At 47.0% G+C, this 71,289-nt stretch overlaps 4 protein-coding genes across 4 annotated transcripts in view; all 4 read right to left on the bottom strand.

Annotated features, from left to right (window-relative positions):
• LOC120917405 (vomeronasal type-2 receptor 26-like) overlaps positions 1-19,158 on the bottom strand; it is a 24,075-nt gene extending 4,917 nt beyond the window's left edge. Inside the window, exons 1-5 of the mRNA XM_040328679.1 lie at positions 18,818-19,158; positions 12,520-12,811; positions 5,288-5,486; positions 4,677-5,122; positions 2,602-2,829 (exon numbers count right to left, since the gene is read on the bottom strand). Coding sequence (XP_040184613.1) covers positions 2,602-2,829; positions 4,677-5,122; positions 5,288-5,486; positions 12,520-12,811; positions 18,818-19,158 — 1,506 coding nt within the window. The remainder of the gene's footprint in view (positions 1-2,601; positions 2,830-4,676; positions 5,123-5,287; positions 5,487-12,519; positions 12,812-18,817) is intronic.
• A 1,388-nt stretch (positions 19,159-20,546) lies between these two features.
• LOC120917404 (vomeronasal type-2 receptor 26-like) lies at positions 20,547-36,199 on the bottom strand. The gene is made up of 5 exons (XM_040328678.1): positions 35,964-36,199; positions 34,012-34,297; positions 30,017-30,832; positions 24,483-24,647; positions 20,547-21,595 (listed from the first exon to the last, which is right to left on the bottom strand). The coding sequence occupies exons 1-5, from the start codon at positions 36,197-36,199 to the stop codon at positions 20,603-20,605; spliced, it is 2,496 nt and encodes an 831-aa protein (XP_040184612.1). The 3' UTR covers positions 20,547-20,602.
• A 3,700-nt stretch (positions 36,200-39,899) lies between these two features.
• Positions 39,900-53,857, bottom strand: LOC120917403 (vomeronasal type-2 receptor 26-like). The gene is made up of 6 exons (XM_040328677.1): positions 53,622-53,857; positions 51,307-51,592; positions 48,243-49,058; positions 46,234-46,461; positions 42,434-42,539; positions 39,900-40,940 (listed from the first exon to the last, which is right to left on the bottom strand). The coding sequence occupies exons 1-6, from the start codon at positions 53,855-53,857 to the stop codon at positions 40,015-40,017; spliced, it is 2,598 nt and encodes an 865-aa protein (XP_040184611.1). The 3' UTR covers positions 39,900-40,014.
• Positions 53,858-57,335: 3,478 nt separating this feature from the next.
• LOC120917402 (vomeronasal type-2 receptor 26-like) lies at positions 57,336-61,769 on the bottom strand. Its single transcript, XM_040328676.1, has 2 exons — positions 61,568-61,769; positions 57,336-58,268 (listed from the first exon to the last, which is right to left on the bottom strand). Exons 1-2 carry the CDS (start codon positions 61,767-61,769, stop codon positions 57,355-57,357), a joined length of 1,116 nt encoding a protein of 371 aa, XP_040184610.1. The 3' UTR covers positions 57,336-57,354.
• Positions 61,770-71,289: the final 9,520 nt, after the last annotated feature.

The raw sequence follows: 71,289 nt of genomic DNA, 5'->3' as shown, positions 1-71,289 counted from the left end.
CTCCGCCGGAGCGTTTTCATCGGACATGTCCGCTGGGATCATTTGGTCTGATGGCTGTACACACCATCAGACCAAATTCCCCGCGGACAGGATACACGGTGACGTGGCGGCGACGTTGCGGCGATGTGGCGGCGACGATAACACGGCGACGTACGCGACCCCGGAAGTTCAATGCTTCCACGCATGCGTCGAATCACTTCGACGCATGCAAGGGATTTCGGCCGAGCGGACATGTCCGATGAGTCGTACTGACCATCGGACATGGTTCCAGCAGACATGTTTCCTAGCATGCTAAGAAACATTTGTCCGCTGGAAACCTGTCCGCTAGGCCGGGAATCCGGTCCGGTCGGCCCTACACACGACCGAACATGTCCGCGGAAACTGGTCCGTGGACCAGTTTCAGCAGACATGTTCGGTCGTGTGTACGAGGACTTAGAGAACATCTAGATTGGTTAAAATTATACTTTAGGTTCATGTTTTAAAAAGAAAAAATATATAACAAACATATCATACTTACCTCCACTTCCTCCTCTTCTGGGGTCCCACAGTGGCTCTCGCGGCTCCTCCCCGCAATAGCTAACCCCCTCTGGGAACCTCTTTCCCGAGGGGGTTACCTTGCGGACACGCTCCCGTGTCATACCCTCGGCCTACATAGCCGCCGAGTGTCATTGAATTTGATTGACAGCAGCAGGAGCCAATGGCTGCGCTGCTATCAATCTATCCAATGAAGAGCCGAGAAGCCGTGGGGGAGAACGACGCGGGATCGCGCCCACGGAAGTTCAGGGCTCAGGTAAGTAAATCGGGGGCTGGGGGGCCAATGGCTGCACTGCTATCAATCTATCCAATGAAGAGCCGAGAAGCCGTGGGGGAGAACGACGCGGGATCGCGCCCACGGAAGTTCAGGGCTCAGGTAAGTAAAGCGGGGGCTGGGGGGCCAATGGCTGCGCTGCTATCAATCTATCCAATGAAGAGCCGAGAAGCCGTGGGGGAGAACGACGCGGGATCGCGCCCACGGAAGTTCAGGGCTCAGGTAAGTAAAGCGGGGGCTGGGGGGCCAATGGCTGCGCTGCTATCAATCTATCCAATGAAGAGCCGAGAAGCCGTGGGGGGAACGACGCGGGATGGCGCCCACGGAAGTTCATGGCTCAACAGGAGGCCGGCCACCTGAATAGTGGGCGGCAGCGGCGACAATACATAGATTCATGCAATGCATGAATCTATGTATTGTTGATTGACGGGTGCAGAAGAGAGAGGGGGCGGCGCTCCTGCGCCCACTATGGACGCACTGCCACTGCTTCCTCAACATATCCTACGGCTTCTTAAATATTTCCCAACTAGACAACATTTATCAAGAGGGTATTTATGAAATTAGGAAGCCAAACCCCGCTCCTCTACCAAGATGGTCACCTTTACAGTGCCACGAAAAAGCATGATAGGCCAGTGGTAGGGAAAAGATCAACTTCAAGGAGACCACAGGCCTCTTACACCAGGCCTCGACAAAATCCGAGCGCCAGGTCGCAATTGCGACAAGAAATTGTGACCTGGCGCCTGGGGAAGCTTAAGCCTGCAAAAGGCCGCAAAGCCGCGGCCTCAATTACTGGCCATCGCGGGGTGCGATCGTGGCAGGCCCGCGCCCGCCGGTAATTGAGGCCGCCGTTTTTTAGGCCTTCACAGAAGGAAGCAAAGGCCTGCAGAAGGCCGCAAAGCCGTGGCCTCAATTAACGGCTGGCGCGATCGCGGCGTGCCCGTACCAGCCGGTAAATGAGGCTGTGGCTTTGCAGCCTTCACAGAAGGAAGCTGAGGTCTGCAGAAGGCCGCAAAGGCGCGGCCTCAATTACCGGCCGACGCAGGCCGGTCGGTAATTGAGGCCGCGGCTTTGCATTCTTCTGCAGGCCTCAGCTTCCTTCTGTGATCTGGCGCTATCTTGTGGTGACCGTTGGCACTACAGGTTACATTACATTTACATTACAAGTGGCAAAACAGCAATTCTAATGTGTTTTTCATCTCCTTCCCTCTAATTAGAACCCACAAACATTATATATTTTTTTTATTCTAAAACCCTAGAGAATAAAATGGCGGTCGTTGCAATACTTTCTGTCGCACCGTATTTGCGCAGCGGTCTTACAAGCGCACTTTTTGGGGGGGAAAATACAATTTTTTTTAATTAAAAAATAAGACAACAGTAAAGTTAGCCCAATTTTTTTTTTATATTGTGAAATATAATGTTACGCCGAGTAAATTGATACCCAACATGTCACGCTTCAAAATTGCGTCCGCTCGTGGAATGGCGTCAAACTTTTACCCTTTAAAATCTCCATAGGCGACGTTTAAAAAATTCTACAGGTTGCATGTTTTGAGTTACAGAGGAGGACTAGGGCAAGAATTATTGCTCTCGCTCTACCGATCGCGGCGATACCTCACATGTGTGGTTTGAACATCGTTTACATATGCGGGTGCTGCTCACGTATGCGTTCGCTTCTGCGCGCGAGCTCGTCGGGACGGGGTGTGTTTTTTGGCTCCTAACTTTTTTAGCGGGCTCCTAGATTCCAAGCAAATTTGTCAACCCCTGACCTACACAATACAGGTCCTCGTTAATCTTACTTCTTTTTGCTCATTCTTCCATTTTATTAAACTTGCATTGATAAAAATGTTCTGATCACTGGAATTAGATTGCTCAAATAATCCAACGTCATTAGTGAGAATAGTTTTGTTGACTAATAAATGGTTTTGGATAACATATTGCGTCACAAATTCTCTGTCTTCGTTAAAGTATTTATGTGAAGTGTTTTCTGAGAAGTAGTAAGAAGCTTCTATATATCGGTGCAACTTCTGCAGAAAGACAAAAATTTGATTGAAGCTAAAACGCATTTTTAATGGACCCTTGTTGAACCATATGCCGCGTTGTCACGGAACTAGTAGACCAGACCATGTGACTGCACAGAGGAGACCAAAAAAACGCATGTAAGTGAAAGAAAAAAGGTGTTTATTAACCACTTAAGACCCGGACTCTTAGGCAGCTAAAGGACCTGGCCAGTTTTTGCGATTCGGCACTGCGTTGCTTTAACTGACAATTGCGCGGTCGTGCGACGTGGCTCCCAAACAAAATTGGCGTCCTTTTTTTCCCACAAATAGAGTTTTCTTTTGGTGGTATTTGATCGCCTCTGCGGTTTTTATTTTTTGCGCTATAAACAACAATAGAGCGCCAATTTTGAAAAAAATTCAATATTTTCTACTTTTTTCTATAATAAATATCCCCCAAAAATATATCTAAAAAAAACTTTTTCCTCAGTTTAGCCCGATACGTATTCTTCTACCTATTTTTGGTAAAAAAAAATCGCAATAAGCGTTTATCGATTGGTTTGCGCAAAATTTATAGCGTTTACAAAATAGGGGATAGTTTTATTGCATTTTTATATAAAAACTTTTTTTTTACTACTAATGGCGGCGATCAGCGATTTTTTTGTCATTTTCACAGCAAAAAATGCATTAAAAATGCACTGATTACTGTGAAAATTACAATTGCAGTTTGGGAGTTAACCACAAGAGGGCGCTGAAGGGGTTAAGTGTGACCTCATTTGTGCTTCTAACTGTAGGGGGGTGTGGCTGTAGGTGTGACATCATTGATTGTGTTTCCTTATAAAAAGGGAACACACGATCAATGACGGCGCCACAGTGAAGAACGGGGAAGCTGTGTTTACACACACCTCTCCCCGTTCTTCAGCTCCGGGTCCGCGGGTCCTGCGGTCACGGTCACGGAGCTTCGGACCGGGTCGCGGGAGCGCGCCGCCGGAGCGCGCCCGCGACCCACGGCTGGGCACTTAAAGAGGACGTACCTGTACGTGCGTGTGCCCAGCCGTGTCATTCTGCCAACGTATGTGTGCAGGAGGCGGTCCTTAAGTGGTTAAAAAGGTGACAAACAAGTGAAAACTACCAGTGCACAACAAGTAATATATACAAATAAAGGGGAGATACCGGAATCGTAAACAAAGCCAGGCCGAGGTCATACACAAGGGGATATCAGCAGATGGGTAAGGACGGGGAAACAACAGGACCAGGAGAGGATGGATGGACAAGGCTGCAGGGCAGGTGTAACGGTGCCTGCCAGTGCCATCCAGTGCCACCTACCAGTGCTACCTAAAGCCATCAGTGCCACCTGCCAATGCCAACCAGTGCCATCTGCCAGTGCTAACTATTGCCATCCAGTGCCGATTAGTGCCACCTGCCAGTCAGTGCCAACCAGTGCCACTTGCCAGTGTCACCTGTTAGTGCCACGTGCCATCTGCCAGTGCCAACCAGTGCCATCTGCCAATCAGTGCCACCTGCCAGTGTCAATTAGTGCCACCTACCACTGCCAATAAGTGCCACTTGCCAATCAGTGCCATTTGCTACTACCATCTTTCAGTGCCATCCAGTGCAACCTGCCAGTGCCAATAAGTGCCACCTGCCAATCAGTGCCTTCTGCTAGTGCCATCTTCCAGTGCCAATTAGTGCCATGAGCCAGTGGCACCAAAAAAAAAAGAAAAATTGGCCTAAAATATCGGCCGCAAAAATCGGCATCATATATCGGCCATCAGCCGCCCCGATTTCTAAATATCGTATCGGCCAGAAAAAAACCCAGATCGGTCGACCTCTAGTATGAATACTTTTTCAAGGCACTGTATGTAGGCTGCGCTCACCTGGTGTTTAAAGCTAAATAACTGACTTCCAGATGTTTGCGTCTTCATGAATCCAAGCATATCATGTAAGGCGGTGGCCATAGAGTAAACCGCGTGATACACTTGGTGGGCATTACCGCCATGGAATAAGTGTTGGATATCAGTAATGTGTTCTGTGCCATTGCACTCATGAAGTGACCTTTTAAATAGATTTTCAAAGTGACGATTTTTGCGTTTATCTACAGAAGAACAACCAAATTCACTCATCCACAGATCTTCAAGTAATTTGTCTTTTGGTTTCTTATGAGGTTGGAATTCATTAGCAAAGTTCTGAAATTCCTCAATATTTGTGGACTTGGCCCCAAAGGACAAACTACAATTAAATATTTCCGGGTGTTTACCAAGGAGGGGAATGTTTGTTGCCCAAGTAGGGTCAAGGATGATTGTTTTGTCATCTATAAAACCTCCTAAAAAATGTAAAAAATCAACCTCAAAATCAAACAACGTCCCACAAAGTACAACGACGTTGACAGGCGTTTGTTTAGTAAAATCTGGCAGTTCGTCCAGTTTTGTCATTTGGGAGGCGTGGCAATTAACTCCTAAAGAAAAATAAATACAAATTTTATAGATACTCATGACTCTCCTTAAAACCATGAACTCTTCTCTCCCGCTGTCATCAGTAGAGCTAATAATTCCTATCCAGTTCCATCCAAAGTGCTTCAGCATTTGAGCCAAGTTAGAATAAATGACAAAATCGTTTCGTACCATCCGGAACAAGGTTGGGAAAACGCTCTTGTCTTTCAGTGTTGGACAGGTTGCGCCATAACTGATCTATAAAACATGAATTGACAATGCTACAAAGTATCTAAAAACATGGGCAGATACGACCATTGCGCTTTTAAATATAAAACCAGTTCATATCTCATACACTCAATTTAGGCTCTTTCTCCAGATCACCACTAGGGATGAGCCGAACACTTAACCCCCCCCCCCCCCCCACGTTCGGTTCGCACCAAAACCTTCGAATGGACCGAACGTTCGCGCGAACATTTAGAACCCCATTGACGTCAATGGGACTCGAACGTTCGAATTCAAAAGTGCTAATTTTAAAGCCTAATATGCAAGTTATTGTCAGAAAACTGGTTTGGAGACCCGGGTCTTGCCCCAGGGAACATGTATCAATGCAAAAAAAAGTTTTAAAAACAGCCGTTTTTTCTGGAGCAGCGATTATAAAGTGGAGGTTCACCCAAATTTTTTTTAACATTAGATTGAGGCTAATTTTACTAAGCAGAATCGGTTGTTTTTTTTTTTAAAATAAATGCAGTACTTACCGTTTTAGAGATCGGTGTTCTCCCGCCGCTTCCGGGTATGGGCTGCGGGACTGGGCGTTCCTATTTGATTGACAGCCTTCCGACGGTCGCATACAGCGCGTCACGAGTTCCCGAAAGTAGCCGAACGTCGGTGCGCAGGCGCCGTATAGAGCCGCACCGACGTTCGGCTTCTTTCGGCTACTCGTGACGCGATGTATGTGATCGTCGGAAGCCTGTCAATCAAATAGGAACGCCCAGTCCCAAAGACCATACCCGGAAGCGGCGGAGAAGATCGCTCTTGCGATTCCCCTTGACAAAATGAGCCTCAATCTAATGTTATGCGACCGTCGGAAGGCTGTCAATGAAATAGGAACGCCCAGTCCCGAAGATCATACCCGGAAGCCACGGAGAACATCGATCTCTAAAACGGTAAGTACTGCATTCATTTTAAAAAAAAACACCCGATTCTGCTTAGTAAAATTAGCCTCAATCTAATGTTAAAAACTCCCGCTTTAATAATGCTTAAAGTAAAAAAAAAAATGAAAAATTCCTTTAAATATCGTACCTGCTGGGTGTCTATAGTATGCCTGTGAGGTGGCACGTGTTTAGAACTGTCCCTGCACAAAATGAGATTACTATAAGAAAAAAGTAATTTAAGACTGCTTGCGGCTTTAATGTAATGTTTGGTCCCTGCAATATGGATAAAAATCACTGAAAAAAATAGCATGGGTTTCCCCCGCCCCCCTCCCCCAGGTCATGAAAAGCCCTGCAGTATACAGGCGGTGCAAACAAGACAGGGACTGTAGGTTTGTTGTTAAGTAGAATCTGTTTGTAATTTTCAACTGGTACTTCTTTAAAGTGTAGCTTCAGCCATAAAATCTTTTTTTAAGCTTTTCTGAAAACATAGAGAAGGGTTATCACCCCTGTAACATTTGTTTTGCTGTCTGTGTGCATCTGTTCAGAAGATTGCACCTCTTGTCACCTTTCTGTCCCAATGACAAATGATTTTTTTAATTTTTTTTTTTTTTTTTTTGTGAAACAAGCATTGGTGATAAAGCATCAGTGGACAGGAGACACCTTTTACAGAAGAGAATTTCCCTTCCTAGGGGTAGATTTCCTCTCACTTCCTGTTGTCTCCTTCCGTTTGCAAGTAGAAGTCGTTTGTAATTTGGATGTTTGAAAGTAGGGGCCTGCCGTATATACTCTGCAGAAATTTGGGCCCTAGGTGTTGGTGTTGCCACAACACTGTAAGCCCTCACAGTTAGTCTTGGTGGGCGCTGGAACGCCCTGCTGTGAAATATTAGATCAAGAATTGTAATTACACGCCCCTGTTCAACAGGGGCAGGAAAATTGGGCCTTAGGCACTGGTGCTGTTGCCACAACACTGCAACCCCTCACAGATACTCTAGTTGGAGCGCAGCAATGAGCCCGCTGCAAAGCATTGCATCAAAAATTGTAATTACATGCCCCTGTTAAACAGGGGCAGAAAAATTGGGCCTTAGGCACTGGTGCTGGTGCCACAACACTGCAACCCCTCACAGATACTCTAGTTGGAGCGCAGCAATGAGCCCGCTGCAAAGCATTGCATCAAAAATTGTAATTACACGCCCCTGTTGAACAGGGGCAGAAAAATTGGGCCTTAGCCACCGGTGGCGGTGCCCAGAACCAACAATGTTCTTGCTATCAGCAAGATCATTGAGGAGGAAAAGGATGTTCACTCAGTATAACAGGATAGTCACTCAGCATCAGCATAGGCAGTCTTGAAGGGATCATCTGACATTTCAAAAAAAAATATTCAGTTACATCAGCATCAGGTGCTTGGTAGCTGGTGGTGATCCAAGCCTGATTCATTTTTATGAAGGTCAGTCAATCGACCGAGTCGGTGGAGTGGCGCACCCTGTGATCGGTTACAAAGCCTCCAGCAGCACGTTCTGAAAGAACGCTGGATGCAGGACAAGCCAGTAGCTCAATTGCGTACTGTGCAAGCTCTGGCCAGTGATCCATCCTCAAGACCAAGTAAGCCAGAGGATTTTCGGTGGGAAAGGTGTCCAAGTCTGATCTTGCCCCTAGGTATTCCCGAACCATGTAAAACAGGCGCTGGCGATGGTTGCTGAAACCGGTCATACCTTGGGGCTGCGGACTAAAACATTGTCTGAACGCATCGGTCAGACGGCCACCTTCTCCACCGCTCCTTCTGTGACTCTCCGAAGCCTCAGCAACACGTTGTCCAGGACCTGGATTTTGTAACCCCCAGTCTCTGGGAACGCGTTGCACAGACCTTTCTGCAAGGCCTCCCGAAGATGTTTCATCCTCTGCTCCCTCTGCGCTGGCAAGATAAGGTCCGCAACCTTATTCTTGTAACGTGGATCAAGGAGGGTTGCCACCCAGTAATGATCCCTCTCCTTGATACCACAAATACGAGGATCCTTCCGCAGGCTTTGCAGGATCAGGGAGGCCATGCAGCGTAGATTTGCTGAGGCATTCGGTGTGGAGTCCTCTGGGTCACTGAGGACGACATGATTCGCAGCCACCTCGTCCCAGCCACGTACAAGTCCATGGGTTCCTTGGGACTGTAATTGATCCCTTGAAGACTACTGCTGATGCTGAGTGCTAGGCTCCACCTCCATGCTGACACAATCCTGCTCCTCCTCCTCGTCCTCTTCCTGTGTGATAGGCGGGCAAGCAGGAACACTGTCTGGATAAAGGGGGCCTTGAGAGGTAAGGAAGTCCTCCACTTCCTCCCTCTGTTCTGCCTCAAGTGCCCTGTCCATTATTCCACGCAGCGTGTGCTCCAACATGTGAATAAGAGGGACAGTCTCACTGATGCATGCACTGTCATTGCTCACCATCCTCGTGGCCTCCTCAAATGGTGACAGGATAGTGCATGCATCCCTGATCAAGGCCCACTGGCGTGGGGGAAAAAACCCAAGCTCTCCTGACCCAGTTCTGCTGCCATATTGGCACAGATATTATCAAGAAATATATCCAAGGACGTCCATGGACGTCCTCGGCTTTGTGCGGTGATATCTGAATGATGCCTGCAGCTACAGACATCATTCAGATATCACCGTCTTCAGCCGGCGATTCTGTGCAACATAAGAACGATCATAGCGAAACGGCCGGTGTTCGTTGGGAAAGCATAGAGATGACTGATGACCAGATGGTCACCAGTCATCTCTATGACCGTCGGAGGTCCGGGCGCGACGTTATGACGTCACGCCCGGTACCCGGAAGTAAAGAAAGTCGCAATCGCGGCTGTAGGCATTAGATCGGTGAATTTTTACACCTGTCGGATCTTAGAGATATCTATGCGTAACTGATTCTCTGAATCAGTCGCATAGATACGACCGGCCGGCCTTAGAGATACGCCGTTGTATCTCCTATCTGAATCTGGCCCCCTGTCTTGTTTGCACCGCCTGTATACTGCTGTTCAAAGTATATAGGGCCAAAGGGACTTGTCATGACCTGGGGGGAGTGGGGGCGGGGAAACCCATGCTATTTTTTTGAGTGATTTTAATCCATATTGGAGGGACTAAACATTACATTAAAGCCGCAAGCAGTATTAAATTACTTTTTTCTTATAGTAATCTAATTTTGTGCAGGGACAGTTCTAAACACGAGCCACACCCAGCAGGTACGATATTTAAAGGAATTTTGCAAAAAAAAAATTCACTTTAAGCATCATTAAAATCGCTGCTCCAGAAAAAACATCCGTTTTTAAAACTTTTTTTTCCATTGATACATGTTCCCTGGGGCAAGACCCGGGTCCCCAGATGCGTTTTCCGACAATATTTTGCATATTAGGCTTTAAAAATGAGCCCTCTTGAATTCGAACGTTCGAGTCCCATAGACGTCAATGGGGTTCTAATTGTTCGCGCGAACGTTTGGTCCGTTCAAAGGTTCTGGTGTGAACCGAACGGGGGGGTGTTCGGCTCATCCCTAGTGCCGTCGTACGTGTTGTACGTCACCGCACTTTGGACGGGCGGACTTTTGTCTGAGCGTGTGTATGCAAGGCAGCCTGAGAGGAATTCTGTCGGGAAAACCGTCGTTTTTTTTTTATCCGACGGGGGAAAAAAACGGTTGTGTGTACGAGGCATAAGGCTTGGTTCACATCAATGCAGGATGCGGTTAATGGCCCGGATTCAGATACATTATCGTATCTATCGGCGGGCGTATCTCAGATACACTACGCCGCCGTAACTTAGGGCGCAAGTTCCGTATTCAGAAAGAACTTGCGCCCTAAGTTACGGTGGCGTAGTGTAAATGTGTCGGCCTAATTCAAATGTGGATGATGTGGGCGTGTTTTATTTAAATTACTTGTGACCCCACGTAATTGACGTTTCTTACGAACGGCGCATGTGCCGTCCGTGAACGTTTCCAAGTGCGCATGCTCCAAATTACGCCGCAAACTGTCAATGCTTTCGACGTGAACGTAACTTACGTACAGCCCTATTCGCGAACGACTTACGCAAACGACGTAAAATACAACGCTGTTCGTACGTTTCCGACGTCCATACCTAACATGACTTACCCCTGCTTTATGAGGGGTAACTTTACGCCGGTAAAAGCCTTACATAAACGACGTAAAAAAATGCGCCACATTTCTGAATCGGCGTATCTACCTAATTTGCATATTCCTTGCGTAAATATACAAAAGCGCCACCTAGCGTCCAGCGTAAATATGCAACTAAGATACGACGGCGTAAGAGACTTATGTCGGTCGGATCTTAGAGAAATCTATGCGTAACTGATTCTAAGGCCCCATACACACGAGAGGATTTATCCGCGGATACGGTCCGCTCTCGAGGATTTGCGCGGATTTCCATGCGATGGAGTGTACTCACCATCGAATCGAAAATCCGCGCCGAAATCCTCTGGCGATGACGTGTCGCCGCGATTATGACGCGGCGACGTGCGCGACGCTGTCATATAAGGAATTCCACGCATGCGTCAAATCATTACGACGCATGCGGGGGATCCCTTCGGACGGATGGATCCGGTGAGTCTGTACAGAACAGCGGATCCATCCGTTGGGATGGATTCCAGCGGATAGATTTGATAGCATGTCATCAAATATTTATCCGCTGGAAATCCATCCCAGGGGATAAATATCCGCGGAAACAGATCCGCTGGAGTGTACACACCATAGGATCTATCCGCTGAAAACCATTCGCTGGGATTTTTCAGCGGATGGATTCTATCGTGTGTATGGGGCCTAAGAATCAGGCGCATAGATACGACCCCGCACACTCAGGCCCCGTACACACGAGGGGACATGTCCGATCAAGACGGTCCGTGGACCGTTTTCATCGGACATGTCCGCTCGGAGATTTCGGTCTGATGGCTGTACACAGCATCAAACCGAAATCCCCGCGGACAGGATACGTGATGACGTGGCCACGCCGTCGCCGCGTCATCGTCGTGTGACCCTGAAAGGTCAATGCTTCCACGCATGCGTCGAATCACTTCGACGCATGCGAGGGCTTTCGGCCTAGCGGACATGTCCGGTAAGTTGTACAGACGACTGAACATGTCCGACGGACAGGCTTCCAGCAGACATGTTTCTTAGCATGCTAAGAAACATTTGTCCGCCGGAAACCTGTACGATCCGCCGGAAATTTGTCCGGTCGACCGTACACACGACCGAACATGTCCGCGGGAACTGGTCGAGCGGGCAAGTTTCAGCAGACATGTTCGGTCGTGTGTACGAGGCCTCAGAGTTACGAAGGCGTATCCGGAGATACGCCGTCGTAACTCGTATCTGAATCCGGGCCAATGTGTTTTTTTTACATTTTGCATTTTGAACATGTGGGGCCAGATTCACAAAGAGATACTCCGGTGTATTATCTCCTGATATCTCCTGATACACCATCGTATCTCTGACTTACACTGGTCCTATCTATGCGCCTGGTTCATAGAATCAGATACGCATAGATAGGGCTAAGATCTGACAGTGTTACACTGTGTTACACTGTCGGATCTTTTTTTCAATTTAAAAATGGCGCCGGGGGCGTTCCCGCTGATTTACGATAAATAATATGTAAATCAGCGAGATACGCAAATTCATGAACGTACGCGGACCCGTCGCAGTGTTCTTACGTCGTTTCCGTAGCGGTTTTCCGTCGTATACTTACCCCTTCTTTTATCAGGCGCAGCCAATGTTAAGTATAGCCGACGTTCCCGCGTCGAATTTAAATTTTTTAACGTCGTTTGCGTAAGTCGTTCTCGAATACGGACGGACGTCGTTTACGTAAGCGTCGCAACCACTGACGTCCTAGCGACGTCAGTGGGAGCAATGCACGCCGGGAACGCGCCTGATTTAAATAGTACACTCCCCTAGCCGCGGAATTTGAATTCCGCCGGGGGATTTAGGATCCGCCGTCGCAAGTTTGGAGGTAAGTGGTTTGTGAATTAGCCACTTGCCTCCTAAACTTGCGGGAGCGGATCTTAATTCACGTAGATCGAGCGGATCTATAGATCCGCTGCGCTACGTGAATCTGGCCCGTGTTTTTTTTTTTTTATGCACTTTTGATGCATTTTTGTTATGCACTCACCTGTACGTAGCGATATAAACCCAATATCTGTGCTATAGATGTGGTGGTTGCAGAGCTCTGGTCTCCAATGAAGCCCAGTATTTTTTTACGTTCCCTGCAGGAGAAATTTGGGACCATCTTTCCCGGTCCGGATAAAATCTGCAATGTGTTTTTTATCGCCTTCCTGGTTTCCGCACAGGAGTCATACAGGTGATATCCAAGAGTAATATTTGGTAACATTGTAGGGTTCTTGTTAATTTCATCAATGGCAAAAAAGAAAGTCAACAGATCCTTATAAAAGTGTGGCTGAGGACTGCAAAACAAAGCAGAAACATGGGGAAGAAGGTTTATAATGGACACATCTATTTCCAGCACACTGTGACCCGGATTCACATTCATCGGCGCATATTCATGCCGGCGTATCGTATCTAATATACGCTACGCCGACGTAGCGCAGAGCGGCGAGCACAGTATTCACAAAGCACTTGGGGCCAGATTCACAGAGCAAGTACGCCGGCGTATCTACTGATACACCGGCGTACTTTCAAATTTCCCGCGTCGTATCTTTAGTTTGAATCCTCAAACCAAGATACGACGGCTTCTGGCTTCGATCCGACCGGCGTACGGCTTCGTACGCATTCGGATCGTAGGTGCAATACTTTGGCGCCCGCTGGGTGGAGTTCGCGTCGTTTTCCGCGTCGGGTATGCTAATTAGCTTTTTCTGTCGATCCACGAAGGTAAGCGCGTCCGTCGCATTCTCTTACGTCGTCGCTAGTCGGCTTTTCCCGGCGTATAGTTAAAGCTGGTATTTTGCGGCGTATAGATAGACTTGCCATGTTAAAGTATGGCCGTCGTTCCCGCGTCGAATTTTGAATTTTTTTTTTTTTTGCGTAAGTCGTCCGTGAATAGGAAAGGACGTAACTCACGTCTAAGTTCAAAAAATGACGTTGGCGCGTAGTCCAAGGGAGGGGGGTGAGCACGACACTCCACACCAGGGAGAAAGCCTTGCATTACTGTGTGGAGTTACAGACAGAAGAACAGGAAGTGAGGATTTCTCAGAAGAAATAAGGACATTAAAAAGCAAAATGGAAGGATGAGGTAAGTGAAGGAGGACGGCACTAAGGGAAAGGAAGCAATTTAGGGGAAAAAAATTACCTTTACAACCCTTTTAAGCACTGTACACACGGGCCAGAATCTCATCAGGAAAAAAAAACTTTGTTTTTCCTGACGAGATTCTTGTCAAGAATCTCTTGACGCCCAAGTGTACAGACACTCCTTTCAAAAGAACCGCGGTTCTTTTGGAAGGCAAGAACGCGGTGACGTCATTGCGTACGACGAGCATGCGCTCATCACATTCGATGCTACTGAGCATGCGTCCAAGTCATTTCGAGCATGGGCGGGTTTCCATGGCGACCAAGGTAAGTATACACACTCTCTGCTTTCTCGGCAGGAAAACGAGGCTGTCTCGGCTCCTCCCCGCAAGAGCTAACCCCTTTCTGGTAAGCGCTCTCCCAATGGGGTTGGCTTGCGGGCGCGCTCCCGTGTGATACATTCGGCGGCTATAGCCTCCAAGTCCATCACTCGGCCCCGTCCCCGGCGCGCCGCATAATTGATTTGATTGACAGCAGCGGGAGCCAATGGCTGTGCTGCTATCAATCTCCAATGAAGAGCCGCCTCAAGCTGGGGAAAACCATTGCGGGATCGCGCCCACGGGGTTTCATGCCTCAGGTAATCCGGTCAGCTTACCCGGTCAGTGGGTCAGGTCAGTGGGTCAGGTCAATGGGTCAGGTCAGTGGGTCAGGTCAGTGGGTCAGGTCAGTGGGTCAGGTCAGTGTATGTAGGTCAGGTCAGTGGGTCAGGTCAGTGTATGTAGCAGTGGCGGCTGGTGAAGGGATTTAGGATGGGGGGCGCAAGACCCCGCCCCTCCACATTTGGTCCCTCCCACTTCTCATAAGCCACACCTCTTATAGAATCCACCCACTCCGTCCCCTGTATTCCACTTGCTTCCACCCATAGTGTCAGGAGTATACATCTCAGCATCACAGGACAGAGTATATAGCCCCAGCATCACAAATCATGGTATATAGCGCAGCCTTACAGATCTGCGCAAACAAAGTAAAAAATTACACTGTTAGTAATAAAGGACTCTAAATGGGCATGAGATTACCAGAGACTGCGGACATACTGCACGAGAATACCAGAGACTGCGAACATACTGCACAAAATTACCAGAGACTGCGGACATACTGCACGAGATTACCAGAGACTGCGGACATACTGCACAAGATTACCAAAGACTGCGGACATAACTGCATGGGGGGGGGGGGGGATATCTCACATATGGATGTAATACACTCCAATTCATGTCCCTGTACTGACATCTCTCATACTGATATAATACACTACATGTCCCTGTACTGACATCTCTCATACTAATACACTGCAATTCATGTCCCTTACTGACATCTCTCATTATACTGATAAAATACACTAAATTCATGTTCCTGTACTGACATCTCTCATCAGGCATGGACTGGGACAAATAATAGGCCCAGGCATTTTAGATTGAGCAGCCCAAACCAGGCACGGACTGACAACTCACGGGGCCCCGGGGCAATAAGAGATCATAGGACCCCTGTGTCCCCGCCCACACTCAACGCTGTACCCAAATAAAATCTATGTCCTTTTTTTCCCCACAAATAGAGCTTTCTTTTGGAGGTATTTGATCATCTCTGCGTCACTTTTATTTTTGGGCTATAAACAAAGACAGACAATTTTGAAAATAAAAATATATATATTTATTTTTACTAGTAATGACAGCGATCAGCGACTGTGATATTGCGGCAGACATTTGGACACTAGCTGACACTTTGTGGGAACCAGTGACACTAATACAGTGATAAGTGCTAAAAATATGCACTGTCACTGTACTAATGACACTGGCTGGGAAGAGGTTAAACATCTAGGGGCGATCAAAGGGTTAAATGTGTGCCTAGCCTGTGTGTGTGTGTGTGTGTACTGTGATTGGTGCTTTTACTTAGGCCCCGTACACACGATAGAATCCATCCGCTGAAAAATCCCAGCAAATGGGTTTCAGCGGATAGATCCTATGGTGTGTACACTCCAGCGGATCTGTTTCCGCGGATATTTCTCCCCTGGGATGGATTCCAGCAGATCGGATATTTGCTGACATGCAGAACAAATCCATCTGCTGGAATCCATCCCAACGGATGGATCCGCTGGTCTGTATAGACTCGTCGGATCCATCCGTCCGAAGGGATCCCCCGCATGCGTCGTAATGATTCGACGCATGCGTGGAATTCCTTATATGACGCGGCGACGGCGCGACACGTCATCGCCAGAGGATTTCGGCGCGGATTTCAATGCGATGGTGTGTACACTCCATCGCATGAAAATCCTCCGAAATCCTCAAGAGGATTTATCCGCGGAAACGGTCCGCTGGACCGTATTCGCGGATAAATTCTATCGTGTGTAAGTCATGAATTTTATTCCCCGCTGACAGAACAGAGCTCTACCTTGTTTACACAGGCAGGGCTCTGTCCTGTGTAAATTCAAGATGATCGGCGGGTGCACCCGGTGATCGACATCTGCTGTGTTTAGTCACAGCACGGCCGGGTCGTCAGCAGTGTGTATTCCCTACCTGATCTGGAGCAGCGAAGCCGCCTTGCCGCGGTATGTCTATGTCTAGGAGGGAAAGAGAGATGGGACAGTAGGAGAGAGATGGAGGAAGGGGAGAGAGGGAGGGGAAAGAGGGGGGTAAACGAGAGAGGGGGATGGAGGAGAGGGTGGGTGAGAGGAGGGGATTTAGGTAGGGGGAGGGAGAGGAGGGGAGGAGAGAGAAGGGGGGAGAGAGGTTTAATAAGGGGGGGGCTGGCCGCTAGCTTCACTGAACATTAGGCAGCTAGCTTTGCTGTGAAAACTGCTCTGCTGCTGAGGGGAATGTATAAGGCTGCAGACTTGCCTTCATGCCCCGCTCACGGAGGTGCGTCCCTCTGGGCTGCAGAGTGCCGACGTCACTTCCTGACGTCGGCACAGGCACAGAAATATACTGGGTGCCGTGCACGCGCCCGGCCTCAAGTCCAAGTCAATCGCGCCGGAAGCTGTGGCGCGATGCGCTCCGCCACAAAGGCATTTTTTTGCTGCCAATGTAGCGCCACATCTGCAATCTCGTGATTGCACAGACGTGGCGCTACTCATCCTGCACTTGCCCGGCGCCCGGGCACAGTGCACATAAGTACCTTTTTTAGATTTTTTTTTTTTTTTTTAAAGGGACATGTTTAACCACTTAAGGACCGGACCAATATGCAGCTAAATGACCCAAGGGGTTTTTACAATTCGGCACTGCGTCGCTTTAACAGACAATTGCGCGGTCATGCGACGTGGCTCCCAAACAAAATTGGCGTCCTTTTTTCCCCACAAATAGAGCTTTCTTTTGGTGGTATTTGATCACCTCTGCGGTTTTTATTTTTTGCGCTATAAACAAAAATAGAGCGACAATTTTGAAAAAAATGCAATATTTTTTACTTTTTGCTATAATAAATATCCCCCAAAAACATATCTAAAAAATGTTTTTTTCCTCAGTTTAGTCCAATACGTATTCGTTTACCTATTTTTGGTAAGAAAAATCGCAATAAGCGTTTATCGATTGGTTTGCGCAAAATTTATAGCGTTTACAAAATAGGGGATAGTTTTATTGCATTTTTATTATTTTTATTTTTTTTACTACTAATGGCGGCAATCAGCGATTTTTTTCGTGACTGCGACATTATGGCGGACACTTCGGACAATTTTGACACATTTTTGGGACCATTGTCATTTTCACAGCAAAAAATGCATTTAAATTGCATTGTTTACTGTGAAAATGACAGTTGCAGTTTGGGAGTTAACCACAGGGGGCGCTGTAGGAGTTAGGGTTCACCTAGTGTGTGTTTACAACTGTAGGGGGGTGTGGCTGTAGGTCTGACATCATCGATCGAGTCTCCCTATAAAAGGGATCACTCGATCGATACGCCGCCACAGTGAAGCACGGGGAAGCCGTGTTTACATACGGCTCTCCCCGTTCTTCAGCTCCGGGGAGCGATCGCGAGGGGGCGGCTATAAACGAATAGCCGCGCCGTCGTCCCGGATCGCTCCCCGAGGGGATCCGACCGCCGCATGTAGCGGGGGGGGGGGTCCCGATCGGACCCCTGACCCACGTCTAGGCAGGCACATACAGGTACGTTGATGTGCCTGTCCATGCCATTCTGCCGACATGAGGCAGTCGGGAAGTGGTTAAATAATTTTTTTTTCTACTGACTTGGGGGAGGGGGCGGCGCCCCAGGCGCCCCCTATGGACGGGCCGCCACTGGTATGTAGGTCAGGTCAGTGAGTCAGGTCAGTGAGGTCAGGTCAGTGGGTCAGGTCAGTGTATGCAGGACAGGTCAGTGTATGCAGGACAGGACAGGTTAGTGTATGTAGGTTATGTCAGTGTGTGTATACACACACACACGTAGGTCAGGGTATGTGTGTCAGGTAGGTCACCCTGCGCCACTTCACCGACCGCGCCCGAACCCCCCCCCCCCCCTTGGTGCCGGCTTGGCTTCGGGCTGAAGCCCCTGGTCTGTTTGGCACCTCTAGCAACGCCCCTGGGTGTTGGGTTACAGAAGGTTGGAAACTGATTTGGATCGTAAGCTTTTCTATCAAACAGAAACCTGAGACCCGGGAATCCCACACACTGTGAGCTCGGAGACAAAGCAGACAAAGCCGGGATCAATGCCGAGGAAACAATGGAAGAGCTGAAACTAGAGCAATGCCGTGTTAGACTTCACACACAGGAAAGCAATCAGACGTAACCTGATATTAAAAATAGACGTGATCCCAATCACTAAAATCTCACAGAAGCTTCAACATGTTATTGTCAAAAGTCGTTTTCAGTCTTTTGTGGATGTGCCGCTTTCATTAAACTAAAACCTGGTGATCCCGCCACGGAAGTCCTTGCTCAGGGTGTTATAGGGTGGTAAAGCTCTTGTCCCCCGTCTCCTAATTCTTTCCTTGTGTTGTCACCCCTGCCAAAGCCTTTAAGTGACCCTTACACCACACATTACACACAATGCCGTGCGGCCATCTCCGGAGTGTATGTAGACCTGATAAGGATGCAAAGGGGCTGCTGGAGATCAGAATCGCTGAGGTGAAAACAAGGGAACTCACCGATAAAAGCTAAATGTCATTCAGTTTATTTTACATTTACTTGAGGCGTTCTAATGATTTTTTATTGTTTTTTGGTAGTGTTCCTCTTTTGAATATGAGGCAGGATACTCACTTTAAGCACCACATTACAGTAAACATTTTGGATATAGCTAGAGATTCGTAGTACGCTCCTCTTAAAAGACTATTGACGGTGAAGACCCCTCCGATGATGACGTCCCCATCCTGATAATACTCGTAGTCTTCATGCACGGCGGCCGCCTCCGGCACGTTGGTTGGTGCCGCTCCTGGGTTCTCGGTGGTACAAGGCGTCACACACAAGAGGAGCACACACAATTCTCCAATCGGTGTATGAGATGTCAGTACAAATCTACACAACACAACAGCAAGGAGATGAAGGGAGGTCACTACAACCCGGTATAACATTATCTGGGGGCACACAAGGCTACAGATCATGTCTGTCTATGGAATAAACCTGCGTCCTCTTATCTTATATAGAGTGCCGTGTAAGACAAGACAAAGGGCCCCGCATTTAGATACAGGCGATACGGTTCTATAAAACAATTTTATTTTCTGTTAATATCAGAGTATCATTATGAGAAGAAGTACATACATTTGTAGGTGAGTCTTTTTTTTAAATGTTACCATCAGCAGACATTAAAGTTATTTATTCCTAATCTGTGATATCTGAAAATACTTGTCACTATTGGGGATGAATTGAGCAGTGGCGGCGCGTCCATAGAGGGCGCAGGAGACCTTCAATCTCCAATAGATAGATTCATTCATTGGATGATTGATAGCAGCGCAGCCATTGGCTCCCGCTGCTGTCAATCAAATCAATGACGTAGCGTGCCAGGGGACAGGGCTGAGTAATGCAGTCAGTGGCCATGGCCGCCGACTGTATCACGGGAGCGCACCCGCAACTAACCCCCTTGGGAGAGCGCTTCCCAGAACAGGCGGTTAGCGCTTGCGCGGAGGAGCCGAGACAGCCGCCGAGGGACCCCAGAAGACCACTCTGTGCAAAACGAACTGCACAGTGGAGGTAAGTATGACACATGGGCGTCTGCAGGTAGGGGCAAGGCTGGTGCTACCTATAGGCAGTTGCACACAATCAGTCAGGGGCGCCGCGCTGAATGTCACAAACACAACATGAAGTGTCAGGGAGTGATGGTGTTTGCGGCCCCTGAGCTGAGGGGAGGCAGCGCGGTCTCCTGCAGCTTGCCTGTTACCTTCCACCTGCTGCCTGGACAGTGTCTGCTAATGCTCAGCCCTCTCCTCCTCCTCGGCTTGGACTGCCGGCTGTGTGTGCTCTGCCTGGACATGTGTGAGAGGCCTAGCGCTCCCTTCTAGATAGGGGCCCCAAGAACACCCGCCGTATGGGGCCCCAGCCTCATCTGAGCTGCTTGGCATGTTTAGATGTTGTTGGAGCCTTCCATCTGTCTTTTCTGGGGTTAGTAATCCATTTAATTCTCTCTGTCATCTGGGGGGTGTAATGTATCTGGGTGTATCTGTACTATGTCCGCAGTCTCTGACCGTGATCATGACAAAAGGGGCGGAGCATGGGTGACCTTAAAATTATGCCCCCCCCTGAAAAAAGTTCTACGGATGCCCATTATATGACATGTTTGTTATCTAAATAAAAAAAGTGGGAACCTTTACTAACCCTTTAATGTATAGAATGCAAACCTTGAGGGTTTACAACCCCTTTAATGCACAGAATGCACCTTCTGCCTTTACAACTCCTCTAATCTAACAGAATAAGAAATAGACTTTAAGAGAACAGAGTCTGCAGCACTACATTTTATTCTGAGGGTATGCTGTATCCAAGTGAAGTTATTGGAAGAGAGGGATGGTGGATGAGGAGAGGTGGCAGGAACAAAGTATGAACCACGATAGGAACCTATTTGATATACCCAACTACTATTTTTCTGTTGTCAAGCAAGCACATTTTTGTGTTCAGTTTTGGTTTGCATACAATAATATAACATTTAGGGAAGAATATGCAGCCTAGAAGTCCAGCATTTGACGCCAGTATGGCGAATATCTCCACAGCCACCGTGTATTTCCCTTTGGTGCCCAGATAGGCCGGGATCATGGCAATCCAGACACTGCAGAACACCAGCATGCTGAAGGTGATGTATTTGGCTTCATTAAAACTGTCCGGTAATGTCCTGGCAAAAAAAGCGATAATAAAACTGACAGCAGCCAGGATCCCCATATATCCCAGGACAGAGTAGAACCCGACAACTGACCCTTCATTACATTGGACGATAATCCTTCCATGATAGGAATGTGTGTCCAGCTCTTGGTACGGTGGGGAGAGTGATGACCAAAGAAGACAAATCACCATCTGGACAGAAGAACAAGTGACGACAACATAACCGGGCACTCTGCCCCCGATCCATTTTTGCCATCTACCTCCAGGTTTGGTGGCTTTAAAAGCGATGCAAACCACAAGAGTCTTGGCCAGTATAGAGGATTCGGCTACTGAGAAAAGGACTGCGAAGGTAATTTGGCGTAGTTGGCAGGTAATATCCAAAGGGCGACCCAGGAAGAGGAACACACAGAGGAAACCCAACATGATGGAGACCAGGAGGACGAAGCTGAGGCTCTTGTTATTGGCTTTCACAACTGGTGTGTCCCGAAACAGAATAAAAACTGCGATTATCAGAACCGTTTTTATGTAAAACAGAACAGAGACCAATATGGCAACAATGGTGATGACCTCCATCCTGAAGGAAAGAAAGTCTTCTAGTCTCGGGACGCACAGATCCTTCTTCTCATTGGGCCACTCGTAATCCGGACATCTAATACAGTTTTCACTATCTAAAAAACAGCCAATTAAAACATGAACATTTACACCCGTGCAATTAGGAACTTGATTAATTTTAATGAATTAACTTTATTTTATATGTATGTTAAAGTGGTTGTAAACCTCAGACATGAAATATGAGCAAAGCGTATCCCTCTATAGTGTGTACTTGTCCCAATCCAGAGCACTAAGTGTCATTTCTGTCTGCTGCCCCCTTCCTCTGCTATCAGCATGAGTCACTTCTGACAAGTTTTCATGACACCAAGAGAAATAGGTTGACAGGGGAGGGATCTCCATAGGATGCATTTAGGTGAAAAAACAAACCTTTACAACTCCTTTAAAGGACCCCCCTAATACTTACCTGAGCACCATTTCTCTCCAGCAATGTCCACGATTGCCTTGGCCGTCCAAGACTCTCCTCCTGAGTGGCTGAGATGCAGCCATTGGCTCCCGCTGTTGTCAATCAAAGTCAGTTAGCCAATCGAGAGAGAGGGGCGGGGCCTAATCGGGACTCTGTGTCTGAATGGATACAGGGAGCTGTGCCTCGGCTCGGGCCCCCCCCCATAGCAAGCTGCTTGCAGTGGGGACACTGAACAGGAGGGAGGGGATAAGAGAGCCGAAGAGGGACCTGAGAAGAGGAGGATCAGGGCTGCTCTGTGCAAAACCATTACACAGATGAGGTAAGTATAGCATGTTTGTTATTTTTAGAGAAAAAAAAATACTTTACAATCACCTAACTCCAGGCAAACAGCTAAATACACAGATAGAATAGTTTTTCTGTGTGTTATAGCCATTTGAAGTACATTCACTCTGCTGGTTCTCTGTGTGTGTATAAATATATACTTTACATGTATAAAATATATATATTGTAACGGAATGGCCCGTGATACCCAGAGACTTTTGAAGGATGTGGGGTACTCCTGTGCCAGCTTCACCAATGACTCTTGGGTCTAGGGTCATCCTATGTCCCTTAGGGGCATAGGATGACTGAGAACTGATATCTCGGATTACATGAGATGGGACAGTAATGATAATTCATGTATTGCAGGATATCTTGGAATATTACAGGTATTTAATTCTGACCACAACAGGTCAATAGCAGAGTGACTCAATCAATGTGTAACATAGACTGTTGAGATGCTAATTAAGTCCACCTGGCTGTAGTGATGGGGCTTGCTGTGATTGCATTCTGTTGTCCATTGTGCTAATTAAGTCTGGCTCCTAAGATATTTCATGGTGCTATGCTAACTAACCCTGTATTGTGTGAAAGTTCTATTGATGCTAATATGTGTTGTGAGTTAACACACTCTAAACATCATGATGTCTGCCAGGTCAGCTATAGTAATTGATTCATGTAGATTCAGTGCCAGAGAGTCTATCTGGGATGTGGATTGAGGGGGACTCGTTAAGCACCCATTGTGTGATGTTTTGGGTGGAGTGTTTCATTTCTGGGGAGAATTCTTATGGATCCTGTCTGCTGGATTTTTGGAGTGTCGGATAAGCTGTCTTGGGTTGGTGGAATTGAATATCGTAACTGTGTTAACCCCTGACCGTTATATATATATATCCTGCATCTGTTAGAATCATCAATAATAATCCACTTTAACACACCAGATTTTTTAGATATTTCACCCTCAGAACATGACACGCAGTTATAGCAGCATCGATGGATTCCAGCTTGTGCACTAATTCGGCTCCCTGGCAAACATGTTTCTGAGCACTGAGATTTTGGAATCTGTTCAGAAAAAAATGGAAAAAGCATAAGACTAAAAGTGTATAACTATATATGCTATATACAGTTGTGTGAAAAGGTGTTGCCCCCCCCTCCCTTCCTGATTTTTTATTGTTTTGCACGTTTGTCCCACTTTAATGTTTCCGAACATCAAACAAATTTAAATTTAAATATTAGTCAAAGACAAGTAAACACAACAGGCAGTTTTTATAGTAAGGTTTGTATTATTAAGGGAAAACAAAATCCAAACCCACGTGGTCCTCTGAGAAAAAGTGTTTGCCCCCTAAACCTAACAACTGGTTGGGCCACCCTTAGCAGCAAGAACCCGAAATCAAGCGTTTGAGATAACTCGCAATGAGTCTGTTACAGCGCTGTGCAGGAATTTTGGTCCAGTCATCTATGCTGGATTGTTGTAATTCTTAATTATTTTCAAGGTCATGCCACAGCATCTCAATAGGATTCAGGTCAGGACTTTGACTACGCCACTCCAAAGTCTTCATTTTGTTTTTCTTGAGGTCACGAACAGATGGCCGCACCTAATCCCTCAGGAATTGTTGGTAGACAGCAGAATTCATGGTTCCATTTATCACAAGTCCTCCAGGTCCTGAATCAGCAAAACAGCCCAAGACCATCACACTACCACCACCATATTTTACTGTTCTTTTTCTGAAATGCAGTGTTACTTTTTTATGCCTGATGTAATGGAACACACACCTTCCAAAAAGTTAAATTTCTTGTCAGTTCACAGAGTATTTTCCCAAAAGTCTTGGGGATAATCAAGATGTTTTCTAGCATGACGGAAACAAGCTTTTATGTTCTGTTTGCTCATCAGCGGTTTTCATCTTTGAACTCTGCCAGGCTATTTTTGGCCAGTCTCTTTCTTATGGTGGAGTCATGAGCACTGATTTAAACTAAGACAAGTGAGGCGAGCAGGAGGGTCAGGACGCTACTTTTCAGATAGAGTAAGGAGCTGTGTGTTAGTGGGCGTCCTGAGACTCCTGCTCGCCCCCTCCCTCCTCAATAGGCTCTCTCCACACCAGGGAGAAAGCCTTGCATTACGGTGTGTAGTTACAGACAGAAGAACATGAAGTGAGGGTTTCTCAGAAGAAATTAGGACATTTAAAAGCAAAATCAAAGGATGAGGTAAGTGAAGGAGGACTGCACCAAGGTAAAGGAAGCTATTTCGGGGGGGGGGGGGGAAATCCTTTACAACCCCTTTAACTTGGCTGGGTATACCATAACGTTTTGTATGTCCAGGACGCTCAACTTTTTCTTGACATTCAAGAAGGTCGCTGATTGTTTTTGGACTTCATCTGAGAAGTCAGGAAACAACAAGACTTTAGCATTATCCACTTTAATGTTGTCAGTGGTTCTAGCCTTAGACAGGATGACATTTCGATCCTTATGGTTATGTAGACAAAATAGAAAAGGTTGTGCAGGGGCCCCAGGCAGGGGGGCGGTTTCGTAGGGACCCTGTGGGCCCGTTCCACTGTGAACATAGGTGAAAATGTCTCTCGGTCAAAAATGTCTGTCAGCCAGGCTTCAATAAATGCTACTGGGTTCTTGCCCTCTGTCCTCTCAGAGATTCCAACTGCTCTGACATTGTTCCTACGGAGGCGATTTTCCATATCCTCCAGTCTGGCAGAATTATTTGAGGCTATGAGTTGCACATATCGGACATTTCTTTGTACGGGTTGCCAATCTTACAGGGTACTAAAGCAACCCTCTACCGCAGATGTGCATTCTCTTAATTTTTGTATATTCTGTCTCACTAAGGACATCTCCACTTTCATCCCCTTAACTTCCCCTGTAAGAGCAGCTATGGATGAGTTGCAGGCAGTCACAGCCAACAGAATATCTCTTAAGGCACTGCACCATGCACACACTGTTCCATATTAACATTGGGGGGGGGTGTACTGACACGTAAAGCAGAAACAGAGGCAGATGGCTGCTGGCCGGGCACGTCGAGTTCCCTGGGGTCTACATACAGGCTTCCACTGCATGTGTCGGCCTGGGAGAGTGGTGGGGGATCCTTGCCAGTGTTCTTAGCAAACAGGCGCTGGGCTGCCTCCTTAGCAGAGCATCTTGGCCTCGGGTGTCCAGCTGTATATGGCTGCCTGTGCCTCTTTTAGCCATGTTTGCGCAGAAAATATACTGCCAGAAAGGAAAAGGAGGTACAGCTGCAGCAGATGATATGGTTCCCGGGCTAAACTACCAAAGGGTGGAGGCACTATCCGGATGATTGCAGTATTCTTAGCAAAGAAACTTCCTTCTACATGCCGAGCTTGGCCACGCCCATGGACTTTAAAGCTTTTAATGAATGTTTTTAATTGTTATAATACAATTTTGGATTTTTTTATATAAATTTGTAATTTTAGTAAATCAAAAGTCCTAATAGTTTTTGCTTGGAGGGATTTGGTCTACATGTTACACAAGTAAGAGGTCCTGCTCCACAGCATGCCAGTCAAAGGGCCCTTGTTCTACCAAGTCATCCTGATAAAATAGGAGGATCTTTTATTTCACTGATTATCTAATTAAAAACATTTTTGGACCCTTTGATTATAGGTGTGGGGTGTGCAGATGTGCAACCCGAATGCCAGACAAAGCCTTTCAGCACATCTGTGCATGCACTAGAATAATAACGATAGTGGTGCCGGAGGCGGTGGTGGGGCCTAAACAAAACCCACAAGGCACTCTTGTTTTCCCAGCTACAGCAACTCTTGTAATAGGTATGTCTTTGATCAATGAACACAAACCAAGGCTGCTTGGGGCCTGATTAATTGACCATAGATCGAGGAAGAAAAGGAGGGAAGGTTGTTTGGGACTTTGAAGGCACTGGTATACAACAATATAAAAAATATATATAAATATTTATTTGGACAGATTATATTAATACAAATTGTACAAAAGATATACAAAACAATTGGGACAAACCCCACTAATCACATTGATCACAGGACCATTGTCTAATTGGTGGAGTTGTAGTCTCGACCGGTTTCGCAGTGTAAAACTGCTTCTTCAGGAGAATGTCTATAGGGTATATAGGTGAGATATGGTAAAATGAACAGGTAATAGCAAGCAATTATATACAATAGTTTAATAAAGAAATTTCAAACACTCAGTGTTGCGTCTTGTAGGAGAGTCGAAGGACTACTCACCTTAATTTGCCAAGGTGATCGTGGATCGGCCAGGGCGGTGGCCCCCTAGGGCGCACGTGGGGGATAATAGGAACGGGCTCTGATAGAAAGGGTTAATAGATTATTCCTAGTAATGAGTGTATTGAGGGACGGTTGTGCAAGAAGAAAGGGATAGTGGAAAAGTAAGGTTGAGGGAAAACGAAGAAATAATAAAAGAAGAAAAGGGGAGAGGGAGTGGGGAAAAAAGGGGAAAGGGGGAGGGGAAAGGTGGGGGGGAAAGGGAGAAAGAGGGGGGGTAAAAAGGAGTGGAATGAAAAAGAGAAAAGAAAGAAGAAAGAGGGTATAGTTGGGAGTGGAAAATGAAGTAAGAAGGATGGGTGGGACAGGAAGGAAGGAAAGGGGAAGGGGAGAAGGAAAGGAAAAGGTAGGAAAAGAAAAAAAGGGAAAAAGATTGGGAATTAGAAGAATAAGAAAAACTTAATCAGAATAGAGTGGAAAAGGGGAGAAAAAAGAGTGGAAAAGAAAAAAAAGGAGAAATATAAAGCAAGGGGGAAAGAGAGAGAAAAAAGAAGGGGAAGAAGGGGAGGGAGGAAGGATTGGTTAAGAACTGGGGGGACAGGGAAGGGGGGAAAGAAGAAAAGGGGGGGAAAAAAAAAAAGGGGGGGAGAATTAGTTGAGCACAAGAGGAAAATGGAAAGGAAGCCCGTTCCTATTATCCCCCACGTGCGCCCTAGGGGGCCACCGCCCTGGCCGATCCACGATCACCTTGGCAAATTAAGGTGAGTAGTCCTTCGACTCTCCTACAAGACGCAACACTGAGTGTTTGAAATTTCTTTATTAAACTATTGTATATAATTGCTTGCTATTACCTGTTCATTTTACCATATCTCACCTATATACCCTATAGACATTCTCCTGAAGAAGCAGTTTTACACTGCGAAACCGGTCGAGACTACAACTCCACCAATTAGACAATGGTCCTGTGATCAATGTGATTAGTGGGGTTTGTCCCAATTGTTTTGTATATCTTTTGTACAATTTGTATTAATATAATCTGTCCAAATAAATATTTATATATATTTTTTATATTGTTGTATACCAGTGCCTTCAAAGTCCCAAACAACCTTCCCTCCTTTTCTTCCTCGATCTATGGTCAATTAATCAGGCCCCAAGCAGCCTTGGTTTGTGTTCATTGATCAAAGACATACCTATTACAAATACTAGGGATGTTGGCATAGTTTATAGATTTTGTTATTCAATTTTAATGAGGCAATACTCACAACTTTGACTACAGCAACTCTTGCTTACCTCTCTTATACTATTCTTCCAAACGACCCGTGTCACATCAACAGAAAACTGCCCAGTTCCCTCCACCATCCAGGGATCAAAGCAGCCAACCTTCCTAATTCTGATAGTATTGTTAAACACAATCCAGTTGTTGATAAAACATTCAGTAATAAATTCATTGTTTTCATCATAATATGGGTGAGTCCTGGATTCCATTGTGTAGATAAGCTTTTTAAAAAAATAGTGCAGCTACAAAAAAAAAAAAAAATTGATAATAATGTAAAAAAATATCCAAAAGGAAGAATGTGAACAAAATCAATTACTTCCCAACATACAGTGCCTTGAAAAAGTATTCATACCCCTTGAAATTTTCCACATTTTGTCATGTTACAACCAAAAACATAAATGTATTATATTGGGATTTTGCAAGCTGCTCGCTCTGGGGGCAGGAGGGAGGGGCCAGGAGCACTGGCAAGGGACCCGAGAAGAGGGGGATCACTGCAAAAAGCAGGTGAGTATGACATATTTAAAAAAAAAGAGACTTTAAAGCGGTAAACCCTCATAAAGACAAGGGCCCGGATTCACAGACACTGGCGCATATTAATGCCGCCGTAGCGTATCTCCTTTATGCTATGCCGACGCAGCACAGAGAGGCAAGCACTGAATTCACAAAGCACTTCCTCCCAAATCTGCGCTGGGTTTCTCAGGCGTAAGTCGGCGTGGGCGTGAGCCATGCTAATGAGGCGTGACCCCATGCAAATGATGGGCCGAGCGCCTGATAGATACGTATTGCCAACTGCGCATGCGCCGTCCCGTGGGCGCATCTCAGTGCGCATGCTCACAATTACGTCGGAACAACTGCCTAAGATACGTTGGATCACTGCCTATAGTGTGAACGTAACCTACGCCTAGTCATATTCACGTCCTACGTAAACTACGTAAAATACTTCGGCTTGTGCTCCCTGGTGCAGCCCTTTGCATGGATGCTGCTGAGTTACACCTCCTTTATGGGGCATAACTTTACGCCGGACGTATGACTTTACACGCACTGCGTTGGACGGACGGACGTTTGTGAATCGGCGTATCTCCCTCATTTGCATATGTAAATAGAAAATCAATGGGAGCGCCAAATACGTCCAGCGTAAATATGCGCCCACTCTACGCCGGCATAGGCAAGTTACGTCAGGAGGAATGTGGAAAAAGCATCGTGGGATGTCGGAGATGACGTCTACAACAGGAAATGACGCAGCCCTGACATAAAAAATTAATTTTTCCGGCAGAGTCTCTGCTTGCCGGAATGAACGAGGATACGGCGCATGCGCGGTACACGTCTCCACTCTTGAATATATCTGCAACTTGAAAAGGAAACGGGTAAAGTAAAAATGACTGCCGTATATACTTGAGTATGAGCCGACCCAAATATAACCCGAGACACCTAATTTTACCACAAAAATCTGGGAAAGCGTATTGACTCGAGTATAAGCATAGGGTGTCCATCTGCATGCCTCACTGTGCCTCACTGTGTCCATGTGCATGCCTCACTGTGCCCATGCCTCACTGTGCCCATCCCTCACTGTGTCCATGCCTCACTGTGCCCATGCCTCACTGTGTCCATGCCTCACTGTGTCCATGCCTTACTGTGTTCCTGCCTCACTGTGTCCATGCCTCACTGTGTGCATACCTCAGTGTGCCCATGCCTCCCTGTGCGCATGCCTCACTGTGTCCATGCCTCACTGTGCCCATGCCTCACTATGCCCATGCCTCAATGTGTCCATTACTAGACTGACGTTTAACATGGAAGTCTATAGAAGGGGTGCCCGGCTTTGAAAATCGGTGCTCCCCAGCTGTAGGTCCCCCAGACAACAATATTTGCACACTTGTATGGGAGAAATGGAGCTACATGTGTGCCATGTTCCGGGTCCAGGGGACCTCTAACCAGCCGGTACTGGGTCCCCAAACTCACCGTAGAAATTACTGTTTAACATGGGAGTCTGTGGAAGGGGTGCCCGGGTTTGAAAAATCGGTGCTCCCCGGTCATAGGTCCCCCGGACAACAAACTTTGCACACTTGTAGAGGAAGAGTGGGGCTACATGTGTGCCAAGTTTACCGGGTCCCCAAAGTCTGGGAGATCAGGCGCAAAAAGGTGAATCGAGAAAAAGCCGAGAGGGGGCATTTTCAGCACACAAAAAAATGTGCTGAAAAACTCGGCCTATACAAGGTACTGGCAATCAGTTTATAATAATGATATGCAAAAAGTAATGCAAAGTGAACATTTTGAGTATACAACCACTTTAATATCACTTTAAATATTCATGACCCAATGCCCCCTTCCCAGACCTTACTTACTTGCTTTTTAATTGTATAAATTGGGACATCCTTTCCACTGGTAGGTTTACCCAATTGCAGTAGAGCATTGATTGCAATAATCATAGAATTGACTGAAATATAAACTTGAGTAGAAAACTTGTTTTGGTTTAACCCGGGAATTAATGTTACTGGTTCCTCTCCAGTGCAGTTTTTGAATGATAGATTGAAAAACATTCCAAAATGCAGATTTTTCTTTGGGTTATTCGTCACACAACCCTTAAACATCATCCAGATATTTTCAAGCAATAAGTCCTTTGGGTATTTCACACGCCGAATGTTGTTAAAAAATTCCGCTGACTGTGAGAATTTTCTTGGTAAACTATTAAGTGTCAAACTCCCATTAAATGTCTTTGGGTAATTATTTAGGAGGAATTCTTGGACTGCCCATGACGGGTAGAGGATCAAAGTTCTGTCACTTAAATGCTTCTCTAAATAGGCAAAACTGAAACCCATAGAAAAGGAATTGGAGCCACAAATCACCAGAATTTGGGCCGTTGACTTCTGGATAACCTGAAGGCTCCTTTGAAATTCTTGAATCTTTTCAGGTGAACCCTGTTTAATCTTTATAATGAAAGCGGCACAGATGCCCTGGCCGACCATAATATTCATCAATTCCTGAACTTCCTTCTCTCCACCATCATCATCCGAAGCGAGAATCCCAACCCAGGTCCAGCCAAAGAATTTAATCAGCTTACACAAGATAATGGAAGCGGCGCGGTGATTTTGGACCGTTCGAAAAAATTTGGGATACAACTTCTTGTTGCTTAGTTCATGGCTTGTAGCACCGTAACTGATCTATGGAAAATGTAAAGAAGAAACAGACTTTCCTAAAACCAGGAATCAGGTATTCAATTTCCCCTTTTTTCACTAGTAAATGCAAGCGGCTTTTATATATTTTTTTGCTTTTCAAAAAATTGTAACCACTTGCCAACCGAGCCCATTCTGACACTTCTCACATACAGTAAATGTGAAAATATACATTTTTTTTCTTTAAAAGTACTTAGAACTCCCAAACAATATATACCGTATATACTCGAGTATAAGCCGAGTTTTTCAGCACATTTTTTGTGTGCTGAAAATGCCCCCCTCGGCTTATACTCGAGTCACGTGTTTGCGCCTGATCTCCCGGATTTTGGGGACTCGGTACCGGCGGGCTGTAGGTCCCCATGACCCCAAACTTGGCACACATATAGCTCCACTCTTCCTCGACAAGTGTGAAAAGTTTATTGTCCGGGGGACCTACGGCTGGGGAGCACCAATTTTTCAAGTCAAGGCACCACTTCCATAGACTCCCATGTTAAACAGTAATTTCTCTGGTAAATTTGGGGACCCGGTACCGGCCAGTCGAAGGTCCCCTGGACCCGGATCTTGGCACACATGTAGCCCCATTTCTCCCCTACTAAGTGTGCAAAGTTTGTTATCTGGGAGACCTACGGCTGTGGAGCACCAATTTTTCAAAGCCGGGCACCCCTTCCATAGACTCCCATGTTAAACATCAGTCTTGTCATGGACACAGTGAGGCATAGGCACAGTGAGGCATGGACACAGTGAGGCATGGGCACAGTGAGGCATGGGCACAGTGAGGCATGCACATGGACGCAGTGAGGCAAAGTCAGGCAAAATGAGGCGCAGTGAGGCATGGGCATGCAGATGGACACCCTAGGCTTATACTCAAGTCAATACATTTTCCCAGTTTTTTGTGGTAAAATTAGGTGCCTCGGCTTATATTCGGGTCAGCTTATACTCGAGTGTATACGGTATATATTTTTTAGCAGAGGCTCTATAGAATAAGCCACTCAAATCACTTCTGCCTTACAGGGGATCGCTGGCTGAAAATGCTGATACCAGGATGATGACTGTAGCTGCAGGCATCATCCCGGAATAACCACTGCAAGCTGAGGACGTCATATGACGTCCTACGGTCGGCAAGTGGTTAAAAGAGAAGTATGGGTTTTCTTTTTTTTGCCCATCATACTTACTAGGTGGAAGCAGCATCGGTCCGATGCTGCATATGTCTCCCCGGGGGCCTCTGCACTGAGAACCGAGCGATCGAACATGGGCGATGGCTCAGTTCTCACAGCTCCCAGAGCAGAGAGCTGCTGCCTGTCAATCAACAGTCCTCCGCTCTACTCCCCCACGCTCACTGCAACGCTGAGCTGTGAGGGGGCGGGGAGCGTCCGTCTGACAGCCATCAGTCCAGGCACCTGGGGAGGATCCAGACTTCATTGTCGGGATGACACGGTGCCTGGACTGATCCCAGTGATGTCAGCAGAGAGCGGACTTCAGATTGCTCTCTACTGAAAGCGGGTCACAGGAGTGCAAAACTAATTGGAGCTCAGGCTGGACTTCTCCTTTAAAAAAAAGAGTACAAACATTATATATGTTTTATGTGTTTTCTATTCAGGTTATAACACAAAGGTTTTACTACATGGAGAAAGCAACACAAGTGTAGGCTCCATCGGACAAAAGATTGAGAGCTGGTTCTCAAATTTTCTGACGGAAAAAAAAATCCTAACATCGAGTCCGTGGGTCCTGCGGGCACGGTCTTGGAGCTCGCGGTAGGGGCGTGTGCTCCTGCAAGGCGGCAAATTCTTAATAGCATCATGGGCCCCTGGGCAAAGTTATGCACTGGGGCCCCTACCAGTTTGCCCCAATCTACTTTCAAGAAATAAAGTATAAATAGTTGATAGAATTAAACATATATTCATTAGTACTTTCAATAAAAATCTATTTTACAAAAGGAAAACATTCCATAAATCAGACTAGTCAACTCAAAGGGCACAGTACAGGGGGGAAATGCAGAAGGGCACAGTACAGGGGGGGAATGCAGAAGGGCACAGTACAGGGGGAAATGCAGAAGTGCACAGTACAGGAGGGAAATGCAGAAGAGCACAGTACAGGGGGAAATGCAGAAGGGCACAGTACAGGGGGAATGCACAATGGCACAGTACAGGGGGGAAATGCAGATGGGCACAGTGCAGGAGGAATTTCAGAAGGGCACAGTACAGGGGGGAATGCAGAAGGGCACAGTATGGGGGGAACGCTGAAGGGCACAGTACAGGGGGGAAATGCAGAAGGGCACAGTACAGGGGAAATGCAGAAGGGCACAGTACAGGGGGGAAATGCAGAAGGACACAGTACAGGGGGAAATGCAGAAGGGCACAGTATGGGGGGAATGCAGAAGGGCACAGTACAGGGGGGAAATGCAGAAGGGACAGTACAGGGGAAATGCAGAAGGGCACAGTACAGGGGGGAAATGCAGAAGGGCACAGTACAGGGGGAAATGCAGAAGGGCACAGTAAAGGGGGGAATGTAGGAGAGCACAGTACAGGGGGAAATGCAGAAGGGCACAGTACAGGGGGAAATGCAGAAGGGCACAGTAAAGGGGGGAATGTAGAAGAGCACAGTACAGGGGGAAATGCAGAAGGGCACAGTAAAGGGGGGAATGTAGAAGAGCACAGTACAGGGGGGAAATGCAGAAGGGCACAGTACAAGGGGGGATGCAGAAGGGCACAGTACAGGGGGAAATGCAGAAAGGCACAGTACAGGGGGGAAATGCAGAAAGGCACAGTACAGGGGGGAATGTAGAAGAGCACAGTACAGGGGGGATGCAGAAAGGGCACAGTGCAGGGGGGGATGCAGAAGGGCACATTACAGGGGGAATGCAGAAGAGCACAGTACAGGGGGAAATGCAGGAGGACACAGTACAGGGGGAGTCAGGAGGACACAACACTGGGACCAGGAGGGCACAGTACAGGGGGGGTCAGGAGGGCACAATACTCAGATCAGGAGGGCACAGTATAGGTTATGGGACGCTAGCCGGGACACAACTATATCGGGACAATTTAGTAAAAAGCATGACTGTCCCAGCAAATACAGGACATTTGGCAAGTATTATGTAATGCAAGATTATTGTGGGCCTTCTAGTGGAAATGTTGATGGGTTCCATTTAAGACTAGAATGTGTCTTCTCACCTGAGAGTACCTGTACACACCCAACAACTGTGCCATAGGAAGGGTGGTTTTAGAATAGTGATCCCCGATGAAACCGATGATCTTGTCACGTTTTGCACAAGAATAATTAGGAACAGTTTTTCCCGGACCGGATAAAATCTGGAGGATATTTTTAATGGCCTTGTTTTCATCTGCGCATGAATCGAAGATGTGATATCCCAGAGAAACATTCTGTAACACCTGTGTGTTTTCATCCCGGATGCCGTAGAAAAAGGTCAGCAGATTTTTGTAGTTATTAGGCAGTGGGCTGTGGCGGGATAGGAATGGATAAGTTAGTACATTTTGCTCCACTCTTCTTTACAGATCTTACAGATTAAAATGCATCCCAATTCACTGGAGCACCCCTCTCACCCCCCCCCCCCCTGTGAGTGGGAAGCAGGGATGTGGGATACCCCAACAAAATTACAAGAAAACAAAAAAAATGCTTGAGGAGGATCTAGATCCCCGGTGCACTTTGGTATATGATGTGTGTTCCTTGGACCTTAGCAGTCTGTAGTGGGAACATTGATTAGGGTAATAGCATTGATCCCTACCAGCCTCATGTAACACCTTCCCAGCTTTGTATTGTCTTCTGCAGCATCTCCCCAACCAACAATGTATCCCGACCTCACTCTCTGACCCTCATGCGGCATTCCCCCAACCAACAATGTATCCTGACCTCACTCTCTGACCCTCATGCGGCATCTCCCCACCAACAATATATCCTGACCTCACTCTCTGACCCTCATGCGGCATCTCCCCAACCAACAATGTATCCTGATTCTGTCACGGTCGCTACCGTGTCAAACAGACAGCGAGGCGTGGTCACGCCCCAAGTGGCTCTGGGTGGGATTGAACCCAGGACTTTGCTGCTCCAGGTCTTTGCCTCTGAGCCACTTCTCAAGTTGATATTCTGCTTGCTGTCCATCGGAGCCTGGTTCTGAACTATGTGCTGATTGCCTGTCTCTGGATCTCCCTACAATCTGAACTTGTTTATCCTGGTCCAGCTGAGGCAGGTTTCCTAATCAACCAGGGTATAAAGCCCTGCCTCACTATGAGGGAGGTGTCAGTTCATTGTTCTCTGATGGTCCTGTCTGTGCCAACGGATCCTGTGTTCCTGTGGTTGTCTTCAGCCTACTAGACTGACCCCGGCTTCTGACCCTTTTGGCTTATGTACCCTGGAATGCTGCTGTCTCCTGCCCTTTGACCCCAGCCTGTACTTTCGGATTTTCCCTGCCTTCTCCAGCCCTTGATCCACTGCTTGTGCCCCGGACTTGTCTTTGCTTCCTGTCTGCAACCCTGAACTTTCCTTCAGTAGTTACCTGACTCTCTCTGGAATCCAGGAACACGGCTATACTTCGACTATCCTTGGCAAAGCCCTATCAAGACTCACAGCCCAGGTAGTGTCTTACCTTATTACTGTGGGCTGTGTGTATTTGTAAGGGTGAGCATACAAACCTGCAAAATGGACTCCACTCAAGGTAAGCCCTTACAGATTCCTGACCTCTCTCTCTGACCCTCATGCGGCATCTCCCCACCAACAATGTATCCTGACCTCACTCTCTGACCCTCATGCGGCATCTCCCCAACCAACAATGTATCCTGTCCTCACTCTCTGACCCTCATGCGGCATCTCCCCAACCAACAATGTATCCTGTCCTCACCCTCTGACCCTCATGTGGCATCTCCCCACCAACAATGTAAAAGAAGTGGGATGCCATCCGGGCCCCTGGAGACCACCAGGCCCCTTACAGGTGTACTGCCTGTACCCCCCTGATGGTGGCCCTGGGCACAGTGGCTGTGTTTGATGGCATAGTAGCGGCAATTTATGGGTACAGTGGCTGCAATTGATGGGGGGGTTCAGTTTGTTTTTGCCTCCCAAAATTATGAGTACCAGTTGCCACTGCAAAGAAAGAACAGAACCCAAGACATACTTAAAGCACGCTATGTGTGTCTGAAACATGTGACTTCCTATGGGGACCATGTGGTGATTGACGGTGAAAAGGCCTCCAATTATGATGTCTCCATCCTTGAAGTATTCGTACTCCTCGTAGGTCTTCCTTAGCTGCAGTCTACAAGCCGGTGAAGGATCTTTTATCTTTAATCTGCTGGAGATCCCACCAATGATGAAGGAAACCATTTCTAGGAGACATGGGAGCGCAGGAATCATCGTGATTGTGTCTCAAGATGACAAATGTATTATTATTATTTTTATATAAATATGCAATAAAATATAAGAGAGACCCCGACAAATACAACGTCAATATAAACAGAAGTTGGTTCTTCATAGAAGGAAAATTAATATTCATTTAGAGGATAAATAATGAAGAAATGATCTCGGCTGATGATAAACTTGTGAGTTCTTCTCTAGTTTTGGGTGAAAGTAGAAGGGAGGTGAGATCTCCGGGATGTGGTGAGAGGCGGAGGCATTTCTGGAAGACGATCTCTAGAGGTCCTCATACCGATCACCTGAAAGGAACGTTCCTTACAGAATAATCTCGGCACGGTAGAATGAGCCGCTCTCTGTGATCTCTGAATTTTTATAGAGATCTGTAAGACGGAGTCTAGGGGTGTTCTGGGTTTAGTTGGAAAGACGTTGGCCATGAATAACCTGAGCGCAGCAAATAAAGTCTTCCCCACGGAGAGAAAACACAAAACTGATCTAATGATTTTATGTTTGAAGATAATATTATCAAAGGGAACCAATAATAGAATCATATGTATGAATGAATGTATTATACAATAAAGTTTATAGGATTTTATCTCTTTCACTGCCAGGCCGTTTTTTGCAAAAATGCAAATTTTAGACCTAAAGATTAATTTAAACCCCCCCCCCAAAAAAAAAAAAAAAATTCTGAAAGCAGGAACCCTGGAGAATAAAATGGCAGTGGTCAAAAAATACATTAACCACTTCAGCCCCGGACCATTTGGCTGGCCAAAGACCAGAGCACTTTTTTTGCGATTCGGCACTGCGTCGCTTTAACTGGCAATTGCGCGGTCGCGCGACGTGGCTCCCAAACAAAATTGGTGTCCTTTTTTTCCCACAAATAGAGCTTTCTTTTGGTGGTATTTGATCACCTCTGCGGTTTTAATTTTTTGCGCTATAAACAAAAATAGAGCGACAGTTTTGAAAAAAAAATGCAATATTTTTTATTTTTTGCTATAATAAATATCCCCCAAAAATATATGACATTTTTTTTCCCCTCAGTTTAGGCCGATACGTATTCTTCTACATATTTTTGGCAAAAAAAAAATCGCAATGAGCGTTTATCGATTGGTTTGCGCAAAAGTTATAGGGCCAGATTCTCATACATTCGCGCTGCTCCTGGGCAGCGGAATATATGAGATCTACGTTACACCGCCGCAGGTCTACAGGTTTACATCCTGATTCTCAGAACACTTACCTGTAAACTTGCGGCGGTGTAGCGTTAGATTGCTCGGCGCAAGCCCGCCCAATTCAAATGGGGCGGGCACCATTTAAATTAGGCGCGCTCCCGCGCCGAGCGTACTGCGCATGCTCCGTCGGGTAAATTACCCGACGTGCATTGCGCTAAATGACGTCGCCCCGACGTCATTTGCCTAGATGTATACGTAAATGGCGTCCAGCGCCATTCATGGACGTCTTACGCAAACGACGTAATTTTGATTCAATTCGACGCGGGAACGACGGCCATAGTTAACATTGGTTGCGCCTGCTAATAGCAGGGGCAACCTTACGCGTCGGGTACGCTACGCAAACGACTTTAATTCGCTGCGTCGACCTCGCGTATGTTCGGGAATCGCCGTACTTACCTCATTTGCATAGACGACGGGGAAAAGCGACGATGCGACACCTAGCGGCGGGAAAAAAAATTACTTTTAAGATCTGACAGCGTAACAGCCTTACGCATGTCAGATCTAATGGGTACCTATGCGCAACTGATTCTGAGAATCAGTCGCATAGATACCCGGGGCCAGATGAGGTGTTACGACGGCGCTAATGGTGTTGCGCCGTCGTAACGCCTTTGAGAATCTGGCCCATAGCGTCTACAAAATAGGGGATAGTTTTATGGCATTTTTATTAATAATTAATTTTTTACTAGTAATGGCGGCGATCAGCGATTTTTTTATTGTGACTGCGACATTATGGTGGACACATCGGACACTTTTGATGCCATTTTGGTGAGCATCGCGGCGATAGGTGGTGCGGTGTGTCAGTCTGAGGCTCTTTACCACATGATCCAACCACGGCTGATCACGATGTAAACAGGAAGAGCCGTTGATCGGCTCTTCCTCACTCGCATCTGAAAGATTAGTAGAGGAGAGCTCTCCTGACAGGGGGGGTTCGCGCTGATTGTTCATCAGCGCAGCCCCCCTTGGATACCCAGACTGGACCACCAGGGAAGCTGCCAGGACTACCAGGGAAGCCTTCAACATGTGAATGGCCGGGTACATCCCCCATGGCCATCCACATGTTCCAAAACATGCCATACATATGCCAATCACAGTGCCCACAAATGGGCACTGACTGGCACCATAATAGTACAGTAGTAAAAACAGTGATGCCCAGCAATGCCACCCACCAGTAATCAGTGCCACTCATCAGTGTCCCTCAGTGCCCATCCATGCCCATCAGTGCCCACCTATCAGTGACCATCAGTGCTCGTCTGTGCCACCTATCATTGCCACCCATATGAACCCATCAGTGCCACCCATAAGTACTCATCAGTGCCGCCTTTGAGTGCCCATCAGTGCCGCATACCAGTGCCACCTATCAGTGCCCATCAGTGCCACCTATCAGTTCCCATCAGTGCAGCCTATCAGTGCCCATCATCAGTGCTCATCAGTGCCACCTCATTGGTGCCCATCGGTGCCGCCTTATCAGTGCCAGTCAGTGCAGCCATATCAGTGCCCATCATTGAAGAAGAAAACATATTTATTTACAAAAAAATTAACAGAAACAAATTAAAACATTTTTTCCCCCAAAATTTTCGGTCTTTTTTTATTGCGCAAAAAATAAAAATCGCAGAGGTGATCACATGCCTCCAAAAGAAAGCTCTATACAAAATGATTTTAAAATGTGTTTGGGTACAGTGTAGCAATTGTCATTTAAAGCTGAAAATTGACCTGGGCAGGAAGGTGCGTAAGTGCCTGGTATTGAAGTGGTTAAAGGCGAAGGTAAATATATGTTGATCTGCCCAGCCCTGCCATTCTGCTGATGTATATCGGTGTGAGCCGGTCGGCAAGTGGTCAATGCATAGAATGCAAACCTCCGAGGGTTTACAACCCCTTTTATGCACAGAATGCACCTTCTGCCTTTACAACTCCTTTATGCCCTGTACACACGATCGGTCCATCCGATGAAAACGGTCTGACGGACCGTTTTCATCGGTTAACCGATGAAGCTGACTGATGGTCAGTTGTGCCTACACACCATCGGTTAAAAAAACGATCGTGTCAGTCAGAACGCGGTCATGTAAACCACGTACGACGGCACTATAAAGGGGAAGTTCAAATCCAATGGCGCCACCCTTGGGGCTGCTTTAGCTGATTTCGTGTTAGTAAAAGACGATTCACGCTTTTCTGTCTGTTACAGCGTGATGAATGTGCTTACTCCATTACGAACGGTAGTTTTACCAGAACGAGCGCTCCCGTCCCCTAATTTAGTCTGAGCATGCGTGGATTTTTAACCGATGGACGTGCCTACAGACGATCGTTTTTTAAAACAAGATTGCTTTTTTTTAACCTATGGTTAAATAACCGATGGGGCCCACACACGATCGGTTTGGTCCGATGAAAACGGTCCATCAGACCCTTCTCATCGGTTTGACCGATCGTGTGTACGCGGCATTAATCTAACAGAATAAGAAAGAGACTTTAAGAGAACGGAGTCTGCAGCACTACATTTTATTCTGAGGGTTGGCTGGATCCAAGTGAAGTTATTGGAAGAGAGGGATGGTGGATGAGGAGAGGTGGCAGGAACAAAGTATGAACCATGATAGGAACCTATTCGATATACCCAACTACTATTTTTCTGTTGTCAAGCAAGCACATTTTTGTGTTCAGTTTTGGTTTGCATACAATAATATAACATTTAGGAAAGAATATGCAGCCTAGAAGTCCAGCATTTGACACCAGTATGGCGAATATCTCCACAGCCACCGTGTTTTTCCCTTTGGTGCCCAGATAGGCCGGGATCATGGCAATCCAGACACTGCAGAACACCAGCATGCTGAAGGTGATGTATTTGGCTTCATTAAAACTGTCCGGTAATGTCCTGGCAAAAAAAGCAATAATAAAACTGACAGCAGCCAGGATCCCCATATACCCCAGGACAGAGTAGAACCCGACAACTGACCCTTCATTACATTGGACGATAATCCTCCCATGATAGGAATGTGTGTCCAGCTCTTGGTACGGTGGGGAGAGTGATGACCAAAGAAGACAAATCACCATCTGGACAGAAGAACAAGTGATGACAACATAACCGGGCACTCTGCCCCCGATCCATTTTTGCCATCTACTTCCAGGTTTGGTGGCTTTAAAAGCGATGCAAACCACAAGAGTCTTGGCCAGTATAGAGGATTCGGCTACTGAGAAAAGGACTGCGAAGGTAATTTGGCGTAGTTGGCAGGTAATATCCAAAGGGCGACCCAGGAAGAGGAACACACAGAGGAAACCCAACATGATGGAGACCAGGAGGACGAAGCTGAGGCTCTTGTTATTGGCTTTCACAACTGGTGTGTCCCGAAAAAGAATAAAAACTGCGATTATCAGAACCGTTTTTATGTAAAACAGAACAGAGACCAATATGGCAACAATGGTGATGACCTCCATCCTGAAGGAAAGAAAGTCTTCCAGTCTCGGGACGCACAGATCCTTCTTCTCATTGGGCCACTCGTAATCCGGACATCTAATACAGTTTTCACTATCTAAAAAACATTTAAAAAAAAGAACATTTACACCCGTGCAATTAAGAATTTGATTAATTTGAATGAATTTACTTTATTTTATATGTACCGTATATACTCAAGTATAAGCCGAGTTTTTCAGCCCGTTTTTTTTCAGTCTGAAAATGCCCCCCTCAGCTTATACTCGAGTCAGTGTCCCCACTTACTGTTCCGGGGCCACTCCGGTGTGCGCAGGTGTGCTCGGGGCTGCTCCGGTGTCTGCGGGTGTGCTCGGGGCCACTCTGGTGTGTGCGGGTGTGCTTCGGGCATGCTTATTCTCGAGTATATATACGGTATATTAAAGTGGTTGTAAACTTTAGACATGAAACATGAACATGAAATAGTGTGTGTGCTTGTCCCAATCCAGAGCACTAAGGCCGGGTACTCACGAACAAACATGTACGGTGAAAGCAGTCCGTCGGACCGTTTTCACCGTACATGCAGTCCGCGCGTAAACAATACGCGGGGCGTGTCCGCGTCATCGCTGCGACGATGACGCGGCGATGACGCGGAGACGTGGGCGGGCCTGCCATTTAAAGGCTTCCACGCATGCGAGGGACGGCGGGCGCCTGGACATGTACGGTAGGTCTGTACTGACGACCGTACATGTCCGAGCGGGCAGGATTCCAGCGGACGGTTTTAAAACACGTCCAGGAATATTTGTCCGCTGGGAAAAGGCCCGGCGGGCAAATGTTTGCTGGAATTCGGCCCGCTCGCGCCTACACACGACCAAACATGTATGCTGAAACTGGCCCGCGGACCAGTTTCAGCATACATGTTTGGTCGTGTGTACGGGGCCTTAGTGTAATTTCTGTCTGCTGCCCCCTTCCTTAGATTTTCGAAATTCCAATCAGGAGAGAGAGGGGGTGGGGCCAAACAACCCAGACTCTGCGTCTGCATGGACACAGGGAACTGTGACTCGGCTCGGGTGCCCTCCATAGCAAGTTGCTTGCCGTGGGGGGGGACTTTACAATCACTTTAAAGCTTAACTCCAGGCAAACAGCTAAATACACAGATGGAAGAGTTGTTTCTGTGTGTTTCCCTATAGCCATTTGAAGTACATTCACTCTGCTGGTTCTCTGTGTGCAGGGGCGGACTGACAACTCATGGGGCCCCCGGGCAATAGAAGAGTATGGGGCCCCTCTGGCTTACAGATGGCCACCACGCCAGGAGGCAGTGCAGAGGCAGGGCAGCTAAAATCTTGGGATCTTCACATTAAAAGCATGTCAGTCTCGGACATATCAGGGACAGATCTAAAAAAAACACAGATTTTTACATACTGTCCCTGGTTTTACTGAGCCTGGCAACCCTGGTGGGGCCCCCTAGTGGCATGGGGCCCTCGGGCAGTGCCCGAGTGACTCAATGGTCAGTCCGCCCCTGTCTGTGTGTGTATACAATATATATATATATCCTGCATCTGTTAGAATCATCAATAATAATCCACTTTAACACACCAGATTTAATAGATATTTCACCCTCAGAACATGACACGCAGTTATAGCAGCATCGATGGTGGATTCCAGCTTGTGCAATAATTCGGCTCCCCGGCAAACATGTTTCTGAGCACTGAGATTTTGGAATCTGTTCAGAAAAAAAATGAAAACGCATGATATTAAAAGTGTATAACTATATATGCTATTTACAATTGTGTGAAAAAGTGTTGGCCCCCCCCTTCCTGATTTTTTATTGTTTTGCACGTTTGTCACACTTTAATGTTTCCGATCATCAAACAATTCTAAATATTAGTCAAAGATAGGACAAGTAAACACAACATGCAGTTTTAAAAGCAAGGTTTGTATCATTGAGGGAAAACAAAATCCAAACTAGGCATGTGCAATTCGGTTCGTAACGAATGGATTTTTGTACAAATTTGTTAGTATTCGTATCATTCGGATCAATTCGAACATCTGAATAGCTGAAAGAACCAAAATATGAAAATTACGAATAAGCAACATAACGAACATGCGCAAATACGAACTCACGATTGGACAAACTTATGAAATAGTAAAAGAACGAAAATGGCATCTATAACGAATGATTTGCATTCCGTATTTTCAATCCTTTGTCTGTTCGTAATTTCGTATGTTCGTATTTCATTTGTGTGTTTGTAATTTTGTTTCTTTGTATGTTCGTAATTTAATTTGTTCCTGTTCTCGAATCGTTCTTTTGAATGGACAGTGTAAGAAAGTGTATCTTAATATGTATGTTCGCAATTTCGGATGTTTGCATTTTCATTCGTATGTTTGTAAATTAGTTTCTTTGCCTGTTTGTAATTTCGTTTGTTCTCAAATCGTTCTTTCGAATGGGCAGTGTAGTGAGTGATGTATCTTACTCAATATCTTAGCCAATCAGCTTATCTCTTTTGCGTCTGAGTCACAATGCATTCCTGAATCTTTTTAGATTCAGTTGAGGAAGAGACAGCTGCGCTTGTCACATTCGATGCCATTGCCTCCATCTTGCTACACCCTACACGTTTCTTGTATGCTAGCGCACATGCGTCAAAGTCTCTTCGCGCATGCGCGGGTTTACCTGGGACAGGTAAGTATACACACGAATGGCTTTCTCGAACAGCTTTCTCGGCAGGAAACACTCTGCCGAGAATCCCGACGAGAGAAAAGAGAGCAGGTTCTCTATTTTCTCGTCGGGATTCCCGGGAGTTTTCTCGCCAAGAAAGCATACACGCACGGTTTTCTCGGGAAAAAAGCTCTCCCAGCAGGTTTCTTGCCGAGAAAACCGTGCGTGTGTAGGAGGCTTTAGACAGGATGGTGTCTCGATCCTTATAGTTACAGAGACAAAAAAGAAAAGGCAGTGCTGGGGCCCCGGGCGGTCTCGTAGGGACCCTGTGGTCCCCTTCCACTGCGAACATAGGTGAAAATGTCTCTCAGCCAAAATTGTCTGTCAGCCAGGCTTCAATAAATGCTATTGGGTTCTTACCCTCTGCCCTCTCAGGGATGCCAACTGCTCTGAAATTGTTCCTACGGAGGCAATTTTCCATATCCTCCAGTCTGGCAGTGAAGGCTATGGGTTGCACATATCGGACATATCCTTTTGTACGGGTTGCCACTCACCTTCCAGTGTACTAAAGAGACCCTCTACGTGCATTCTCTTATTTTTGCATATCCTGTCTCACTAAGGATATCTCCACTTTCATCCCCTTAACTTCCCCTGTGAGAGCAGCTATGGATGAGTTACAGGCAGTCACAGCCAACAGAATATCTCTTAACATGGGCTCAGGGTCAGGAACTGCACCATGCACACACTGTTCTATATCAACATTGGGGGGATGTACTCACATGTAAAGCAGAGACAGAGGCAGATGGCTGCTGGCCGGGCACATTGAGTTCCCTGGGGTCTGCATACAGGCTTCCACTGCATGTGCCGACCTGGGAGAGCGGTGAGGGATCCTTGCCAGTGTTCTTAGCAAACAGGCGCTGGGCTGCCTCCTTAGCAGAGAGTGGCGGGAGGCTGCTATCTTGCCCCTGAGTGTCTGGCTGTATACGGCTACCTATGCCTCTTTTAGCCACGTCTGCACAGAAAATATACTCCCAGAGAGGTAAAGGAGGTTCAGCTGCAGTAGATGATGGTTCCCAGGCTAAAATACCAAAGGTAGGTGTTGCTATCAGGATGATGGCAGGATTCTTGGCAGAGCTTCCTGGAGAAACTTCCTTCTACATGCCGAGCTTGGCCACGCCCATGGACTTTGTTTTTAATGGATATTTATAATACAATTTTGGATATTTTTTATATAAATTAGTAAGTTTGGTAGATCAAAAGTCCTAATAGTTTTTGCTTGGGGGGATTTTGTCTACATGTATCACAAGTATGAGGTCCTGCTCCACAGCATGCCAGCCAAAGGGCCCTTGTTCTTCTACCAAGTCATCCTGATAAAATGGGAGGATCTCTTATTTCACTGATTATCGAATTGATTAAAGGTGTGGCGTGTACAGATGTGCAACCCGAATGCCAGACATAGCCCTTCGGGACATCTGTGCATGCACTAGAATAATATAGATAGCGGTGCCGAGGTGGTGGTGGGGCCTAAACAAAAGGGGACTGAAGTTCCTCTTTAACCAGTTCCCTACCAAGCCATAGTAATATGACGTCGGCAGGAACCTTGTATCCCTCCGGGTGGGCGTCATATGACGTCCTGGGCTTCCCGGCAGCTATGAGGCATCGCTCGGGACCCGGTGCGCGTGCCGGGTGGCAGGGATGTCCGTCGTGCACCTGCGATTGCCCGTGATCAAGGCAGGAGTGTGGATCTGTATATGTAAACACACAGACCCACCTCCTGTCAGAGGTGAGAAGACCGATGTGTGTTCCCAGTACAGAGGAACACAGATAGGTCTCCTCCCCTTGTGAGCCCCCTACAGTAAGAATCACTCCCAGGCAGGCCCGTCGCTACAGGACAGGCAAAACAAACAATTGCTTGGGGCCCCAAGCTGGCCAAATTCCTTCAATCTATTTTGTAGACGCATAGGCCCAGATTCACGTAGGGCGGCGTAACTATGTGCGGGCGTAGCGTATCTCAGATACACTACGCCGCCGTAACTTAGTGAGGCAGGTCCCGTATTCTCCAAAAACTTGCGCCCAAAGTTACGGCGGCGTAGTGTAACTGTGCCGGCGTAAGCCCGCGTAATTCAAAGTAGGCTAGTGTGGGCGTGTTTTATGCTAATGAATCGTGACCCGACGTGATTGACGTTTTTAACGAACGGCGCATGTGCCGTCCGTGAACGTATCCCAGTGCGCATGCTCAAAATTACGCCGCAAATAGTCAATGCTTTCGACGTGAACGTAACTTACGTCCATCCCCATTCACGGACGACTTACGCAAACAACGTAAAATACGACGCTGTTCATACGTTTCCGACGTCCATACCTAACATGACTTACCCCTGCTTTATGAGGGGTAACTTTACGCCGGCGTATGTCTTACGTAAACAACGTATCTTGCTACGTTCGTGAATGGGCGTATCTAGCTAATTTACATATTCAACGCGGAAATCTACGGAAGCGCCACCTAGCGGCCAGTGTAAATATGCAACTAAGATACGACGGCGTAAGAGACTTATGCCGCTCGTATCTTAGCCGAATTTATGTGTAACTGATTCTAAGAATCAGCCGCATAGATACGACGGCTCTCATTCGGACTTACGACGGCGTACATGGCGCTACGCCGTCGTAAGTCCTTTGAGAATCTGGGCCTTATTTTCTAAGGACAATATCTGTTTATTCTCAAAAGTGATTTGACAATCCAGCTACAGCAACTCTTGCTTACCTCTCTTATACTATTCTTCCAAACGACCCGTGTCACATCAACAGAAAACTGCCCACTTCCCTCCACCATCCAGGGATCAAAGCAGCCAACCTTCCTAATTCTGCTAATATTGTTAAACACAATCCAGTTGTTGATATAATATTTGGTAATAAATTCATTGTTTTCATCATAATATGGGTGAGTCCTGGATTCCTTTGTGTAGGTAAGCTTTTTCAAAACATAGTGCAGCTAAAAAAAAAAAAAATTAAACACATAAAAAAAAAGATACAAATTTTCAACAAAAACACTCAGTTTCCCAGCAGAGCCTGTGTTCGGTGTTCCGCCTATCACGGACGTCTTCTCATCCTCGGCCTTGGATGAGAGGATGTACGTGATAGGCGGAACACCGAACACAGGCTCTGCTGGGAAACTGAGTGTTCCGCCTATCACGGAACAGGATGAGGAGGAGGCGCAGCTTTTGAACAATGAACGCCCAAAGTCTGACTCTGCATACAGGCATAAGGTATGGCAATGGGCACAGTGAGGTAGGCAATGGGCACAGTGAGGTAGGCAATGGGCACAGCAAGGTAGGCAATGGGCACAGTGAGGTAAGCAATGAGCACAGTGAGGTAGGCAATGAGTAAAGTGAGGTATGCAATGAGCATAGTGAGGTATGCAATGGCACAGTGAGGTAGGCAATGGGCACAGTGAGGTATGAAATGGGCACAGTGAGGTATGCAATGGGCACAGTGAGGTAGGCAATGGGCACAGTGAGGTAGGCAATGGGCACAGTGAGGTATGAAATGGGCACAGTGAGGTATGCAATGGACACAGTGAGGTATGCAATGGACACAGTGAGGTATGCAATGGGCACAGTGAGGTATGCAATGGACCCAGTGAGGTAGGCAATGAGTACAGTGAGGTATGCAATGAGCATAGTGAGGTAGTCAATGGGCACAGTGAGGTAGTCAATGGGCACAGTGAGGTATGCAATGGGCACAGTGAGGTATGCAATGGACACAGTGAGGTAGGCAATGGGCACAGTGAGGTAGGCAATGAGCACAGTGAGGTATGCAATGAGCACAGTGAGGTATGCAATGGGCACAGTGAGGTGTGTCAGAAGGGGGTCGTCTTATACGGCGAGTATATCCCAAAACCAACCTTTTAGCTGGAAAATTAGGGGGTCGTCCTATACGCTCAGTCGCCTTATATGCCGGCAAATATGGTACACATCAGGGCTGGACTGGGACAAAAATTTGGCCCTGGACTTCATCCAGACAGGTCTCTCCCATGGCGGCCAGACAACTCCCGCACCCCCCCCCCCCGGCCACCCGCACCCCCTCTCCCCCTTCACTAGCCACTAGCTGTTCTACTTTATTAGAGTAGAATGGCTGGTACTGGTCCTCTTATAGGCATTACCAGTGGGGAAGCTAGACATTATTTCACCCGGGGCAAAGAATCAGTTTGGTGTCCCCCCTTATGGGAAAAGATTAGGCAGAAGTGAGAAACTCCCAGGCCATAGCTGTTGAGTCAGCTGTCTGCCCCCTCCCCCATGCTCCTCTGTCGTCCCCCCTGCTCCTCTGGTCCTCCCCCTGCTTCTTTGTTCCCCCCAGGTGAGCGCTGCAGGGAGGGAGAGGTGGTAAGTGCTGCAGGAAGGGAGAGACAGAGGAGCGGAAGGGGGCGGTGGTCCGCTGTCACTGAAGCCGGCCCACTGAGCCATCGGGCCACCGGGAAACTCCCTGTAGTCCCAATGGCCAGTCCACCCCTGGTACACATTGGCAAAAAGAACCAGATTGTTTTTTAATTGTGGATCTGAATATGTAATATATTGCTTGACTCTCCCAAGTGGCCTACTTAAGCTGGCAGCACGCTCGCGACCCCACGGCTGGGCTTAAGGAATCACGTACGGGTACGTGATTGTGCCCAGCCGTGCCATTCTGCCGATGTATATTGGCGTGAAGGGGTCCTTAAGTGGTTAATATCACTTTAAATATTCATGACCCAATGCCCCCTTCCCAGACCTTACTCACTTGCTGTTTAATTGTATAAATTGGGACATCCTTTCCACTGGTAGGTTCACCCAATTGCAGTAGAGCATTGATTGCAATAATCATAGTATTGACTGAAATATAAACTTGAGTAGAAAACTTGTTTTGGTTTAACCCGGGAATTAATGTTACTGGTTCCTCTCCAGTGCAGTTTTGGAATGATAGATTGAAAAAATCTCTAAAATGCAGATTTTTCTTTGGGTTATTCGTCACACAACCCTTAAACATCATCCAGATATTTTCAAGCAATAAGTCCTTTGGGTATTTCACACGCCGAATGTTGTTAAAAAATTCCGCTGACTGTGAGAAATTTCTTGGTAAACTATTAAGCGTCAAACTCCCATTAAATGTCTTTGGGAAACTATTTAGGAGGAATTCTTGGACTGCCCATGACGGGTAAAGGATCAAAGTTCTGTCACTTAATTGCTTCTCTAAATAGGCAAAACTGAAACCCATAAAAAAGGAATTGGAGCCACAAATCACCAGAATTTGGGCCGTTGACTTCTGGATAACCTGAAGGCTCCTTTGAAATTTGTGAATATTTTCAAGTGAACCCTCTTTAATCTTTATAATGAAAGCGGCACAGATGCCTTCGCCGACCATAATATTCGTCAATTCCTGAACTTCCTTCTCTCCACCATCATCATCCGAAGCGAGAATCCCAACCCAGGTCCAGCCAAAGAATTTAATCAGCTTACACAAGATAGTGGAAGCGGCGCGGTGATTTTGGACCGTTCGAAAGAATTTGGGATACAACTTCTTGTTGCTTAGTTCATGGCTTGTAGCACCGTAACTGATCTATGGAAAATGTAAAGAAGAAACAGACTTTCAGGATAAAGAAAAATTTGGCCTTAAACGAGGGATCGGGTACTGAGTCTTTCCTTTTTTCACCAGTAAAATCTTTTTATACATTTTTTTATTTTATTTTTTATTTATCCTCTGGGGTGTAATTGTAGAGGCCCTCTACGATTAAGCCTTGTTGGGTTAGGCAAAATGCATCATAGGGCGTGGTCAGTGGAGCAGCGTTGACTTAGGCCGATATGTACACTCCACATGGATCAGGTTGGTTGAGTAGTGTCTCATATGTTTCTTAAGCCCCGTACACACGGTCTGACTTTCTGCCAACAAAAAGCACATTTTCCAAAAAATCCCACCGTGTGTACGCTCCATCGGACAAACTTCTTTGGTTTTCATCGGACAAAAGTTCGCTCTGCAAACCGTCAAAATTTTCGGCAAAAAAAGTCCGATGGTGCAAAGTTCGACCATGGGCCAGATCCACGAAGCAGTTACGCTGGCATATCTATTGATACGCCGCGTAACTTCTAGTTTGCTCCGGCGTATCTTTGTTTTATATCCACAAAACAAGATACGCCTGAAGCTGGGCTAGATCCGACTGGCGTACGTCTTAGTACGCCGTCAGATCTAAGGTGCATATTTACGCTGGCCGCTAGGTGGTGCTTCCGTCGATTTCCCCGTAGAGTATGCAAATTAGCTAGATACGCCAATCCACAAACGTACGTCCGGCCGGCGCATTTTTTTACGTCGTTTCTGTAAGGCTTTTTTCGGCATAACGTTACCCCTGCTATATGAGGTGTAGCCAATGTTAAGTATGGACGTCGGGCCAGCGTCAAATTTTCCGTTGCGTACGTCGTTTGCGTAAAACATTCGCGAATAGGGCTTTGCGTAGAATGACGTTCACGTCGAAAGCATTGGCTTGTTGCGGGTTAATTTGGAGCATGCGCACTGGGATACCCCCACGGACAGCGCATGCGATGTTCAGAAAAAACTTCATTTACGTCGGGTCAAGACGTATTACCATAAACAATCCCCCATCTCATCCATTTGAATTGCGCGCCCTTACGCCGACACAGTTACACTACGCCGCTGTAACTTACGGCGCAAATTCTTTCAGGATATGGAAAAAACGCTGAAAGTTACAGCGGCGTAGTGTATCTGAGATATGCTACGCCGGATGGAAAAATTTTGCGGAGGTACGTGGATCTTGTCCTAAAAATCCATCAGACTTTTGTCCGAAGTACAATTACGCATGCCAAGAACCAATGTTAAAATCAACCAACAATAGCAGAAGTTGACCAAAGGGTGGCGGTAAAGAGCAGAAAAACCACTTGATGTTGGGAAAGTTTGCATAAAAGTCCTGCCGTGTGCAGGGCCGGCCTTTGGGGTGTGCAAGCTGTGTGGCCGCACAGGGCGCCATGGGCAACAGGGGCGCTGTGCGGCCATCACAGCTCGCAGAATGTGAGTCGCAGTCAGTTACTCACATGATCATCGCAGGAGTCTGACTCCTACAAGTCACAGCAGCAGCCGCTGCCAGGTACCCCTGCCCTGGGACTGGGTAAAGAGCAACGCATCGGCTGCGGCACCTGAAAAAAATTGGCTGCTGCCGGCCCCCGACAGGCACACTGCGCATGCGCCGCCGCTGCTTGGGAAAGCCTGAAAACGCTCGGCTATTCTCGGGCAGACAGCGCATGCGCAGTGGCCTCTAAGCGCCGGGCGGCGCCATTTTTAAATGCAAAGCCGCACCGTCCACCGAAAAGTAAGTCACACTGAGCCCCTGGCCCTGCATGCATCTACTTTTTCAGATAAAAAGAAAAAAGAAAAAATATTTACTTTTTATAGCCAGCCTACACACAGAAGGGGAGGAGGATATAAGGGACCTCTTTGTGTATGTTTAGGTGACCAGGGGGCGAGGGGTGAAGATGGGGGGGGCGCCACAGGATTAGCTCGCACAGGGCGCCTGAACACCTAAGGCCGCCCCTGGCCGTGTGTATGCTCTGGTTGTGCCCCGGCCAACTCCCTTCGGACAAAAATCCACGGAAAAGTTTGTTTGAAGTCCGACTGTGTGTACGAGGCTTTATATTGTAAATGGCCAATTTCCAAATTAAAGTTTTATTACATCTATTGGTGAAAATGTGACAGGTTCTCTTTAAGATCAGAACTATAATTAAAAGATTAAATTACGTTTATACTGAATATTCTGGGGGAAATGTTGTTGGGTTTCATTTAAGACTAGAATGTGTCTTCTCACCTGAGAGTACCTGTACACACCCAACAACTGTGCCATAGGAAGGGTGGTTTTAGAATAGTGATCCCCGATGAAACCGATGATCTTGTCACGTTTTGCACAAGAATAATTAGGAACAGTTTTCCCCGGACCAGATAAAATCTGGAGGATACTTTTAATGGCCTTGTTTTCATCTGCGCATGAATCGAAGATGTGATACCCCAGAGAAACGTTCTGTAACACCCGTGAGTTTTCATCCCGGATGCCGTAGAAAAAGGTCAGCAGATTTTTGTAGTTATTAGGCAGTGGGCTGTGGAAGGGATAGGAATGGATAAGTTAGTACATTTTTCACATTTATAATTCTATCCAGTTGTTGGCGTCTAGGGATGAGGCGTCTAGGGACCCCCCTGTTCGGTTCGCACCAGAACTTGCGAACACACCAAATGTTTGTGTGAACTTTAGAACCCTGTTAAAGTCTATGGGACTCGAACATTTGAAATCTAAAGTGCTAATTTTAAAGGCTAATATGCAAGTTATTGTCCTAAAAAGTGTTTGGGGACCCGGGTCCTGTCCCAGGGGACATGTATCAATGCAAAAAAAAGTTTTAAAAACGGCCGTTTTTTCGGGAGCAGTGAATTTAATAATGCTAAAAGTGAAACAATAAAAGTGAAAATTACTAATTTCGTACCTAGGGTGGGTGTAAAGTTAGCATGTGAAATAGCGCATGTTTCCCGTACATAGAACTGTCCCTGCACAAAGTGTCATTTCTGAAAGGAAAAAAGTCTTTTAAAACCGGACTTGCGACTCTAATGAATTGTCGGCTCTGGCAATTCAGAGAGAATTCATTCATAAAAAAAAAAAAATAGCGTGGGGGTCCCCCCAAATTCCATTACCAGGCCCTTCAGGTCTTTTTTCTACGGTGTGTGTGTGTGTGTTTTTTCCAACTATTTACACTTCCTTTGTGAAATGGTAGGGGTACCCCATTACCAATTCACATAGGGGGGGGCAGGATCTGGGGGTCCCCTTTGTTAAAGGGGTCTTCCAGATTCTGATAAGCCCCCCGCCCCGCAGACCCCCACAACCACCGGGCAAGGGTTGTGGGGATGAGGCCCTTGTCCCCATCAACATGGGGACATCCTCCCCATGTTGAGGGCATGTGGCCTGGTACGATTCAGGAGAGGGAGGGCCGCACTCTGTCCCCCCCTCTTTTCTGCAGCCGGCCAGGTTAACATGCTCGGATAAGGGGTCTGGTGTGAATTTTTGGGGGAACTCCATGCCATTTTTTTTTTAATTTGGGGTGGAGTTCCCCTTAAAATCCACACCAGACCTGAAGGGTCTGGAATGGATATTTGGGGGGAACCCCACTTCATTTTTTTTTTTAAATTGACGGCGGGGTTCCCCTTAATATCCATTCCAGACCTGAAGGGCCTGGTAATGGAATTTGGGGGGACCCCCACTCTAGAGCTAGAGCTGCACGATTCTGGCCAAAATGAGAATCACGATTTTTTTGCTTAGAATAAAGATCACGATTCTTACGGCATAAAATCTTTGACATTTATACAAACAAATTGGGCTAACTTTACTGGCTGGAATGTGGCTCCTAACATCACCAAAGCCCCAAGTTGAAAACCACTGATCCAAATAAATCAATCTAACTGAAATAACACAAAGAAAGTATCCCATCATTGTTGGTGTCAGTGGAAGGAATAGTGCCTCATATCAGTTGGAGGAATAGTGCCCCAAGGGCAGCATAAAGGCTAGCAAAGGGCCACATCTGGCCCTCGGGCCACAGTTTGGAGACCCCTGATCTGATCTAGATCCCTGGTGCCCACCATGGAGCCCTTTGGTATATGATGTGTGGTCCTCGGACCTTAGCAGTCTGTAGGGGGAACATTGATTAGGGTAATAGCATTGATCCCTACAAGCCTCATGTAACATCTTCCCAGCTTTGTATTGTCTTCTGCAGCATCTCCCCAACCAACAATGTATCCCGTCCTCACTCTCTGACCCTCATGCGGCATCTTCCCACCAACAATGTATCTTGACCTCACTCTCTGACCCTCATTTCCTCTATTAGGTCTGCAGTTTCTGATGGTCCTCTCGAGCATTACATATATTGGACATTATGTAACCTTTGGGCTTAGGGGGGGCTTAGGCGTTTTCAACCTTTGGGCTTAGGGGGGACCTGGAATGTGGCTCCTAACATCACCATAGGACCCTTTGGTGATCTCAAGAGCCACATTTAAGGACCCCCCCAAGCCCAAAGGTTGAAAACCACTAATCCAGATAAATCAATCTAACTGAAATAACACAAAGAAAGAACAGAACCCAAGACATACTTAAAGCACGCTATGTGTGTCTGAAACATGTGACTTTCTATTGGGACCATGTGGTAATTGACGGTGAAAAGGCCTCCAATTATGATGTCTCCATCCTTGAAGTATTCGTACTCCTCGTAGGTCTTCCTTAGCTGCAGTCTACAAGCCGGTGAAGGATCTTTCATCTTTAATCTGCTGGAGATCCCACCAATGATGAACGAAACCATTTCTAGGAGACATGGGAGCGCAGGAATCATCGTGATTGTGTCTCCAGATCACAAATTTATTATTATATTTTTATAAATATGCAATAAAATATAAGAGAGACCCCGACAAATACAACATCAATATAAACAGAAGTTGGTTCTTCATAGAAGGAAAAATAAATATTAATTTTGAGGATAAATAATGAAGAAATGATCTCGGCTGATGATAAACTTGTGAGTTCTTCTCTAGTTTTGGGTGAAAGTAGAAGGGAGGTGAGATCTCCGGGATGTGGTGAGAGGCGGAGGCAGTCCTGGAAGACGATCTCTAGAGGTCCTCATACCGATCACCTGAAAGGAACGTTCCTTGCAGAATAATCTCGGCACGGTAGAATGAGCCGCTCTCTGTGATCTCTGAATTTTTATAGAGATCTGGAAGACGGAGTCTAGGGGTGTTCTGGGTTTAGTTGGAAAGACGTTGGCCATGAATAACCTGAGCGCAGCAAATAAAGTCTTCCCCACGGAGAGAAAACACAAAACTGATCTAATGATTTTATGTTTGAAGATAATATTATCAAAGGGAACCTATAATAGAATCATATGTATGAACGAATGGATTATACAATAAAGTTTATAGGATTTTATCTCTTTCACTGCCAGGCTGTTTTTTGCACACATATTAAAATGAAAATTTTAGGCCTGAAGATTAATTAACCCCCCCCCCCCCCCCCAAAAGAAAAAAATAACGTATTTTTCTAAAAGCAGAAACCATGGAGAATAAAGTGGTGGAGGTTACAGTTTTTTTCTGTCACACAATGTACAGTAAGTGCAAGTCCATATTGCAGTAAAAAAATACAACTGTAAACCCTCATTTGTTTCACTTTAATGCCTCCTATGCATTAAGGTGAAAAATCTTCTGGCAGTATGACCGGCCCCCCAAACACCCCCCCTCCCCCATTTTGCTCACCTTCAGGGCTGTCTTGTTGAGAGAGCACGCCTGGGGGCCCCAGCTGCATGGGGGCCCCTGAACTTTCCCCAAACCAGCTGGTCCTTGAGCCCACGCTGCCCCGAAATTGGGCACCCCATGATGGCACTGAGAGTGATAGATACACAGGGAAGGCAGTCTGCCTCCTACCTACTTGATGTCTGTGTACCTGCACTGTCATCATTGTAGGGGCCCCAAAGAATTACTTTGCCCAGGGGCCCATGATGCTGTTAAGACGGCCCTGCTCACCTTGAATTCCCATGGTGGAGACGTGCTCTTCCTCTCTGCACGGGGCCTCTGCCATTGGCTCCCGATGCCGAGTCCGGCATTTTTTACTAATACCTGAAAAGTGTGGAGGGGCATTTGTATTCAGCCCCCCTTTACTCTAAGGCCCCTTTCACACTGGGGCGGGAGGTGCGGTGGCGGTATAGCGCCGCTATTTTTAGTGGCGCTATACCGTTGGAATTGCCGTGGAATTGCGGCAGTATTCGGTGCGTTTTTAACCCCCGCTATGAGCCGAAAAAGGGTTAGTACCGCCTGCAATGCAGGCTTTCACATTGAGACTGCAGGGCAGGAGTTTTTCAGGTGGTATTTAGGTGCTATTTTTTGCGATAAACCCGCCTTAAAATCTCCTCAATGTCTTAAACCTCTAATTTAAATCTAGAGGAACCAATTGCCTTCAGAAGTCACCTAATTAGTAAATAGAGTGCACCTGTGTGTCATTTAATCTCAGTATAAATACAGCTGTTCTGTGAAGCCCTCAGAGGTTTGTTGGGGAACCTTAGTGTACAAACAGCATCACGAAGGCCGAGGAACACACCAGACAGGTCAGGGATAAAGTTGTGGAGAAGTATAAAGCAGGGTTAGGTTATAAAAAAAATCTCCCAAGCTTTGAAGATCTCACGGAGCTTCTGTTCAATCCATCATCGGAAAATGGAAAGAGTATGGCACAACCGCAAACCTACCAAGACATGGCCGTCCACCTAAACTGACCGGGCCGGGCAAGGAGAGCATTCATCAGAGAAACAGCCAAGAGGTCCCCATGGTAACTCTGGAGGAGCTGCACAGGAGCTGCACAGCTCAGGGGGGGAAATCTGTCCACAGGACAACTATTAGTGGTCTCTCCACAAATCTGCCCTTTATAGAAGAGTGACGAGAAGAAAGACATTGGAGAGAGAAAGACATAAGAAGTCCTGTTTGCAGTTTGTGAGAAGCCATGTGGGGGAGGGGACACAGCAAACATGTGGGGGAGGGGACACAGCAAACATGTGGAAGAAGGGGCTCTGGTCACATGACACCAAAATTCCACAAAAACGCTGTGTGGGGAAAAACTAACACTGCACATCACCCTGAACACACCATCCCCACCGTGAAACATGGTGGTGGCAGCATCATGTGGTGGGGATGCTTTTCTTCAACAGGGACAGGGAAGCTGGTCAGAATTGATGGGAAGTTGGATGGAGACAAATACAGGACAATCTTAGAAGATAACCTGTTAGGCCCGTACACACGATAGGTTAAACAGAGGTCAACGGTCTGATGGACCGTTTTCATCGGTCAAAACAGATCGTGTGTGGGTCCAATAGGTTATTTTAAAAAAAGCCAACTTGCTTTAAATTTAATCGATGGATTCCTAACCGATAGGTCAAAAACGATCGTTAGTATGCACAACCATCGGTTAAATGCTCAGAATCAAGTCGACGCATGCTTGGAAGCATTGAACTTCGTTTTTCTCAGCATGTTGTGTTTTACGTCACCGCGTTCTGACACGATCGTTTTTTTAACCGATGGTGTGTAGGCGCGACGGACCATCAGTCAGCTTCATCGGTTAACCGATGAAAACTGTCCATCAGACCGTTCTCATCGGATGGACTGATCGTGTGTACGCGGCTTTAAAGTCTACAAAAGACTTGAGACTGGGGGGGAGGTTCACCTTGCAGCAGGACAACGACCCTAAAGTACAACCACAATGGAATGGTTTAGATCAAAGCCTATTCATGTGTTAGAATGGCCCAGTCACAGTCCGGACCTAAATCCCATTGATAATCTGTGGCAAGACTTGAAAATTGCTGATCACAGACGCTCTCCATCCAATCTGACAGAGCGTGAGATATTTTACAGAGAAGAAGAATGGGCAGAAATGTCCCTCTCTAGATGTGCAAAACTGGTAGAGACACCCCCAAAAAGACTTGTAGAGAAAGGGGGTTCTATAAAGTATTGACTCCGGGGGGCGCCATACAAATGCCCCTCCCCCCACACTTTTCACATATTTATTTGTATCATTTTCCTTCCACTTCACAATGATGTGACACTTTGTGTTGTTCTCTCACATAAAATAAATTTATGTTTTTGGTTGTAACATGAGAAAATGTGGGAAATTTCAAGGGGTACGAATACTTTTTCAAGGCGATTTTAGGGCTTGTTCACACCAGCCCTGTTGAGCTGCGTTGATCATCACTGAATATTATTCCGAGGGTGGCTGGATACAAGTGGACAGATTGGAAGGGAGGCACGGTGGATGAGGGAGAACAGGTAAGGAACTAATAATATTGGGAACCATTTTTATTTACCCAACTATTTTTCTGTTGTCAAGCAAGCACATTTTGGTGTTCAGTTTTGGTTTGCATACAATAATATAACATTTAGGAAAGAATATGCAGCCTAGAAGTCCAGCATTTGACGCCAGTATGGCGAAGATCTCCACAGCCACCGTGTATTTCCCTTTGGTGCTCAGATAGGCCGGGATCATGGCAATCCAGACACTGCAGAACACCAGCATGCTGAAGGTGATGTATTTGGCTTCATTAAAACTGTCCGGTAATGTCCTGGCAAAAAAAGCGATAATAAAACTGACAGCAGCCAGGATCCCCATATACCCCAGGACAGAGTAGAACCCGATAACTGACCCTTCATTACATTGGACGATAATCCTTCCATGATAGGAATGTGTGTCCAGCTCTTGGTACGGTGGGGAGAGTGATGACCAAAGAAGACAAATCACCATCTGGACAGAAGAACAAGTGACGACAACATAACCAGGCACTCTGCCCCCGATCCATTTTTGCCATCTACTTCCAGGTTTGGTGGCTTTAAAAGCGATGCAAACCACAAGAGTCTTGGCCAGTATAGAGGATTCGGCTACTGAGAAAAGGACTGCGAAGGTAATTTGGCGTAGTTGGCAGGTAATATCCAAAGGGCGACCCAGGAAGAGGAACACACAGAGGAAACCCAACATGATGGAGACCAGGAGGACGAAGCTGAGGCTCTTGTTATTGGCTTTCACAACTGGTGTGTCCCGAAAAAGAATAAAAACTGCGATTATCAGAACCGTTTTTATGTAAAACAAAACAGAGACCAATATGGCAACAATGGTGATGGCCTCCATTCTGAAGGAAAGAAAGTCTTCCAGTCTCGGGACGCACAGATCCTTCTTCTCATTGGGCCACTCGTAATAAGGACACTTGATGCACTTTTCACTATCTAAAAAACATAAACATCCTTCATTAATCTTGTTTTATGTGTGATTCTTTATTTACCCATGGTGCATTGTGGTCATTGTAATTATGAAATTTAGGTGAAAGATCCTGCTCTTTAATAACTAAGGTGCCGGGGTGCGGTGATGTCGCCTGGTGAACCCGCCCCCTTGTGACGTCATTGACGGAGGGCATGCTGGGTCATTGACATCAGAAGGGATGGGGCCACCGATATTCAGTGGTTGTTAGGGATGCTGGCGGCTCCGCTCCTGAGTCAGGGCTCTTAACGCTGCCTGAGCACAGCAACGTTAAGGTCCCCTGTCCCTCAAAACTGGGGTAATGCATTGGTTAAAGGGGTGTTCCAGGCTTTTTTTATGTTTATTAAAAGTCAGCAGCTACATACACTTACCTGTTCCCCCGGTCCAAAAGGCGATTCGGTTTTTCGCCTTTGCAGCCCCTTGGCGGAAGGAGGAGTGGGACAGGAAGTCCCACTCCTCCTGAAGCCCCCACTCCCCCCCCCCCCAAAAAAAATGACATGCCAAATGTGGCATGTAAGGGGCGAGGAGTGGATTAAGCGGAAGTTCCATTTTTGGGTGGAACTCCGCTTTAAGTTATGTGGCCACGAGGCCCCTGTGAGTGCAAGTCCTTAGGCGACCGCCTAATTTGCCTAATTAAAGAGCAGCCTCTGCAATGTAATATCACTTTGGTTGCATATTCTGATAGGTAGCAGCTTTCTGACATCTCTCACTGTCCGCCCTCACTCTGGGACACAGCCACTGGCAAGTGACAATCCGCATCTTGTGGCAAGTGACATGGCAAGTGACAATCCGCAACTGGTGGCAGGCGACAGTAGAAAGTGACACGCTCGGGGCTCCCACTGATTCTGCATTATGGTGAGTTGAACCTGTCATGGATATGCAATAGTCTGGCAGCTTACCTGTTTCCATCTGTCCATTAAGAGGCCTGACTCTGTTCTGGTTACCCTCTTATTTCCTCTCCTTCCTGTATGGCCCCACCCAGGCCATCCCAGGAAGTCTATATTAACTGTTGCACTACAGGCCTGCAGTGCTGTTCAACAGTGTTGTTTGCTCAAGTTCCTGTCTGCAGTGTGCTACTATTATCTTCCTGTGTACCGTTTTTGGCTCGTCCCTGACTTCTCCTGTTTGCCTGTGCCCTTGACCTTTTGCCTGTCCCTCGGTTACCCTTGTTTGCCTGTTGCCCTGACCTTGGCTTACCTATCACTACCGTTTGTCCTGCCTGCTGCTTCCTCTCTCTCTCTGCGGAGCGTGACCTAGGGGATTCCAGGGGTCGCGACCTGGATCCAGATGCGGCGAAGGCCATCCTCACCACTAGAGGCTCTGGTGAACACAAAGCTGGGTCTTAGACTCCGCGCCCTGGGCGATCTTGGGTTCGTTTCCTCTCTGATCGCAGCAGTCGGCTATAGGGTACACTACCCTGTGGTGCATCCCTGACCCCCACGTGGCCACGGGTGACCTGTCAGAACCATTTAATTTCATATTACAATGTAATAATATAAATAATGTGCTTCAATCATCCTGACACCATATCAACCATGGCGCCGTGATGATTGAAGCGCCAACACCAGCCATTGTCCCGACAATTTGCCCGCAAAATTTCTGGCAGTGCCCCTCCCGAGACTAGACTCAGAACCGCCCCTGTTGCACATATCTAGCAATTAGCATGTAGATCACAAGTGAGTAAATCGCAGCTCTTCGTTTTGGATGGCATGGGGACGGGTGGAGCCTCTGCCAAGGGTTATTGTCTGTTTGGAAAGATTCTGCTTCACTTATTTCCCCACAGAGGAAGAGTTATTCTATATAGATATTCATTTTCACATACCAGATGTATTGGATATTTCACCCTCAGAACATGGAGCGCAGTCGTAGCAACATCGATGGATTCCGGGTCTCATGACTTTTCGACTTCCTGGCCAACATGTTTCTGAGCACCGAGACTTCGGAATCTGGGTAAAAAAATAATTAGAAATGAGGATTATTTACTATTATAAAGTAGACATGTGCACTGCCGAAAAAAATGTATTTGTTTGAGTTTTCTTTTCATTTGTTTTTTTGTTTTTTGTTTGTTTTTGTTTTCAGGTCATTCGTTATGATCGCAATTTGCAAATTCGTTAATTCGAAAATTCATAAATTAGGAAATTAGAAAATTAGAAAATCCGAAAATAAGAATGAAAATCCGAAAATTCGAAATGATAACTAACTGACTAATAACAACTTATCTATTAAATTCTAGGTATTGGAATTTCATTTCAAATTTGGCTGCTAGTGAATGTAATGAATTTATCCAAAGTTAGAAATTATCCAAAATAACAAATGCCGGAACAAATTAATAATAAATAATAATAAAAAGTTTTTTATTATTATTATTTATTATTATTATTGTTAATTATTTTATTAATTCATTCGTTTAGATGCGGCATTTGTTATTTTGGATATTTCTTAACTTCGGGTAAATTCGTATTCGTTACATTCACTAACAATGAAATGTGAAAGGAAATTCCAATAACTATAATTTAATAGTTTGTAATAGTTAAGTTATTATTAGTTAGTTACTATTTCAGACTTTCAAATTTTCGGTGTTTTCAGATTTTCGCATTTTGAATTTGCGAATTTACGAATATACCGAAAAATTTGTTAAACCAGTTGTCGTTAATTCAGATATTTTGAATTTACGAACTTACAAATTTTCGAATTTAAGAATTTACGAATATTTGGAAATATTCGTTAAATGGGTGGTGGTGGCAGCATCATGTGGTGGGGATGCTTTTCTTCAGCAGGGACAGGGAAGCTGGTCAGAGTTGATGGGAAGATGGATGGCGCTAAACACAGGACAATCTTAGAAGAAAACATTTTAGAGTCTGCAAAAGACTTGAGACCGGGGGGGGGGGGGGGTTCACCTTCCAGCAGGACAACGACCCTAAACATACTTCCATCGATCGGGTTGGGTTTTTGGGGTTGGGTTTTTACCAAATGATTAGTGCTGCTGGCAACACTAATAAATTGTGTTTTGCCAGCAGGGAAGGCCCGCCACAAGCAGAACCCAATAGCGATGTGGAAAGGACTCTCACGTCACGGACTGTGTTGATGGGGGGAATCAAGCAATTTCCTTTCTTGCAACCCATGCTGGAAGGAAGGAAAATTGCGTATTCTGTGACCTGCTTTATTTTTGTTTGTTTTTTCATTCATTTACAACAATGGTTTCCTACCTGTCCGCCATTGTGTTTCCAAAACACGCCTTTCACGTTCACTTTAAATTGGTTGTCCTCACCGGAAACCCAAGGGTCAAAGTAGCCGACGTGGTGTATCTGAATCATAACTTCATTAAGCAAAACCCAGTTCTTGATACAATACTTGGTAATAATTTCATTGTCTTCATTATAATATTGCTGTATCTTGCTCTGCTGTGTATTTCTGAGCTTCTTCAGAGAACGAGATAGCTTATAAAAGGAAGCAAAGAAAAATATAAGCATGGGCTGGTTAACAAAATGATATTGTTGCTTTGTGACTCTTGAACAGTGGCAGCCGGTCCATTAGGGGCACACGGGTGCCGCCCTCCCTATCCATGCGTCCAGCCCCCTGATCTACATACAGGGCACCAGACAATGGATTCCAATGGTGGGGGGGGGGGGCGGTTTTTGAGGCTCTAATAGGCTTCAAAAAAGGGTGGGCTTGGGGAGCAGAGCACTGCGCACCGATCCCACCCAGTTGTGTGACAATAGCGAATGAATATTTGCTATCGCCACACTGATCCTCCTTCAGGCCAATCAGAAAGCAGGTCTTGAGACCCGTCACCTGATTGGCTGAAGGGACAGGCGATTCTATTGTATGCCTAGGAGGAGGAGGGAGGAACCGCACGGCGGAAGCCGCCGAAGCCGAGGAGGAGGGGACACAGGAGCCACGTTGCCCGCCGCCAAAGCGGAGGAGGAGACGACGCAGGAGTCGTGCTGTCCGCTGCCCAAGCCAAGGAGGAGAGGACACAGGAGTCGTTCTGCCCGCCGCCGAAACCAAGGAGGAGACGACACAGGAGTTGTGCTGCCCACCGCTGAAACCAAGGAGGAGAGGACACAGCAGTCGTGCTGCCCACCGCCGAAACCAAGGAGGAGAGGACACAGGAGTCGTGCTGCCTGTCACCGAAGCCAAGGAGGAGAGGACACAGGAGTCGTGCTGCCCACCGCCAAAGCCAAGGAGGAGAGGACACAGGAGCGTTGCTGCCCGTCACCGAAGCCAAGGAGGAGAGGACACAGGAGTCGTGCTGCCCGCCGCCCAAGCCAAGGAGGAGAGGACACAGGAGACGTGCTGCCCATCACCGAAACCAAGGAGGAGAGGACACAGGAGTCATGCTGCCCATCACCGAAGCCAAGGAGGAGAGGACACAGGAGTCGTGCTGCTCGTCACCAAAACCAAGGAGGAGAGGACACAGGAGTCGTGCTGCCCGCCGCCGAAACCAAGGAGGAGAGGACACAGGAGTCGTGCTGCCCGCCGCCGAAACCAAGGAGGAGAGGACACAGGAGTCATGCTGCCCATCACCGAAGCCAAGGAGGAGAGTACACAGGAGTCGTGCTGCTCGTCACCAAAACCAAGGAGGAGAGGACACAGGAGTCGTGCTGCCCGCCGCCGAAACCAAGGAGGAGAGGACACAGGAGTCGTGCTGCCCGCCGCCGAAACCAAGGAGGAGAGGACACAGGAGTCGTGCTGACTGTCACCGAAGCCAAGGAGGAGAGGACACAGGAGTCGTGCTGCCTGTCACCGAAGCCAAGGAGGAGAGGACACAGGAGTCGTGCTGCCCACCGCCAAAGCCAAGGAGGAGAGGACACAGGAGCGTTGCTGCCCGTCACCGAAGCCAAGGAGGAGAGGACACAGGAGTCGTGCTGCCCGCCGCCCAAGCCAAGGAGGAGAGGACACAGGAGACGTGCTGCCCATCACCGAAACCAAGGAGGAGAGGACACAGGAGTCATGCTGCCCGCTGCCGAAGCAAATGAGGAGAGGACACAGGAGCGGCTGCCCACAACCCGCCGCTGCCAAAGCCAAGGAGCAGAGGACACAGAAGTCACGCTTCCGGCCGCCAAAGCCAAGGAAAGGACACAGGAGCAACTGCTCGCAACCCACTCGCTGCCTGTGGGAGCCCACAACCTGGCCGCCACCTAGATGGGGTAAGTGCCAGGGGTGGAGGTGCAGCCAACAGACTGGTTGTTTGCCGGCACGCCCAAAAAAAAAACACCAGCTGCCATTGTTCTTGAATATTTGACTTACCTGGTGTCTGATTGCATAAACTGGTACATCATTTCCTTTGGTAGGTTGATAGAAAGATAACAGGTTGCCCAGTGCGGTAACCATAGTAGAGACTGCGATACACACAAAGGGTAATAGATCAGGTTGGTTAAATCCAGGAATTGATGTCAACGGCTCTTCTCCGGTGCAGTTACGCAATGTGATGCCATAATAATTACCTAAATCTCGATTCTTCTCGGGCTTGCTTGTTAAGCAACCAGATAGCATCCAGATGTTCTCAAGTAACAAGTCGTTTGGGTAATTCACACGCTGAATGTTTTTCAGGAAATCTGCCATTTGTGGAAGCTGGATCTCTATCATGTCAATTGCCAAGCTTCCGTTAAACGTTTTTGGGTAGACCGTAATGAGAAACTGCTGGACTGCCCAAGACGCGTGAAGGATCAGTGTCCTGTCACTTAAATTATCTTCTAACTCCCACAACAATAAACCCATAGCATAAGAATTGGAGCCACAGATTATAATGACTTGGGCTGATGACTTTCTAATGCTCTCGAGGTCCCTCTGAAGGGAAACCAGTTGACTTTTTATTGTGAAAGCGGCACAGATGCCTTCTCCAGTCATCATGTTAGTCAATTCTTGAACTTCTTTCTCTCCGTTGTCATCATCCGAGGCCAGAATCCCAACCCATGTCCAGCCAAAGAGCCTAATCAACTTCAATAAGATACGAAAAGTGGCTCGGTAATTTTGTACTGTTCTAAATAAATTTGGATACAGGTTTTTGTTGTTTAGTTCAGGGCTGGTGGCTCCATAACTGATCTGTGAAATATTATAACACAAGAATAAAGTTTGCAATGTTCTTACTATGGAAACAGGGCCGATCCTAGGCAGGGTGCACAGGGTGCACTGCACCCAGGCGCCTGCAGAGGTGGGGGCGCCGAACATCTAACAGACTCTCTAACAGAAGCCCTCTCTGTGTCCATCACAGAGTCTCCCCCCTCCAGGTCCCAATAAAGTACCGTATTTATCGGCGTATATTGCGCACTTTTTTGCCCTGAAGGACGCTGGACCCGACGAGGAGGACACCACCGAAGCCGCAGACGGACGCCGGACCCGACGAGGCCGCCGATGGACGCCGCGCAAGACACCAAAACTGTAAGTACTAAAATGTTTTTTTACAGGAATGCGGGTCCACATTAGGGGTGCGCGCTATACGCCGGAGCGCGCAATACCCCGATAAATACGGTACTTTGCTTCTCTTCCTGTATTTTGTTTATTGTTAAGAGATCGTGTAAGGATCCCAGGGTAATGAAGACTTTGTGGGGGAACATCTCTGTGGTTGAGTCATTGCCATAGAAACATTTGTAAAGGGGAGGAGTTATTAAAATGACGAGGCCCATGTGGGGGCGCCAGAAATATTTCTGTACCCAGGCGCCTGTGACCCTAGGATCGGCCCTGTATGGAAACAAGCTAGTTTAGTTGGGAACTTAGATTTCCAAATGTATTTATTTATTGCTTCCTTTTACATTATATATATATATATATATATATATATATTATATATATATATATATATATATATATATATATATATATATATATATATATATATATATATATATATAGGTTGGCTTTTCAAATTAAAGTGATTGTAAAAAAACATTTTTTTTTTTAAATAACAAACATGTCATACTAACCTCCACTGTGCAGCTCGTTTTGCACAGAGTGGCCCCGATTCACCTGTTCTGGGGTCCCTTGGTGGCTCTCGTGGCTCCTCCCTGAATTAGATAACCCCCCTGGGTGAAGCTCTCTCCCGAGGGGGTTACCTTTTTTGGGTGCGCTCCCGCGTCATTCATTAGGAGTCCATAGCCGCCGAATCTATGACTCGGCCCCCCCGCCGCCTGAGTCATACATTCGACCCGGTCCGAAGCTCTGTGACCGCGGAGTCCCGCGATCGGTCCCTTGAGCTGAAGAACGGGGAGAGGTGAGTGTAAACACACCTTCCCCGTTCTTCACAGTGGCGCTGTCATTGATCGTCTGTTCCCTGATATAGGGAAAGGCGTTCAATGACGTCACACGTCCAGCCCCGCCCCTCCTACAGTAAGAAACACATATGAGGTCACACTTAACCCCTTCAGCGCCCCCTAGTGGTTAACTCCCAAACTGCAATTGTCATTTTCACAGTAAATCAGTGCGTTTTTATAGCACTTTTTGAGGTGAAAATTACAATGGTCCCAAAAATGTGTCAAAATTGTCCGATGTGTCCGCCATAATGTCGCAGTCATGAAAAAAATCGCTGATCGCCGCCATTAGTAGTAAAAAATAAATGATTAATAAAAATGCAATAAAACTATCCCCTATTTTGTAAACGCTATAACTTTTGCGCAAACCAATCGATAAACACTTATTGCGATTTTTTTTTACCAAAAATAGGTAGAAGAATACGTATCGGCCTAAACTGAGGAAAAAAATATTTTTTTATATATTTTTGGGGGATATTTATTATAGCAAAATGTAAAAAATATTGCATTTTTTTCAAAATTGTCGCTCTATTTTTGTTTATAGCGCAAAAAATAAAAACCGCAGAGGTGATCAAATACCACCAATAGAAAGCTCTATTTGTGGGGGGAAAAAGACGCCAATTTTGTTTGGGAGCCATGTCGCACGACCGCGCAATTGTCAGTTAAAGCGACGCAGTGCCGAATCGCAAAAAAGGGGCCGGGGTCCTTTACCTACATAATGGTCCGGGGCTTAAGTGGTTAAGGTGAAAAAAAATGAGGGTTTACAACCCCTTTAAAGGATTCTAATTGGCTTTTTATCGAATACAACAATAAGGCCCCGTTCACACTGGTGGTCCAATTAGGTCCACCCTGTCACAGTCTGGAGTCAGGCTCGGAGGCCAGTAGCTATAGCAGTGGAGCAGCACCCAATGACAAGTGAAACAGATATTCACGCAGGTCACCCTGGCTGACGAGTTCACCTGAGGTGCATGGTCTAATTAAGGATTCACCAGAGCTCCTGATTGTGAAGATGGACTTTGCTGCGTATTAGTAGCAGGTTGCAGTCCTCAGGATTGCCCCAACAGGAGGCAAGCAAACTGAGGTCCAGTAGCAGATATAGCAGGTAGTGATCAAGAAGAAGCATAGTCAAGGAACAAGCCAAAGGTCGGTAACGAGTAGTTGCAAATTGGGATTAAGCAGAAGCGTAGTCAAGGAACAAGCCAGTGGTCGGTAACGAATGGTAATGAAGATTCGCTTGGCAGCAGGAAAGACAAGAGCAAGATATTGGCTAGTGAAGGGACAATATTCTGGCAACCCGGAAGTGCAGAGACGTGGCTTAAATCAGGAAGTTATTGGGAGGAGCAAAGAGTTCAAGGTTCAGGGCAAATAAGATTCAAAGCAGGATCATTTAAGGTATTGTCCCGGGAACTGTCCTGCATTCCAGGTGGCTCAGGAAGCAGAGTCATTGCCAGACACAGCAGAAGTACCAGGTTCAAGTCCAGCTCCTGACACACCCAATGCCCTCTCTGAAGTGAAAGATGTGGATGGTTCTTTGACTCCCACCCACCCACCTGTATATTTTTTGTGGCCCCGACGAATCCCAGAGCGCCGGGGGCCATGAAAGAAATACATGCTGGCTGCCTTGGAACAGGGAGGAGGCGGGACGAGCGCTGTGCATACAGGAGGAGTATTTCCTGTTTACACAGCGACCTCTGTGAAAGAAAGTCTTCTGCGCTGCCATTGGACGACTGTTCCGTCCATCATAGGAGGCGGGACATTCTATTAAAGAGGCCGCCGAGAATACAGATGTTTCTCCTGTATGTCTGTCTGCGCTCATCCTGTCTCCCTCCAAGGCTGCAGATGGGCATGAATCAGGCTGCACTGATGGCAATGGTGAGTCTAGCAATGGGGGTGCTGCATTCATGACAACGGGGGTGCTGCATTTAGGACAACGGGGGTGCTGCATTCAGGACAATGGGGGTGCTGCATTCAGGACAACGGGGGTGCTGTATTCAGGGCAAGAGGAGTTCTGCATTCAGGGCAAGGGGGGTGCTGCATTCAGGACAATGGGGGTGCTGCATTCAGGACAACAGGGGTGCTGTATTCAGGGCAAGAGGGGTTCTGCATTCAGGGCAAGGGGGGTGCTGCATTCAGGACAATAGGGGTTCTGCGTTCAGGGCAAGGGGGTGCTGCGTTCAGGGCAAGGGGGTGCTGAATTCAGGACAATGGGGGTGCTGCATTCAGGACAATGGGGGGTGCTGCATTCAGGACAATGGGGGTGCTGCATTCAGGGCAAGGGGGTTCTGCATTCAGGACAATGGGGGTGCTGCATTCAGGGCAAGAGGGGTTCTGCATTCAGGGCAATGGGGGTGCTGCATTCAGGGCAAGGGGGTGCTGCATTCAGAACAACGAGGGTGCTGCATTCATGACAACGGGGGTGTTGCATTTAGGACAACAGGGGTGCTGCATTCAGGGCAATGGGGGTGCTGCATTCAGGACAATGGGGGTGCTGCATTCAGGGCAATGGGGGTGCTGCATTCAGGGCAATGGGGGTGCTGCATTCAGGGCAGTGGGGTGCTACATTCAGGGCAATGGGGTGCTGCATTCAGGGCAATGGGGTGCTGCATTCAGGGCAATGGGGTGCTGCATTCAGGGCAAGAGGGTACTGCATTCAGGACAATGGGAATGCTGCAAATTTTAATGGTTCACAGAATGCCAGGCAAAATGGTCTGCCCTCACGCATGTTCACTTCATCAAATCTGGCCCTCTTTGAAAAAAGTTTGGACACCCCTGGTCTATACAACAACTGAGTTGGGATGAGTTGCTGATCCCGGTTTCACTTATGGGACAATTCACTTTCTACTCACCTGGGTGTACTTATATACACCCAATAGCTGGGCTATAGGCAGCGTTGTCTTAGAATAGTGATCTCCAATGAATGCAATGACCTTGTTACGCTTCACACAAGAATAGTTTGGAACAGTTTTCCCCGGTCCGGATAAAATCTGGAGGACGCTCTTAACTGCCTTTAATTCATTTCCACATGAATCAAACACGTGATACCCCAAGGAGACGTTCCGTAATATTTGTGGGTTTTCACTTATTCTCTCCATGCCAAAGAAAAAAGACAGCAGATTTTTGTAATAATGAAATATCGGACTGTAGAAGGAACAAAGTGAAAGAGCTCAACATATTTCCCTGACACTTTTGTAAACAGGAAAATAATTAAATATTCAAATCTAACGAAGTACAATTTTATTTTCTAAAATGTTCATTTAGCATTGTCCTGTTATTATACCCCATTGTGATTAACCACTTCCCATCCGTGTTAGAGCCAAATGACGTCCTCCCGTGCTCGAGCGCCTGCGCGCCCACTGCAGGGCGCGCGCGGCTCGCTCTGTGATCAGCGAGTCTATGAAACTCGCTGGATCACAGATCGGAGTAAGGGGTCGATCCCGATCCCCTTACCACATGATCAGCTGTCAGCCAATGACAACTGATCATGTGATGTAAACAGAGCCGGTAATCGGCATTTTTTTCTGTGTAAGCCCCAGCACCAAGGTTCATACTTACAGTTGTGGTAAATGGTAGATGGGAAAGAGTTAAGGCATGGCAGCAGTGTTGCCAACCGTCCGTATTTTTACAGGCAGTTCGTAAAAACGGGCACTTTTTTCCCCCGTTCGTAAATGTCCGTAGTTGCGGGAATGTGCCAGTAAAAATAGCCGAGATCGGTTCGGCTTGGAACTGCGCATGGAGATTGGAGGCAGGGGGTGATTGGAGGCAGGGGGTGATGGTGGCTGCGGTGGCACCACAGAGGGTGATGGAGGCAGGGGGCAATAGAGGCAGGGGGAGATTGGAGGCAGGGGGTGTTAGTGGCAGGGGGTGATTGGAGGCAGGGGGTGTTGGTGGCACCGCAGAGGGGGATGGTGGCACCGCAGAGGGTGGGGGATGTAGACAGGGGTTGTTGGTGGCACTGCAGAGGGGGATGGAGGCAGGGGACGATGGAGGCAGGGGGTGATTTGAGGCAGGGGGTGTTAGCGGCAGGGGGTGATTGGAGGCAGGGGGTGTTGGTGGCACCGCAGAGGGGGATGGTGACACCGCAGAAGGTGGGGGATGGAGTCAGGGGTTGTTGGTGGCACCGCAGAGGGGGATGGAGGCAGGGGGTGATTGGAGGCAGGGGGTGTTGGTGGCAGAGGGGGATGGAGACAGGGGTTGTTGGTTGCATCGCAGAGGGTGATTGGAGGCAGGGGGCCTGGGGGAGATTGTGGCACCGCAGAGGGGGATGGAGGCAGGGGGTGATGTGACTAAATAATTTGCCCTTATTATATCGAAAATAACAAAAATATGTTTTTTTACCTTTAAATCAACCTTAAATCACATTGCTGTTTGCCCAGTGTACTTGTTTGTAGCCTAAATACTGAAATTTGCACCTAATAATGTAATTTAGTAACTTTTGTGAAATGCCAGTAAAATCAGTGTGCTGTACAGTGTGCTGTACGGTGTGCTGTACGGTGTCCTGTACGGTGTGCTGTACGGTGTGCTGTACGGTGTCCTGTACGGTGTGCTGTACGGTGTGCTGTACGGTGTCCTGTACGGTGTGCTGTACGGTGTGCTGTACGGTGTGCTGTACGGTGTCCTGTACGGTGTGCTGTACGGTGTGCTGTACGGTGTCCTGTATGGTGTGCTGTACGGTGTGCTGTACGGTGTTCTGTACAGTGTGCTGTACGGTGTGCTGTATGGTGTGCTGTACGGTGTGCTGTACGGTGTGCTGTGCGGTGTGCTGGGCGAAGTGATAACACGAGACCTGAATTTTGCAGAAATTATTCTTGGGCCATATTCTCTCTAAATATCCGCCTGCTGCGCTTAGGGCACTTACACTCCGCTGTCCCAACTTACTGGAGCAGGTGTTGTATTCCCCAAACACTTGCTCCATAAGTTGGGACAGCGGAGTGTAAGTGTCCCGGCGTAGCCTGGCGGATCTCCAAGGGGGCGTCTTCTATTCAAATGAAGCGCGCCCCCGATGCGAAAGAACTGGGCATGCGCCGGGCTGCAAAAAGCCCAGTGCGCATGCTCCAGTTATCAGCGGAAAACGTCAATGACGCCGACGTGTGCGTCATTGACGTAAAGTCGTATTCAAGAACGACTTACGTAAACGACGTACCCGACGAAAAAACACGACGGGGACCCGACGCCATCCGTAACATGGCCTACGCGAGACTTTTGCGGAAACTTACCCCTCATATAGCAGGAGTAAGTTTCCGCTTACGCAAACGACGTTAGCGACGGTTACGCGACGCGAACTCATTCGGGAATCGGCGTAGAAGGATCATTTGCATACGCAAATGAGTCCTTCACGTAAATGCCATCTAGCGGCGGCCGGCGTCATTGCATTTAAGATCCGCCAGTGTAAGTGACTTACAGATGGCGGATCTTAAGTGTATCTATGCGAAAATGATTCTAAGAATCAGGAGCATAGATACACGGGCCAAAAAAGGGAGTTACGATGGAGTATCTGACTTACTCCATCGTAACTTCACTGAGAATATGGCCTCTTGTTTTTTAGCCATTAAAAAAAAAAAAAGAGAAATGGGATCAATCAGATGAAGATCGGAATCGTACTTAAAGCAAGCGATACACTTGCGATTTCCTAGATTTGCGATCGAATTCATGTGATAATTGATGGTGAAAACGCCTCCAAATATAACGTCTCCATCCTGAAAATATTCGAAATCCTCGTAGATTCTCATGAGTTGTAAATCACAAG

This window comes from Rana temporaria, chromosome 11 (assembly GCF_905171775.1).
Source record: "Rana temporaria chromosome 11, aRanTem1.1, whole genome shotgun sequence".
In the NCBI taxonomy this organism is placed as follows: domain Eukaryota; kingdom Metazoa; phylum Chordata; class Amphibia; order Anura; family Ranidae; genus Rana; species Rana temporaria.
The sequence above is the reverse complement of the archived record's forward strand: the minus strand, read 5'-3'. Positions and strand labels throughout refer to the sequence as shown.

Bases quoted from the DNA above. Each gene is read 5' to 3' on its own strand.
- LOC120917402 (XM_040328676.1), bottom strand. From the start codon at position 61,769: ATGCTTATATTTTTCTTTGCTTCCTTTTATAAGCTATCTCGTTCTCTG. The intron at 58,269-61,567 runs GTGAGGACAACC...TATGTTTTTTAG, and splicing joins CTTTGACCCTTGGGTTTCCG to ATAGTGAAAAGTGCATCAAG.
- LOC120917404 (XM_040328678.1), bottom strand. From the start codon at position 36,199: ATGATTCCTGCGCTCCCATGTCTCCTAGAAATGGTTTCCTTCATCATT. The intron at 34,298-35,963 runs GTATGTCTTGGG...ATCCCGCCACAG, and splicing joins ACACACATAGCGTGCTTTAA to CCCACTGCCTAATAACTACA. The intron at 30,833-34,011 runs GTGAGAAGACAC...CATTTTCCATAG, and splicing joins GTGTGTACAGGTACTCTCAG to ATCAGTTACGGTGCTACAAG.
- LOC120917403 (XM_040328677.1), bottom strand. From the start codon at position 53,857: ATGATTCCTGCGCTCCCATGTCTCCTAGAAATGGTTTCGTTCATCATT. The intron at 49,059-51,306 runs GTGAGAAGACAC...CATTTTCCATAG, and splicing joins GTGTGTACAGGTACTCTCAG to ATCAGTTACGGTGCTACAAG. The intron at 46,462-48,242 runs GTGAGTAAGGTC...TTTTTTTTTTAG, and splicing joins TTTATACAATTAAACAGCAA to CTGCACTATGTTTTGAAAAA.